The sequence below is a fragment of the Lissotriton vulgaris genome, chromosome 6 (assembly GCF_964263255.1).
Source record: "Lissotriton vulgaris chromosome 6, aLisVul1.2, whole genome shotgun sequence".
Classification (NCBI taxonomy): Eukaryota; Metazoa; Chordata; class Amphibia; order Caudata; family Salamandridae; genus Lissotriton; species Lissotriton vulgaris.
Window position 1 is genome coordinate 1,124,597,467 of NC_141694.1, and position 72,089 is coordinate 1,124,669,555.

Sequence of the window (72,089 nt, forward strand, 5' to 3'; positions counted from 1 at the left end):
TTAAGGTATAAAAGACAAGTTTTCAGGTGCATAGAAGACTGCAAATATAGTCTATTGGGGTTTAAAACAGTGCATGGCTTAACACCAATTTTGCTCATTAATTACTTGGGTACTGACTGCATGATTACAGCTTTGCAAGGAGAGTGAATGAGTGAATCTATAAGAGATTCATTTTTTGCACAGTACATAGATAAGGACATTCTACTGAATAGCTCAGTACAAATAATGAATCGGCAATCACAGAGAGTTTGTAAGTATAAGTATAAGGATACAGGCTGGGGAATACAAGGTACAAAACATAAATTTGCTGGTGCATAGAACAGTACACGCATAGTCTATAGGCGTTTAAAGCAGTTCATGCCCCAAGGCCCACTTTGCACCATGACTAATTAGGTACTGGCTAAATTATTATAATTCTGCAAGGAGAGTGCATCGTTTAGTGTATACAAGGTTCATTTTTGGAACAGTGTATAGATAAGCACATACTGCGGAATGACTCACTACAACATTGAAACAGTAGGTTGAGAGTATTTGGTGAAAGTCTAATGATAAAGACTGGGGAATAGAAGCTATAAAAGACAAGTTTGCCAGTGCATGGGAAAATACATACATAGTCTATAAGGGTTTGAAGCAGTCCATGCCCTAATGTCCACTTTGCACCATGAGTACTTGGGTAGTAGCTGAATGATTACAATTCTACAAGCAGAGTGTCTCAAACCATTATTATTTTATAATAATAAATGTATTCTTGTAACATCTCATAACTTAATAGAGCTTTTAAAATAATTTCATCAGGTATTTAATTTTCCTGGTTATCAATTTCAAAAGTCATCTGATGAATCTCAATGTCATCTAATGCTTCCACAAAAGCATCCTCCAAGGTTTCATCCGGAAAATCACAGCTGATATCTCCAGCATTCATTTCTTCCTCCTCAATGTTGCTGCTCGTAAAAGGTATGTTCAGCTCTTCCACAACACTGCTAATAATTTCGAAATCTTCTTCCATATTGTTTTGTTGATTTTCCATAGTGAATTTCTTATATTTTAGAAATTTGTACAAAATCATAAACACTTTTTAAACATATTTTTTCCTAATACAGAACACAAGACTAGCTTTATCGACTAATTTCCCTTTAAAAAATATTATACAAATACAAAATACTTTATAACATTATATAAATAAAATTATTTATATGAATGTTCAGTTTTTAAAGTTTCTTAAATTATCAAACCAGTCACTCCTTATCACTATCGAAAAAAAACCAGGCTGTTATTATAAAATGCAGTACTAAAAAAAGTACAATATGTCTATTTACCTTACCTGGTCCAAAGTGGCAGATGTGTTGTAGTAAAATGCAAAGAATACTGGTACACTTAGTATATTTATATTTTAAGTTTTTCAAATGTACATAAAAGATACAAACAATCTTTGAACACTTATGTACTCCATCCATGTTTTGTTATCTCACCTCCATAGAAGCACACTCCATTGGCCATTCTTAACAGTTATTTATACTTACCTTAAACATAATAAATAATAATACAATTATATATTATAAAATTAGCATCTGTGGAAGACAAAAATATAGTTACAATATATCCTTTACAACACCAAATAATTTGTAAAGCATTTCATTTGCCTCTTTTGCTGTTCTCAGAATATATTGAATTTCACTAGAAATAGTGAGTTCAATAGTACTCATCACATAACAGAGGGCAAAAAAAGACAATCAATAAAATTATCTTTAAAAAACCCATTCAACATTCTCAATAACAATCGAAAGGAATTGAAATAAAACATATGTTACATTTTTTTTTCAAACAACAATTTCTTACGTAACTATGAGATATCTCAACATTATCTGCTAAGAAGACGACATCCAACTCATCTTCTCCCTCACCAAGTAGCCACATACCACCGAAAGACGTAACCAACTGCATAAGAATCAACTCTCTAAATCTCAACTCGGACAAACACCTACAACGAGTCCAACGACTCCAGAATACCTCCGCCGACTGATCATCAATGTCACCTGCAGCAGCCGCATCCCCCATCACCTCAGACACCTACACTGGCTCCACGTCGGCAAGAGGATCACATCCAAGCTCCTCACCCTTACTTTCAAAGTACTCTACAACACCAGTGTAACCTACCTTAACAGCAGTAATCCTGAAAGGCCAAATTTTGTTTTTAAAATTTGGCTTTAAAAATATTAGGTAAGAATTTGGTAACTTTTTAGGCAAACGTTGTTTAAAAACCAATTGACTATCATTACAATGTATCCAACCTTTCAGACATTTTAAATAAACAGTGTAATATCCAGATGTTGTAGAAGTTCCATCATGAAAAATAATTGCAACAGCTACAAAGGTTCTTCCTGATATTGATACTTGAGCAGCTACAACATTTTTAATTAAAGTTTTCAATTTTCTTCCATCAGCTCTACAACGTTGCAGCATTAAAATTACATACTGTCCATATCATTTTATAAATAATGTTGATGACATTTCTGATTTACATTGGCTACACTCCATGTTTTGACTTGCTCCTCTAATTAGTATATTTTCACAGTCATGTTGCCATTTATAAGAAAGGCCAAAAAGGTATGCAATATCTATACCTTCATCTTACAATACAGCAGGCATATACATTAGAAATCTTGCTGAATATTCTGCGTAATTTGAGCAGAACCAGAACATATGTCCAAAACATTTCGAATATCAGAAACACTTTGTATTTAACTTTTATCACTAATACATTTCTCATATAGCTCATATAGCCTCTATCACAAATCTTTTACAATCCCCGGGGACCCCATCCCCAGGGGCTCAAATATAACGTTCAGGACTGTGGGGAGAGCCCCAAAACCCCCACAATCCCAGCCAGCTCCCTGTGTCCTTCGGGAGCCGGCATTGCTTTTCGTCAGAGAGAGCAGGTTACATGCTGCTCTCTCTGACCATAGCAAACAGCAGTGTCCCGGGGATAGGCACCCCATAACACTACAGTAGCCGGCCCTGGGAGGTGGTGGTCCCCAGGGACATCAAAGGCTCAATAAAGGCCATCAAAGATTTTGACCATTACAAATCAGGCTTTTTAAAAAAGAAACATGCATCCTAGTTTTGTGTAGAATATTGTACAACAACCAAACATTTCTTTTCTTTTTTCAAAACTGCATGTTGTCCACCATTTTAGAAAAATCTTACTTTTCAAACTGCCACTTCATTTACAGAGACCATCTGAGTGCATCTAGACCTCTCTTCATGATGCTTAGAGTGTGGATTGTGGGACACAGCTATATTTTCTGGAGCCAAAGGTACGCAGAACAGAAAGGAATTCACAAGTTTACCAAATGTAGACATTAAATGGATTGGACAGAGAGGATTAAAGTGGCAGCAACTGATGCCATTGGTGAAATCCTTTTTACATCTCCAACACCCTGACCTCATAATTGTGCACTGTGGTGGCAATGACCTATTCACCTTGACAGGGGTAGGTCTGGAAATGCTTATGAAAGACACCTTTGGACAATTGATGACACTTTTCCCCAAAACTGCCTTGGTCTATTCTAATATATGGCAAAGGCAGAAATGAAACTGGTCCAACCACTATTGTCCACAGATTGAAAAACCTAGGAAACATGTGAATAAATCTCTTTCTGCCTTTCTCCGAGACTATAGAATGGGGTCCATCTACCACAACAATCTCCGTTTCAATATGCATGACATCTATAGGGCATTTTACTGATGAGGGAAACAGAGTCTTCCTCTTGAACTTTAGACTCTGCATTGGTACTCACTTGTACGTACTAAAATCTCCCAATAAACACAAGGGCTCTTTTTAGAGCCACCCAACATCTAAACACATACTTATGGGTCGACTTCCAATCTTCGCACTGTACGTCCTCCATACGTGCATGGTACGCGTACGATAGATCTACCATAAAAAAAATAGCCTCTATCACTAATTTTTTATAATCCCCGAGGACCCCATCCCCTGGGGCTCAAATATAACGTTGGGGACCATGGGAGGAGCCCCAAGGCCCCCGCGGTCCCAGCCGGCTCCCCACTTCCTGCGGGAGCCTGTAGTGCTTTTCGTTACAGAGAACAGCTTACATGCTTACATTTTTCTTTCAAAGATGATTTCAAGAGTTATACATTTTATAAAATAATATAGTACTGCACGCTAAAGGAGAAAAGTCGTACAAAAGGGGGTGGTGATGGACGGAGCATCCAAATCAATCAAACACTCACACCCAGTCAAAAGATCTGGGTTTAATCCATCACCGTTCTTTAGCCCACTCTGCCACCCCAGTTCAGACATGGCTATATGCAAATCAGTCTGACCCTGTGCCTCATGGGAACAGTCCAGCCCGAACTGCCAAGCCATGTCTTCCCTGGACCGGAAACAAGCTTCCGAAGACTGGTTTCTTGCATTCTAGCCATCTTCAGCCTAACTTGCTTGAATCCAGTGGCAAAGCGAGCAAGGGAATCACGTCTGAGCATACCCTGCCACTCTTATGGCGGCCAAAAGCGGTACAAAAGGGGGTGGTGATAAACGGAGCATCCAAATCAATCAAACACTCACACCCAGTGAAAAGATCTGGGTTTAATCCATCACCGTTCTTTAGCCCACTCTGCCACCCCAAGTTAAGACATGGCTATATGCAAATCAGTCTGGCCCTGTGCCTCATGGGAACAGTCCAGCCCGAACTGCCAAGCCATGTCTTCCCTGGACCGGAAACAAGCTTCCGAGGACCGGTTTCTGGCATTCCAGCCGTCTTCAGCCCGGCTTGCTTGAATCCAGTGGCAAAGCGAGCAAGGGACTCACGTCTGAGCATACCCTGCCACACTTATGGTGGCCAAAAGCGGTTTAAAAGGGGGTGGTGATAGACGGAGCATCTGAATCAATCAAACACTCACACCCAGTCAAAAGACTGGGTTTAATCCATCACCGTTCTTTAGCCCACTCTGCCACTCCAGTTCAGACATGGCTATATGCAAATCAGTGTGACCCTGTGCCTCATGGGAACAGTCCAGCCCGAACTGCCAAGCCATGTCTGGCTGGGTTTAATCCATCCCCTGAACTGGGGTGGCAGAGTGGGCTAAAGAACGGTGATGGATTAAACCCAGATCTTTTGACTGGGTGTGAGTGTTTGATTGATTCAGATGCTCCGTCCATCACCACCCCCTTTTGTACCGCTTTTGGCCGCCATAATGAAAAAAAAAATTCTAAAGCGCATGGCTGCCCTTGAACGTCCCAGCGCTACGTGTACACATAGGCAGACCTCCTCTGAACCGCATCCAGAGATGTTAGTCATTCTGGGGGAAAAGGAACGTTTTCAGAGATTTTCGGAATCTGGTCAAGCTAGGTTCTTTCCTCATTGATGTTGGGAGGGAGTTCCATAGCTGACCCGCATTTATTGAAAAGCGGCGTCCTCCGGTCCTTGCTCTTTTTGCTCTCGGGATAGCTACCAGGTTTTCCTCGCCAGAGCAGAGCGTTCGTGATGATTTGTAAGGGCGGATCAGATCTCTGAGGATCGGAGGGCCTGTGCCTTGGAGGACTCTGAACACTGTACAGAGCGCTTTGAATTTCACTCTCGCTCTTATGGGCAGCCAATGGAGTGCTTTCAAGGCCGGTTTCGCTGACGTTCTTCTGGGTGTATTCGTCAGCAGTCTTGCGGCTGCATTCTGTGCCCTCTGGAGCACGTTCAGGGTGTATTCCGGTGCAGCCAGGAAAAGGGCGTTGTTATAATCCAATCTTGACAGAATAAGGCCCTGTACCAGCAATTTCCTGGAGTCTAGTGGGAGTAAGGGCATAACTTTCCGTATTGAGCGGAGCAGCCTATAGCAACACCCTGCGGTTTTTTTCGCCTGAGTGTGCATCGACAGCTCCGGTTCAAGCCAGACGCCTTCGGGGTAGGAGGATCTCCTAAGCAGGCCGGCCACATACATTTGGGGAGGGAGGTGCAGAGATTTCCCAGCAACATCACCTCGGTTTTGGAGGCATTAAGCTTGAGTCTTGAGTCAGCCATCCATGCCATGATGTTGGTAAGGCAGGCGGCAAACTTCTCATCATGGTTTTCTTCGAGCGAGAGCGAAACAATCAATTGGGTGTCATCCGCATACGTTGCGAGTTTCACTCCAAAGGGTGCGACCTCCCCCTCCAGTGGGGCCATGTAGACGTTAAAAAGCGCAGGGCTCAGTGATGAGCCCTGCGGGACACCACACGGAAGGGGGGTGGGCACTGATCTATTGTTGCCCTTGCACACTTGATATGTTCGATCACTCAAGAATGACATTAGCCAGGTGAGCGCCAGGCCTCTCCTCCCAGCTCCTCCAACCGGTGGATCAAGATCTTGTGATCCACCGTGTCAAATGCCGCGCTCAGATCCAGGAGGACCAGGGCTGCTGATCCTCCTGAATCTAAGATGCACCTGCCCTCTTCTACCATGGTGATCAGCGCCGAGTCAGTGCCCTGACCGGGCCGAAAGCCAGTCTGGGTGTGCTGTAACAACTCGTTGGATTCCAAAAAGGACGAGAGTTGCCGGTTAACCCATTTCTCAGCAATCTTTCCCATCCCTGGCAGTAAGGAGATTGGCCGAAAGTTGGACAAATCGGCGGGGTCGAGCCCCGCTTTTTTTAGCAGGGCTTTTACTATAGCCTGCTTCCAACTGGGGGGGACCTTGGCGGGGGCAAAGGAAGCGTTGAGTAGATCTACTGCCGGACCCGCTATGACATCCGTAAACTGCTTTAGGATGTACATAGGCATGGGATCCGTCGGAGAGCCACTTTTTTGCGCGGCCAACTCTTTACAGAAAGCTTCCCTAGTGATCGGGGCAAACTTGTCCAGCACGGCTCTATCAGTGGCCAGACAGCTCTCCCCTAAGGGCGGGCTCTGACGGGGCAATGGGAGGCAGGCTATGATGTTTTGAATTTTCTGGTCAAAGTACTGGGCCAGAAGGTTACAGCGGTCTGTACTCCCCTCTGAGGGTTCTGGAGATACTGGAACTTTGAGCAGCTCTTTGAGAATTTTATAGGTTTCCCTTGAAGAATTGGCTGATGATTTTATCCTATTTTCAAGGTAGGCCTCTTTGGTGGCATTGCGTGCCACTTTATACGTTCTCATGGCGGCCCTGTACTCTTCTTTGGAGTTTCCTGCCCAGTTTTTCCGCCAGTCACGTTCTTTCTTTTTGCTAATTTTTCTCAGAAGACCCAGCTCTGGGGTGAACCATAAGGATTTGGGGCCCCCCATCTTCCTGTTGGCTATTTTCAGGAGAAGTACCGCATCTAAGGCTGTGCTGAGCCATTCGCAGAAAGCCTCATCTGCCTATATAGGATCCCTATTAAGCACCGGGCTGGTATGTGTCAGCTTGCGTGTAAGATCGCTGACCGGGAGTTTCGACCATGCCCTTACTGGCACTTGTGCTGTGGCTGCCGGGGGAGGTGGGGGAGCTGTAACAAAACCCAGTTGAAAGGGGATCAGGAAGTGATCAGTCCAGGGGAGAGGCAGGAACGGTGACATGGAGAGAAGGGGAAGATTAGAAAACACCGTATCCAATAAACGGCCCTTGACGTGGGTGGGCTCCTGATTATGGAGGGTGATGTTCCCCAACCCAAGTTCGGATCTTAGGTCGTTTGCAGCTTTATCCTCCGCTGAGTCGAAATGTAGGTTTAAATCTCCAAGCAGGAGAAAATTGGGTGCCGACGCTATTAGCATTGGGGCCTCTTCAAGCAGAGAGTTCACGAACTGCTTGATGTTACCCGGAGGCTGGTAAATCAGCAGCCCCGACAGTGAGTCGTTGGGGGACAGTTGAATCTTAAATCTACAACTTTCCTCATCCATGATAGACCCTTCAGCGGCCCTACATGTCAAAGTGTGTCTATATATAATGGCCAGCCCGCCCCCTCTGCCTCGCGGTCTGTGCAGGCAGAAGATACAAAATCCAGGGGGAAGAGCGTTCGCCATGTCGAAGTCCGAACTGTCAGATGTCCACGTTTCTGACAGAAATAGCACATCAAGCTTGTGATCCAAAATCAGATGGTGGATGTGTAAGGAGTGCCTAGGTAAAGATCTACAGTTCAGGAGGGCTAGTCGAAGTGGTTCCCTAGGGGGGGAGCATTCTGGGCCTCTTTACTTTCCGTAGTACATAGATCGCAGACTTTGAAAAGCACATCCATCCTCAATCTCCTCGGACAAAGGCAGGAGGATTTGGGGCAGAGAGACAAAAGTTGTTCTTGCGAGTATATGAGAGGCCCTCGCAATGCTTTGGGCAGCATGTCTGGCCCTAGGTCCGTACGCCCGCCCACTGCGCGGACGAGTGAGTGCGGCCATTTATGAAGCACGAGGGCCTGTGTTCGCCCTCGCACTAGAGCGCAAAATGCCCTCTTCCCAATCCAAGATGGTGGGACCTTCCGGTTTAGACTTTGGTTACCAGAGGTCATTCAGAGCCCAGAAACGGCTTGAAAATGCCCCCAACAGCTAATATGACCAGGCGCTGTGACAAGGAGTGAATTAAAAAGTAAAAAAAAAATTTCTAACCAACTTCGAAAATAACTTTTTTTAAAAGCAATTTCGGCTCAGTGATGCCGTGTAGTGCCCGGCTAAGCTCCCTGTGAGTGTCAGGGGAGCCGCCTATATGTACAGGCTGCGCACGAGGCTCCTGCCTCAATTTATAGCACGAGGGCCTGTGTTCGCCCTCGCACTAAAGCGCAAAATGCCCTCTTCCCAATCCAAGATGGCGGGACCTTCTGGTTTAGACTTTGGTTACCAGAGGTCATTCAGAGCCCAGAAATGGCTCGAAAATGCCCCCAACAGCTAATATGACCAGGCGCTGTGACAAGGAGTGGCAGGGTATGCTCAGACGTGAGTACTTGCTCACTTTGCCACTGGATTCAGGCAAGCCGGGCTGAAGACGGCTGGAATGCCAGAAACCGGTCCTCAGAAGACATTGCTTGGCAATTCGGGCTAGACTGTTCCCTTGAGGCACAGGGTCAGACTGATTTGCATATAGCCATGTCTGAACTGGGGTGGCAGAGTGGGCTAAAGAACGGTGATGGATTAAAGCCAGATCTTTTGACTGGGTGTGAGTGTTTGATTGATTCAGATGCTCTGTCCATCACCACCCCCTTTTGTACCGCTAAAGGAGAAAAGTCAGCAAAATTATGATAGAATAGAAAAAAGAAAAAAAATCAAATACTTTTACACTCAACAAACTCGTAAGCAGAGAACACAATTTATGTAAAAAGCACCCTACCACAACTGGTTTTTGAAACTCATTGTGCAATAAAATACGTCACAAAATAGGCTACATACATGGTGACTGTATCGTAACGTCACATAGAAAAAAGAAAGGCAATCAAAATTAGCATGAAGAACATAGACGTAAGTAGACAACATCCAATCAAATATTTTTCGAAATCTGCGGAAGGAAAGGGATTGGTCGCTAATACTTTTTCTTATAATCCTTCACAACCAATCAAAAACAGGTGTAAAATTTATTGTTTTTAACATACGAGTAAATCAGATATTTTGGCATGTACACGAAGCGAGAGGGAATTATTAAAGATGACTTGCTTTCGCAAGACCCCGAAAGGCTTGTTCCAAAAAAAGTACGCACTTCACTGACAGACCCCATTTAATGATTATCCAGGCTCTCAACCTAAAAACGTCAAAAATCATCTCTCATCACTTTTTCTTCTTTTTTAGTATATTGTATGAGGTCGAGTGCATGACCCTATGCCCAGAGCCCTCGAAGGTTCTAGAGACTGCCACGCCCCACGGCCAGCTCCTGCAGTGTCCCAGAGCCGCGCGGCCCCTCTCCCAACATTTAAAAGCCCCTGGGGGAGATGGTAAATAAATACTGAATACGTTAGTACACGCCACTCTTACGCTACCAGGAAAACACAACAACAGTATAAGGCCCTCATTTTTGTTATTCTGAGTGTACAAATTTTTTCGGTGTACTGTGCTAAGGTTACTAGAGCTTCCTTACCTGTTCTTTCATCGCTCTTGACCCCGTTCCGCCCCGGCATTGTGCCGTTTGTGCGGAGGGTTGTCTAGTCAAGCGCCATTTCCTGCTCCTGACACCACTTCCGCCCTGCCCCTCCACCTCGCAGGCTAGCGGTCTAGTGGCTGCAGACTTTTTTCCTATTTTAGGCGCGACAATGGCACCTTTCCCCTGATAAACGAGGCGATTTAGGCTGCGGGTGTGTGCTCGTCTCGCTGATCTTTTAACAAGCTGATTTTAATAGCTGTATGGAAATGGTATTCTGATTGTACAAATTTGTTCTGTGTACTGTGCTAAGGTTACTAGAGCTTCCTCACCTGTTCTTTCATCGCTCTTGACCCCGTTCCACCCCAGCATTGTGCCGTTTGTGTGGAGGGTCGACTAGTCGAGCGCCATTTCCTGCTCCTGACACCACTTCCGCCCTGCCCCTCCACCTCGCAGGTTAGCGGTCAAGTGGCTCACTTCTGGCAAGTATAAAATGGTGACCTGGCGGAAGCGCAGCGGACGAGTGCAGCGGGCGTGCTGAAGTTGCGCCTAAGTTAAGCCCGTCTTCCCCCGTCCACGGCCGACCGGGCCCCGGGGCCATGTAAAAATGCCCAAACAATTACCTACTCTTTTGCTGACCTCTTAATGCTCTGCCGCACGGTGCCCCTACATGCCCATGCTGCAAGAGCTGCCCACCATTGTGGTATCTTTGTTTCCCTGGATACTCATGTCTCAGAGACTCCCTCCCTATGCTCTGAGCCGATACCATCTCACCGCTCTACGTTAACATTAGGGACCACTCCATTGACCGTGATATATCTCAATACTCGGTCAATGGTGAAACATCAGCTCGAAATTTTTCAGCTATTAGACGATAGAGCTGTGGATATCCTCCTCTTATCAGAAACCTGGCTGACTGAGGACTCAGTCCCTGACATTCTTGCTGCCATCCCCGCCGGCTATTACATCCTGGAATCCAATCGTCCAGCTGGGCAGGCCGGGGGCGGGGTGGCAGCTATCATTCGCTCCCAGTACATCTTTACAACCTTAGCTTGTGCTGCGATCCCCAAAACGGAAAGTCTCATTATCAAATTCACTTCTCCCAGGTCTTCTTTTATCTGCGTCCTTGTGTATAGACCCCCTGATCATATGCCCTCATTCCCTCAACAGTTTGGTGACCTCATCTCTCAACTTATTATTAATCACGCTAAGGTTATCATCATTGGAGACTTTAACTACTGGCCCTCTGACCCCCGGGAGAGCCGTCTCTCTGAGGAATTCTCTGATCTCCTGTCAGGTCTGAATTGTCGTCAATAAGTCAAAAAATCCACTCACTGCAAAGGCCACATTTTAGATCAAGTGTGGATGGCCAATCTTGAAATTTCATCTCCTACAGTGACCCCTTGTTCCTGGTCAGATCCTTGCTTTATTTCCTTCTCCTTTAATCTGACCACTCTCAGTCGTCCCATCCCCACGACCAATTTCCCTGCCCGGAACTGGAAGAGAGCCAATTTGGTGGAACTTCATTCTATATTAGCCTCCACAGTCCCTCCTCGAACAATGGCTGTTGTCCGCCTGTAATATTGTTGCCCCGCTGAAAACCCAGCGGTGGTTTACAGATCAAAAAAAACTAGACAAATTAGCTCTTCACCAGGCTGAGTGCCGCTGGAGGAGTAACTATGACCAACAACTCAAAATTGAGTTTGTGGACTGTCTGAAAGCCTATAAAAAATCCATCCTACTGGCTAAGACAACCTATTTTTCCCAAAAAATTATGGAGTCTGCCTCTAAGGCAAAGGACATCTTCTCCATAGTGAATGAGCTCTCTCTTTCAGACCGGGTTACTCCTCAACCCCAACCTACACAGGCTCTGTGCAACTGACTCAATGCCTATTTTATTGACAAAATCATCACTATCAAGAACAATATCCCCTTGCCTTCATCTCCTTCTCCTCTTCCTTCACCCCCCAGAAATCCTCACTACCTAGATGTTTTCCCCCGATTTCCCTCACGGAGTTTTATTCGTTATTGCACACAGTTAGCTCCGGCTCTCCCAATGATTGCTGCCCTCCCCAAATCCTTAAGGAGATCTTTTTGGCCTGCCCTGACCCTCCACTGGCACTACTTAACAACTCGCTGGCTACAGGAGTGGTCCCGGACTCCTTTAAACAGGCAGTTGTGATACAGATTCTGAAAAAGACCAATGCCGACCCTACGGTCTTGAGCAATTATAGGCCTATCTCCCTCCTCCCTTACCTGGGAAAGATTTTGGAGACATATGTCACTTGCTGCCTGAGTGCCTTCATTGAGAGCTCGTCTTTCCTGGATGCCCAGCAAGCTGGTTTCCGCCCACTCAATTCTACTGAGGCAGTCATTGTGGCTGTGATGGATACCCTGAGAAAGGGCGCCGACAATAACATCTCCCAAGCACTTGTCCTACTGGACTTGTCGGCGGCCTTTGACACAGTCAATCATGCAATACTGATCAACCGTGTCAATATTGCCGGCATCCAGGGCGTAGCTCTCGATTGGGTTAGATCTTTTTTGGATAAGCGATCCCAGGCAGTACACCTGTCTACCTTTCCTGCTTCTTACTCCCCCCTAACCTGCGGAGTCCCACAGGGCTCCGCTCTATCCCCTTTGCTATTTAATTTGTACATGCAGCCCCTAATAGCTTCCTTCCGCAAATCCACAGCTACAATTTTTAACTATGCGGATGACCTGCAGTTAATTTTTCCTATTGACACTTCCCTATCCTCCCGCACCAGCTTTCAAACTACCATGCTTGATATATCGGAATGGATGTATCACAGTCAGCTGAAATTAAATCCCACCAAGACTGAGCTTGTGCTGGTGGGCGGGTCAGCCAACCCATGGAATGACAGCTTCTGGCCTTCGTCACTAAGGCTTCCTCCTCGCCCCGTCAACTCTGTGAAGAGTCTTGGCGTAGTCATCTCGGGTGATCTATCCATGAGGCCCCAGATTAGTGCTCTCACGTCATCCTGTTTCTTCCTTCTGCGCAGGATACGTAAAATCAGTAGATTCCTCACCAGAGACGCACTTATCCTTGTCATCATGGCCCTTGTTATGTCTAGAATTGACTATGCCAACACTCTGTACGTAGGAATTCCTGCATACCATCTCCAAATGTTGCAGCTGGTGCAAAATCAGGCAGCACGCTTAGTCTACCATCACTCTAAGGACCAGCACGTTTCGCTGCTATTGCGGAGCCTGCACTGGCTCCCGTGGCTAAACGTTGCACCTTCAAACTTGGCTGTACGATCTTCAAAGCTCTGTCTGATCAAGCTCCTGTCTTCATCTCTTCTAGTTTGAAGCAATATGTGCCCTCGAGAGATCTCCGCTCCACTTCACACAACCTTTTAATCACTCCTAAAATCAAACGCAAAAAACACGGTGGTCTTTGTTTCTCTTTTTTGGCCCCCAAAATCTGGAATTCGGTTCCGTCTTCTTTCCGCCCTACCTATGACTGCTTCCGTAGGACGCTGAAAACGTTCCTCTTCCAGTCAGCATTCGAGTAACCCCTGTTCCTGCCCTCCGCATTTGTTATGAGTGCCATGAAACCGTCCGGTGAACGAGCGCGGTACAAATAATTTTAACATAACATAACATAACTTAAATTTCCATTGTAGTGATTTCTTAGTTGCGAGTCTAGTTGTCAGATTGACACACACACTCCCTCATGGCTGGTATACACCCACACCACACCCATTCAGCGCATCCATCACTACACATGTGACCCTATGTATAAAAAAGACGGAGTGCACGTGTTGTACGCCTTTTTAGAGTTGTTCCCAAAGTACCGAACAAGGGAGCCCACTACTACATGCGTGGCCTCTTTGGTCACTGAGTTTGTGGTGTCCGAAGCACTGAGCGGGTGAAGAACCTGAGATGATGATGATGGAAGCAGAAGTATGTTGTTAGCCATAGAGATATCAAGACTTGGCACTATATATGAGACTTCATTCTTGGAGATCGGGACTACATCATGCAGAAAGTGTCTTTTCCACAAAAAGGTGAGCAGTGAGGCTTGAGTACGCATCGGAAGGAGTCACAGTTGTAGCAGACTAGATACAAAAACGCGACTTAGCATTTTAGACCAACACACTCCTATACAGTGTATTAATTTACATGTATACATTTTTTTTCCCAATAGCAGGAACGTTTTTATAATCGCTGAAATGTCTGGAAAATTACCAATACAAATAGTTCGTAGAAATGTGAGAAGGAACGTGTATAAAAGCACGAAGTTATGTAACTCCACATTAATATGGTAAAAATTACCAATCATAACATCTTTCTTTTATTATCTTTTAGATGTACAGCTACAGGGTGAATTATGTCCAGCGTGTGGTAAAAACACCTGTGACAGAAAGGTGAGCTGCGAGTATTGTTTTCAGTCACTCTCTTATTTCTTCTCTCATTTCATAAAAAAATTACACACAATGTTAACTACCTTTTTATCTTATAGGTTGTGTTTTACAAATTGACGAAACCCCCACAAACAGAAACCTACAAAGCTCTATGTTCTATGTTTGTGTATTCTGCGATGATGCGTAGCCATTGCAACGACGACTGAGAAGCCTGCTTCCACATGTGGTGCACCCTCTGTGAATGACGGCAAAGGCACAAGGTGAGCAAAGTAGCTTGTTTTCAAAAGAACCATAAGTTATCTGTGAAAGGAGAGAGTGCGTACCTCCAAACAGTGACAATAGTCTGAGGAACTTATCTATAAGCTTATAGCGCCACTTTTGTGACACTTTTAACATGTGAAAAGTGGCGCAAGAAGATTGTAAATCTGCGTCTGACTTTTCAAGAAAAACTCTCAACTCCAGACTCTGCGAGTTAATGGGGTGCAATAGTGTAGGTACGCAATTTTAAGAACTCACATTAAAATTCACTTTCGTCAGAAGTTTTGCAACTCAGTTTACAGTAATTAATCAAATGTTCTTTTCTTTGCCTTCACCAAACATTCTTTAGTAGCAATCACGACATATCGAGCAACAGCAATGGAATTGTCTGTAACGTATTGAATATACTTTGACATGTAGAAGCAGATTTGAATTCAAGTTGTGAATTCTGGTGGCTGCAGAGTTTATACAAGGTACACAGTGGCCTAGTTATACAATGCCTCCATTGCAATGCATTAGAAATAAATCGGCGTATTTACAATCCTGTTGTGTCACTTTTGTGTCAGTAACACAGTAGGCACTTCCATATAGACACCACTTGAATGCGGGACTATAACAGAAGTGAAATGTACTAGGCACACTAGAGACGTAAAATCGTACTGTTACCTTCACTTGTAATGCTTCACCTTATTTAGTCACAGCTACATAACTTTAAACTCTAATTTTCTTTTTTGTTTTGCAGATTACCTATCCTACATCTTTTGGAGTCCGCATCAGAATTTGTTTATAATACTGTTCTATTAAAGTTATTTTTCTAGTTGTTTATTATATTATCTTTAAGTTACATTTACAGTTATTGTTTTAATAAAAGTTAACTAAAAAAACACATAGCTGATTTTTTTTTGGGGGGGTGACAGTCCACAACAAAATAATATTTATAATTTGAAGTACTATAGTAAGATGTTTGACAGTAGGGTTGAAAAGTACTGGCTGTACATTAAGTTATATTTTCTCTGGATGGACTACAACATAGAAAAGAAATCAAAGTAAAACAAAACAATGTGTACCACATTTACAAACCTCTTGCGACATTTTCGCATGCAAACCTACCCCCCTACAAAATTTACTGTATGGACCTCAATGACTCCCTTCAAACCACAAAAACGACCACCCACCGGAGATTTCTATATTGTGTGAGGGAGGCTGCGTGGCCCACCGCCTGATGTCCTGGAAACGCAATGCCCAAACCCGGTTCCTGCAGCGTCCTGGGGGAAACAGCCATTCCAACCCGGTCATAACCACGCGTGACCGTCACCACAAATTCATTAGCACGCATATGGCTTTACTACGCATGCCTTTACCACACATGCTTTTACAACTAATAAACATTTACCACGCAGGATAAAGGCATAAGCACAGTAATGGCTTTGGGGTGACGGTCACGCATTGTAATGGCTGTGCCTTACATGATTCAAAGTAGTTTTTAGGTATGTGTGTGACCAAGTCTGAGAAGATCGGAAGACAAGGAGAAACACTGTGGTGTCTGTGGCAGAAAATCTCATGAATCACAGAGAAGATAGGCGGGGGTAAATTGAAAGTAGCAGGTATAATAAAAAATAACAGAGGAAAACTACTAAAATGGCGGAGGAAGGAGTATGTAATTAACGTTTGGCGCCCAGAAAAACGTTTCAAATAAATATAGATAGAATATGATTATTAATATATTTCAGAAATATTGCAGTGAATGAGGCACACGACCCGGCAAAAGAAAGCGGAAAATGTAATACCTGAAATGAGTAAATGTTTGCTTGGCAAACTTGAAGAAAAACAAAGAAGCGTGGGTTTGGAAACGAGGCTGCGCATGCATAGAGAGTACAACTGGTGCAGAAAAAAACTGGAAAGTTTTACATACTATCATAAAAAAATAGCTCTTTTTTTGACCAGTAAAGTTAGTTGTGAAAATAACTGTTTTTTATGAGCCCAAAGCCCCCACGGTCCCAGCCATCTCCCCGCATCCTTCGGGAGCCGGCCTTGCTTTTTGTCACTCCAGGCACTGCTGAAGGCAGCACTGTTGGCACCCCGGGACACTGCAGAAGCCAGCCCTGAAAGGTGGTGGGCTTCAGGGCCATCAAAGGTTCCAGGAAGGGGGCCGTGCGGCCCCCTCCCAACATGCAGGGTGGTAGTCCCTGGGGCTGGGTGGTCCGTCCTCCCTATTTTCTTTATTAGAGCCCCGGGGAGGTAGAGGTCCCCGGGGTGTGTGTGGGGGGCTTGAAACCCCACACACACAGTTTTTATTAATTAAAAGAGGCCCCAGGGACTGGAGGTCCCCGGGCCTCCGGGAGGGGCCATGAGCCCCCCGCATACATATAGTTAAAGCCCCGGGCGATCCCTGAGGTAGAGGGACCCCTCTGGGCCACCCATTATGAAATAAAAATTGTCCCCGATATTTGGCCCCCGGGGGCTAATTAAGAATAAAACGGACTTCTAGTTTTTTTTTCCTTTTCCACTGCGTACAAGTACCATACGCGTACCCCACGATTTTTTATTTAAAAATAAATACAAATTGTGGGCATAAAAATCCATGTGGGACTGTAGTGGTTGCATGTTTCTTTAATGAGCAATGGAATTATACTATGTAATAGAACTTTGTTGAAGGGTGTTCTGGGATTGTAGAATGTCATGATTGCATTCACTGTTACCTGTATGATCTGCTGCATGCACTTTGCTTCTCCTGAAGTTCATCTCGAATAAATACCTAAATACTATTTCAAGAAGTTCGTCCCCTTTGTGAAGATGTCACTACAGAATTGGCAACGAGATGGGCACAACGTATGATTTCAACCTCCACAGCGATTTCTTCTCTTTTAACATTCACCTTCGTTTTGCTACTCAACTCCAATCGTGAGTAACTCAAGGGAACATTTATATATTTTTTTTATGTTCCTTTTGACTCTTTTCTCGTGTGGGGATTATCACAACGTTGTGGCTCCAGCGTTTCCCGTCAGTGAACCTCTCGCGTGTACTTCTACTTTTAACTGTTCTGAAGGGGAAAGCACCTAAAAGACCTAAAAGACGCGAGGGAGAAGAACCACAATGTGTTTTGGTGAAAACCTCATCGTTTTTGGGAAATGTGTGCTACTTTTACTGGCTTTAGCGTGTGATTCGGTTTATTAGCGTTTTGCATTTTTTCAAAAGGATTAACGCTTACCGGCTTCACAGCTCCTCGCTCTCACGCACGCAGCAGCGTCTCCGTGAACAATTGAGCTCTACACGCGCACACACTCAGTGCATCAGCGCGCATCTACGTGCTTTCCTCCACGTCACAAGCGTCATCACGCTCTCCACCGCCATCTTGTGGTTGCTAGGGCAACGCGACCACTGAAACGAGGAACATTTTCTCCGATCTTCGTGTGGGTATTTATGACTTTATTTCAATTGATCTTTCAAGCGCTTTCCTCAACAATTTCATTGCGCAGTGTTTCAAGAAGGTTATTTTACCTGTTTTTATCTGTAAAGTGCATGCAGCGTGAAGCTTATACTTGAAGTCCATTCTTTTCGTTCGCTTTTTAGATTAAAAGAGAACAATTATATTTCCAGTACTTCTACAAATACTTTATTCTTTTATTTTATTTTTGCATTCTTGAGGACAAGTGTGTGTATTTTCAGCGTGTCAGCAAATATTTCTTGACAGACTTTTTGCGCTTTCAGTAACATTTATCTTGACAATCTTCAAGTTACTGAATTTACAGTTTGATGAACTCGACGCTGACAACTATTCATACAATTTTTCTTGGAGTAATATTGTGCACGCTGATGCACACAGCTTTTACTTCTTAATCAGACATTTCTCATTATTACACCTATGAACTACTTGTCTCGATTTCAAATTTGGAACTACAACACGTAGAACACACGTCAGCTAGCTGGACAACATCTTCTCACATCTCCAACGCGATAGCATCATCACGATTAAATCTACAGTTGTTGACCATCTTATATTAAAAAAAAAAAAGAATAAATTCTGCAGGTCTTACTTTGAAGAGTTATATGTTCCACTACTCACGTTGTGGAAATATCAAGAAAGGCAGAAGCACTGATGGAAACAAGTCATTTTTACGTGTAACAGAAATTTCGCGAAGCATCAGTTTAATATTGGACCACCGTCTATGTATATATTACTAACCCAATTTGTTTTGCAGGTTGTACTTAAAAGAGTTATATGTTCCTTTACCTGCGTTGTGGAAATTTCAGGAAAGGCAGAAGCACGGATGGGAACAAGTCATTTTTACTTGCAACAGAAATTTCTTGAAGCATCAGTCTGATATTAGGCCACTTTGTAAGTTGTGTCTGAAAGAAGATTTTTATGAAGATATAATTAGTATCCCTTTTACATGAAGACATTGTTCAGTTAGTGGTTGCTTTCATTTTTCAACGAATACAAAAATTGTTTGGTATCTGCGGTTTTCCTTTATATGAAAATATTATTCACGAAGTGGTTTGTTCAAATTTAGTTGGAACTATTATTCGCGTAGTGATTTATTCAAATTTATGTGACAACATTATTCACGAAGTGGTTTATTCAAATTTATAGGTATACAGTATTAACTAAGTGTTTGTTTTCTTTCGAAGTTCAATTGTTGTTTCACGAAGACATCGCGCATGAAATGGTGTTTCAAATAAGTGTCTAGATATTGTGTTAGACTTCAGTTGCGAAGAAGTCATTTCTAATAACTAACCACTTTTCTTTCAGGTTTTCGTTGTCTGTAAAACGATCAATAATGTCTCTGACTGCAAATGGATCAAAAACGGTTACTACCAGGAACAAAAATTCAGAATTAGACAGGGTTCCATGGAAAGGTTATGGTGTAACGGGTGTGTCTGGCCTTTCTGAACAAGTGTGGCTGAAGGAATACCATGATGACACAATTTTGCATGCAGTCAAGGACAAAATCGTTAATGGTTGGTCAACCAAAGCTAAGGTTGATCCAAAGTTGAGGCCATTTTGGAAGGTGCGAAATGAATTGAGTATGGAAATGGATTTTGTTTGCAGGGGAGGAAGGATTGTACCTCATTCTAGTATTAGAGACAAGATTATGGATATAGGCCATGATGGGCTCCCAGAAATCTCTCGCACCAAAAGAAACGTTAAGGTCTTGTATTGGAGGCCTAAGATTGATGTTGATATAGAGAGAAAAGTTCGGGAATGTTTTAATTGTGAAAGTGCAAACAAAACCCAGAAGACTTTAAATCCTCCTTTGGTGTTAGTGAAGGATTGTGAATTTGCTCTGTGTTCCAAGGATGTGACTTCTGACCGGGTAGTTGGGCATACCAGGAACAGGTCTTTACAGGACAAGTTAGGGGTTAACTGTCTTACAGATACCATTGCCTTTGTTGGAAAGGCAGGATTGTCTAATCCTAGTTCTAAAGCTATGTTATCGCAAGGTAACAAGACGTCAGTAGAAACGGTAGGAAAAGTGGTAGAAGAGGGAACAAGGTATAAGAATCTTGAAACCGATATGTTTGAGGAAGGGAAAACTGGTTTCCATGTTAGAAGAAGATTTAGGAGTAGTGGTAAAGAGCAGTGTAGCAACGTAAATTGTGTTGGAGGTGGTGGTTATTCACAGGTGGCTCCCTTTGAAAAATTTCCGGCTAGTTCTACCATGTGCTGGGAGTGCGGAATGAGTGGACATTTTTCGCGAAGGTGTAACAGAAAGAACAAAAAAGAGGTGCATGTTCGACATAAGGGTGATTGTTCTGCATCTAGGCGGGACAAAGTGGAGTTAGGAGCCTCTAATGTCTCATTGTTTAATCCTTTTTGTGATATTTCTTTGAGTGGAATTATATTACGATTGGTGGTAGATTCGAGTTCACCGTTCACTGTGGTGCCGCAAGAGATGTGGAAAAGTCACTTTGTGGATAAAATAGGAGGGTGGTTAGAAACTGATGATGTTATTGCCGAAAGTTTTACAGGAGGAAGAGTTGATATTCTAGGGTTTAGGACCCTTGTGTTTCGTTTTAAGGGAAGGCAGGCTATGGGAAAACTGTATGTTGCAAGAAATGGTCCACCGGTATTAGGGTGGAAGGACCTAAAGTTATTGAACATCTGCCGCTGAAAGTTCTCAGAGATTAAGGTCAAACCTTTGTGGCCACTTTTTCTTTATCTTCAAATATCCTGGTTATGGGTATTTTGGTTATGAGTATTGATACATTCAGCAATATATCCCTTTGCGGGAAGTTTCGTCCATTTCTCGTTGTTTTGGTTGCTGGAAGTAGCTCACCTAATTATAATACTAAATAGGGGAAGTTTTATCCTGATCTTCAGCTAGAATAAACAAGATGTCTACAAGTCTACAAGTTTTCGCTTATAATATACACTGTGCTCCTGGCTTATTAGTAGGCATTCTTTGCTGCTTTAGGGAATTATCCAGGATCCAAAGCATATGTAGTGTATTGATGCAGTATTTTAAGATATTATGCCTGTTTAAACTTATATGCAAATATTATATGTTGTTTACAATTTCTAGCAAGTTTTCTGGGATGGTATTAAAAGAAGATGACAAAGAGATTATTTTCTGGGGTTAAAATGTTGATCTAAATCCCAAAATTAACAGTGTTCCAGAAATCCTTTGGACCGATAGAGGTATTAAAACATATTGCTATGAGCATAGTTTGACAAGTAAGTATGTTTAAAAAAATTGGAATCCACTTTTACTGTTGTATTAGGCTGCCATAACAGTGGTGTTCCATTTTGAAGCAGATTGGTTGTAGAATTTTTGCAACTACTTCAGGTAGAATTCTTTGCTTTACACTAGCCCTGGAAGAAGTATTAAAAAATGTATATATTCTATTCATAGCAGTACTAAAGCCTAAGCATCGCAAAAGTTATGGCGAACACTTTTATTAGCTTAGTTGTATAACCAGAGGCTAATTTTGATTCAGAAGACGTGTTAGATAGTGGTAGAGAACTATAATAATTTATTGTTTTTGTTTGCAAATTTTAAGGAAGGGGATGTGCAGGGTGTAGCAATTAGTCTTGCACATCTATCTCCTCTTTTAGTTCCAAGCATGTTTTAGAAATCCTTGCAGATCAAATTACCCAGATACGCTATGCTGGACTGGCAAACTCTGGCAGTTCAGCGTTTGTGAATATTTATTTAATTGTTTATGTTTAGTTGTATAAAGAAGGGGGATGTGTAGTGGTTGCATGTTTCTTTAATGAGCAATGGAATTATACTATGTAATAGAACTTTGTTGAAGGGTGTTCTGGGATTGTAGAATGTCATGATTGCATTCACTGTTACCTGTATGATCTGCTGCATGCACTTTGCTTCTCCTGAAGTTCATCTCGAATAAATACCTAAATACTATTTCAAGAAGTTCGTCCCCTTTGTGAAGATGTCACTACAGGGACCCCCTAAGCAGGCCTAGAGGGTCAGGATTTTTCTACCCTGCCCCCTTTCCTTATTTTTCAACTTTGTTTTACTGTTTTCTTGTGACTGGTTCTACCGAGGCTCAAGATGGTGCCAACACTTCCTGGTTTGGAGTGTTGACAGACAGTTGACATCCAATCAACATGCAGCTCATGCTCATAATTGTACGGATTTCTGTACGCGTACAGTACTTTGTCTCTAGATATCACTATGACTTTATTTTTGATTTTCTCAGGAACTACTAAATGGATTTACGCCATTTAACAAAAAGCACATTCTGCGAACAGAACTCTACCTCTCTGCCAAATTTGGCTGTAGCCCTGGCTAAAGGGCCATATGGAAAATTGCATGGGGAAAACACCTTTTGGGACCCCCTGTTTTCTCGGCCCCCACTTGATGAATAACCCCCAAACATTCAGGGAAGGAGCAGAGCAGGCCATTTTTTTGGAGAAATTTGCGAAGATTCATCCACCGGCGCCAAAGTTATTCCAAATAGAATGTTGTGGATTTCCTATGGAAAGTAGGTCCTAACTATAACTACCTACTGGCGTCCGCCAGTAGGTAATATATATATATATATAGCCAGTAGGTAATATATATATATATATATATATATATATATATATATATATATATATACGTGCAGGAAGGGGTTCTTCCGGATTCGCTCCCGTGTCAGGTGGTGCGTTAACCGGCAAAACCCAAGCCGGTCACAAATTCCATAATTTACATCCAACGATATAACGCACACTCAGCGGCTCTGCGCTGTTGCAAACCAAGTTTTATTTTCTTTAAGAACCACTACGCGTTTCGAGACAAGCCTGTCTCTTGATCACACCTGTGTGATCAAGAGACAGGCTTGTCCCGAAACACGTAGCGGTTATTAAAGAAAATAAAACTTGGTTTTACAACAGCCCAGAGCCTCTGAGTGTGTGTTATATCATTGGATGTTTAATATATTACCTACTGGCAGTCGCCAGTAGGTAGTTATAGTTAGGATTATTTTCAATGCAAAATCTCAACATTCCATTGTGAATAACTTTGGCGCCGGTTGAGGAATCTGCTGAAAAATTTCCTCAAATTTGCCTCGTGGCGCCCCGGTCCTTCCCTGAAAGTTTGGGGGGGATTTGTCAAGCGGGGGCCGAGATAAAAGGGGGTCCCAAAACGTGTTTTCCCCATGTTAATTTCCAAAGGGTGGTCGACCTCACTTTTAGCTCGAATGGCTGAATGGATTTACACAAAACTTGGCAAAATTGTAGGGACTGGTAGCCCGATGTGCCTTTGCTATGTCTCAAGAAATGTGCTCCAGTGGATTCAGAGTAATTTGGGTTCAAAAAAATATATATATCTAGAAGTGCGCCCCGGTACGCGCACCGGGGCGCTAACCAGCGCACTACGCGAGTTCGCGCGCAGAAAGCTGATTGGCTCTTGGGTGTCTGTAAACATTCCAAACAGTCCGGAGCGGCCGCCATCTTGTGTCTCGGTAGGATCGAGACACAAGAGGTGGCAAAAACAAAGGAAAAAATGTGCAAAAGGGGGCAGGGTAGACCGCCCTGACCCCCTAGGTTTGATGTGGGGGCTATAAAAGGGCCCCGCGGGACCAAAAAATCGAAAATAAAAATTTCGATTTGCGCGGGGGAGCGCCCGGTATGCGCCAGTAGGTATATATAGTTAGGATTTTTTTCCTTTGGGATTTCTGAAAATTCTATGTCGAATAACTTTGGCGCTTGTGGACGGAATTGGCTGAAATGTTCAGGAAAATGGCACATTTTGTTTCTGGGCAGCCCCTGAGAATTTGGGGGGTTTCGTCAAGGGGGGGGCCGAGAAAAAAGGGGGGGTCCCAATACGCATTTTTCCCATTCATTTTTCCATTAGGCGGTTGGAATCACTTTTAGCTCGAACGGCTGAATGGATTTACACACAACTTGGCAAAATTGTAGATTTGGTTTGCCCGACGTGCCTTTGCTATGTCTCAATATATGTGCTCCAGTGGATTTTGAGAAATTAACGTTTTAAAAAACAGATATATCTGTGACAGCGCTCCGGTTAGCGCTCTGCTTCGTGTACCTGACGCGTAACGGAACTTCGCGAAGCTGATTGGCTCTCCGGTGTCTGTCAACATTCTAAACAGTCCGGAACGGCCGCCATCTTGTCTCTCGGTAGGATCGAGAGACAAGAGGTGGAGAAAAACGAAGGGGGAATTTAATGAAAGGGGTCAAGGTAGACCCCTTCTGACCCCCTAGGATTGATAAGGGGGATATTAAAGTGCCCCGCGGGACAAAAAAAAAAAAATTTGGGGCGATATTTCGCACGTAGAGGCGCGTCCCGGTACGCGAACCGGGTAGCTTACCGGTAGCGTAACAGGATTTTGCCATTTTGTGTTTTGGACAAATTTTATCACAAGATGGAGGAATAACAATGTGGGAAATGGGTGTAAGGGGGCACGGTAGACGTATCTTGACCCCCTAGGTTTTCTGAGGGTAGCTGAGAAGGCTTATATATGTCGGAAAAAAAATTGATTTTTTCGCGTGGTTAGCTGCCGGTACGCGAACCGGGTAGCGAACCGGGAAGCGAACATAAGTGAAAATTAGTGAAAAAAGGTACATTTGAAATTTTAAAAAAGTAATTATACTTAAGGTAGCTCTGAAAAGAGCTTTTGGGTTCTGTGTAAGTTCTAGGTACTTATAAGTAGGTACCAATACACAGTCTTCAATTTTGTATGAAAACTCTGTTTCCCTCATCTGAGAAGTGCACACCATCTCCTCTGTAGATATCTTGCATGCAATAACACAAGGTATTGTTGTAGATGGCACCCATTCCATGGTCTCTCATATAATCTGAAACAGACTTAACTACATGCTTCCTCGCTTTCTCAATTTGTGGACAAATTTGATTGGACCACCTCCATTTATGTCTTTGGCATATATTGGAATATACCAAGGCAGTTTGAGGGGAAAGTGCCATTAATTGCTCAAAGGAGTCCTTTAAGAGCATTTCCAGACCTACCCCAGTCAAAGTGCCCAAATCATTTCCTCCACAGTGCACTAATATGAGGTCAGGGTTTGGCAAATGTAAAAAGGTTTTCACCAATGGTATCAATTGGTGACATCTCAATCCTCTTTGGCCAATCCATTTGATTTCCACATTTTGTAAATTGAGGTTGTGTAAATTTCTGTTTTCAGCATACCTGTGAACCCAGTGAATGTAACTATGTCCAACAATCCAGACAGAAAACATGGTGAGAGCAGGTTCTGCTGCAGTCAGATGAAGTGTGGGAATGAAATGGCAGTTGAAACAGTAGGAGTTTGTAAAGAAAAAAAAATGTGGAGTTTGTGTGCTCATGATTCAGTAGCAGTGATTGGTGGATTTCCATTGCTGAAAACAGAAATTTAGGGTGCATGGATGTGTTCTTTGAAACATGTAATTTGAATGGTTAAGAAAAGATGATTTTAAGAAAAATTGCAGTGGATTAGCAGGTGTACTGAGAGTTCAGAGCTTATTTGAAACATTGTTGTGTGAACTTGTAAACATGAGAGGTCTGGCAGGAGGTAGTTGCTATGGAAAAAAGCCAGAAAGGGCAGAGAGGGGAAGGGTGTTGATTTGAAAAAAGTGAGGGAAGAGTTTTGATTGGGTCACATGAGAGATATGTGTGATGAATTTCAGCATTTCAGTGCCTTTGTTGGTTGCAGCCTCTGGAGTGCATACCTTTTGCTCTGCTAAAGAAAAATTGGTGTGTTTCTGAGACTGTTTTGAAATTCAAAAAGCATTTGCTAAGGTAAGAAAAAAATCATTTAATTTAGATAGAGAGTAGTGTAGTATATTGAGAAAATAAGGAAGTTAGCTGTACATTTAAAATGTTGTTTCGTGTCAAGTGTTTTCATTATTTTTTCCAAAAAGATTTTGCTTCTTTGACAAATTATAATTATAGATAATGTGAAGTATTAGTACTGACAGGGTGTGCTTGTACATAGGAGATGTGCTGTGTTTTCAAATTATGACCAGAAAATCGTTTTTTAAGAAAAATACATGATTTTTACATTTATGAGAACGATAACATGGGGTGTGCTTTTTTAAATAAATATTTCACTTCCCAACATGAATATGGGAGAATTATTTGCTTGTTTCTTGGTTTAAAAACTCGTTTCTTGAAGTCATTTAGGTTTTACAATATGTTTTGCAAGAGTTACTTAGTCAACATGGGGGCATATTTATAAGGCATATGAGACACATTCACGTCATTTTCCCCATTTTAAAAGTTACTTTAAAGGTGGTGCAAGGTTCTTGTAAATACACCCTCATGAGTGCTTTGCAAATTTAAGTCATTTTCCCCTGGTGCATGTGCCATGTAAATACGCCCCTATGTGTGATAGACAATTTTAAGGTACTTCTCCCAGGAATCTGGGAGACTAATTTCCTTACATGATGTGTTTAAAAATCGTGCTAAGGTGAGAAAAGATTCCTTTAATTTAGAAGGAGATTAGTATGCTTATTGGAGAAAATAAGGAAGCCAGCTAGGGTGTGCTTGTACATAGGAGATGTTTTGTGTTTTGAAATTATGACCAGAAAATCGTTTTTTTTAAAAAAAGAAATAGTTTTCACATTTATGAGAAGGACAACAAGGGGTTTGCTTATTTAAATAAATATTTTATTTCTCAACATGAATATGGGAGAATAATTAGCTTTTTTGATGGTTTAAAAAGTCGTTTCTTGAAGTCATTTAGGTTTCACAATATGTACTGGTAGAGTTTCATAGTCACTATGATAATTATGATATACATTTAGGACTGTTTAGGGGGCATGGATATGCTAAGGCTTCTGTAATTGTCATTGGAGGAGAATTATGTACATTGCACTGCTGCATACAGTCCTCACCTTCTGCATTTTCTTGGATATGCTAGACTATATCTGCTCAATGAGATACCTAAGCTGAGGAAACACAGGTGATGTGATTGTGAAATGAGCAAAAATATTTGCACGTTTTTCAATTACATCACCTGTGTTTCCTAACATTACTAATCACATTGTGCTGATGAGGTTTAGGCCTGTCCAGGGAGACAGAGGAGGTCTGGCCTTTGTTGAAGTGTGCAGTGCACATGACTCACTTCATCTGTTGGCCTGCACATGTATTATGTCTTCTGTACTCTTCAATAAGCCAAAATTTCATCTGCAACGCTGAGTAGGCCTCACCTCAAACAAACTTTTGTGACTGCCAGACCTGCCTTTTTGCTCCTAGATATTTCTTGGTTTTACCATGGCAGACAGACAATCCAGCATACTTCTGCATAGGCCACACCTTATGGTGGTGCAAGGGCCTTGTAAATACGCCCTCATGTGTGCTTGGTAATTTTAAGTCACTTCCCCCTGATGCAAGGGTCTTGTAAATACACACTCATGTGTGCTTGGCCATTTCAAGTCACTTCTTTCCGGTGTAAGGGCCTTGTAAATACGTCTTCATGTGTGCTTGGCAATTTTAACTCACTTCCCCCTGGTGCATGGGTGTGGTAAATACGCCCTCACGTCTGCTTGGAAATTTTAAGTCACTTCTCCCTGGTGCATGGGTGTGGTAAATACGCCGTCATGTCTGCTTGGCAATTTTAAGTCACTTTCTGCTGGTGCAAGGGCCTTTTAAATACGCCCTCATGTGTGCTTGGCAATTTTAACTCACTTCCTCCTGGTGCATGGGTGTGGTAAATATGCCCTCATGTCTGCTTGGTAATTTTAAGTCATTTCCCCCTGGTGCAAGGGTGCACGTTTTTCAATTACATCACCTGTGTTTCCTAACATTACTAATCACATTGTGCTGATGAGGTTTAGGCCTGTCCAGGGAGACAGAGGAGGTCTGGCCTTTGTTGAAGTGTGCAGTGGACATGACTCACTTCATCTGTTGGCCTGCACATGTATTATGTCTTCTGTACTCTTCAATAAGCCAAAATTTCATCTGCAACGCTGAGCAGGCCTCACCTCAAACAAACTTTTGTGACTGCCAGACCTGCCTTTTTGCTCCTAGATATTTCTTGGTTTTACCATGGCAGACAGACAATCCAGCATACTTCTGCATAGGCCACACCTTATGGTGGTGCAAGGGCCTTGTAAATACGCCCTCATGTGTGCTTGGTAATTTTAAGTCACTTCCCCCTGATGCAAGGGTCTGGTAAATACACCCTCATGTGTGCTTGGCCATTTCAAGTCACTTGTTTCTGGTGCAAGGGCCTTGTAAATACGTCTTCATGTGTGCTTGGCAATTTTAACTCACTTCCCCCTGGTGCATGGGTGTGGTAAATACGCCCTCATGTGTGCTTGGTAATTTTAAGTCACTTCCCCCTGATGCAAGGGTCTTGTAAATACACCCTCATGTGTGCTTGGCCATTTCAAGTCACTTGTTTCTGGTGCAAGGGCCTTGTAAATACGTCTTCATGTGTGCTTGGCAATTTTAACTCACTACCCCCTGGTGCATGGGTGTGGTAAATACGCCCTCATGTCTGCTTGGAAATTTTAAGTCACTTCTCCCTGGTGCATGGGTGTGGTAAATACGCCGTCATGTCTGCTTGGCAATTTTAAGTCACTTTGTGCTGGTGCAAGGGCCTTTTAAATACGCCCTCATGTGTGCTTGGCAATTTTAACTCACTTCCTCCTGGTGCATGGGTGTGGTAAATATGTCCTCATGTCTGCTTGGTAATTTTAAGTCCTTTCCTCCTGGTGCAAGGGTGCACGTTTTTCAATTACATCACCTGTGTTTCCTAACGTTACTAATCACATTGTGCTGATGAGGTTTAGGCCTGTCCAGGGAGACAGAGGAGGTCTGGCCTTTGTTGAAGTGTGCAGTGGACATGACTCACTTCATCTGTTGGCCTGCACATGTATTATGTCTTCTGTACTCTTCAATAAGCCAAAATTTCATCTGCAACGCTGAGTAGGCCTCACCTCAAACAAACTTTTGTGACTGCCAGACCTGCCTTTTTGCTCCTAGATATTTTTTGGTTTTACCATGGCAGACAGACAATTCAGCATACTTCTGCATAGGCCACACCTTATGGCGGTGCAAGGGCCTTGTAAATACGCCCTCATGTGTGCTTGGTAATTTTAAGTCACTTCCCCCTGATGCAAGGGTCTTGTAAATACACCCTCATGTGTGCATGGCCATTTCAAGTCACTTCTTTCTGGTGCAAGGGCCTTGTAAATACGACCCTATGTGTTCTTGGAATTTTAACGTATTTCCCCCATGGTGCAAGTGCCTTGTAAATATGCCCCCTTTGTCTATGTTGTTAAATTACTGTAGATGGAATTGACATCTAGTGTGTTAATTGTTTGCCTTCTGTTATTGGTTTACTGTTTGGTAATAGTGGTTGACATCAATTTTTTAAATATTTTTCCACAGATTTAACTGAAGTTCTTTAGAAAACTTTAAAAATGCCTTCAAGGCAGCGAAAACTAAAAGAAGCAAAGCGACTTACACTCCATCTTGGTAAAGATTTGGAACAGTCCTGTAATATGAAATCGTATCAAGTTGCCAAAAAAGCTCCGGGTAAGAAAATAAAATCATTTTTAAAAACAATTTGCAGACAAAAAAAAACAGTATTGAACATGTTTTAGTGCATAAGAAGAGAGACAATTTAAAGGAAAAGGAAAGGCCCGTAAAAAAAGTTTCTGCTAGAGCAGGAGATAAGTCTGTGCATGGCAGTAGAAGGGAAAATCAATTCAGGGACATTCGTAGGCGAATGTTCCGCAACAGAATAATTGTCAATTTGTTAAAGAAATTTAAGAAAGGCCAAAAGAAAGTGACATTTTATAAGAAAAAGAAAAATGTACGGAAAATTATTGATCAGGCTTTCGAAATTAAGCAAAAGTTATTTATTTTGGTAATCAATAGAATTAGGAAACTAAACAAGGTAATTTCTGATTTCAAATCAAATAGTAGATGGAAGAGAGTAGTTAATCGTAGTAATTTTTGTGAAGTATTCGCAGGAGAATTGATGCATAGTTCAAGTTGTGAGGCATTTTTCAATGAGGAGAGTTACTTTCAAGACAATGATTTGATGCATGCAGTTGACACCAGTGGTCGAGCATATGAGGTAAAAGATGGTTGTCCGGTTGAAAAAGAAAAACTTGTGTCTGCAGATGCAGTAGAGGTGTTAGGTGATGAGATTTTAGGAAGACGTCCTAAGGGACCAGTCTACACCTGGAAATGTAGTAGCATTTGTAGTGTGCGACAGGATTCCATCAATTTGTTTTGTGATTTTGTACGTATATTTAATAAGAAAAGTTTAAAACAGAAAATGAAGTTGTTGCAAGAATTAGATCCTTGCAGAGTGAGAGAAGTAACAGGTTTGCATGGGCATTCGCTGGCTTGTCTTTCCTGAAGAGTATGCCAGAGTGTTTTTCATCATTTCAGGATGCTAGCAGTGCATCATAATAAAGTGAGGAAATTAGTGAGAATGTTGTATTATGCTAAGAGTCCAGCAATTATGCTTAAACAATTGAGCAGTGCTCTTTTGCATGGTTCAGAACAACATGTGAAAAATATTTGTGAAGAAATTGAGTTCTGTTACTTTGCTAGTAAAGAGAACAATGTTGAAATTGACCGAGTAGAAGAAGGTAATGTGGAAGACAGTGTACAGATTTCTAATATAGATAAGTTTCACAAAGAAATTTCCATCTTTCAGGTGAAATCAAGTGAGAGGCCTAATTTCACTTGTGTGTGCTGTCGACAGACTTATTATAAGAATCAGACTAAGTTAGTGGATTTATATGCAAAAAGTGAAATGGAAAACAATAGTGAATGGAAGGATTTTGCTACATACTTGATGGTAGAAAATTGTTTTGATTTGGGATCGGAGCAACGTATATGTACTTATTGTTTTAACAAATTAAACCAAAACCGGATGCCTGCTAGAGCGGTTCATAATAATCTTGAATTGGTTGACATTCCTTCTGAATTGAAGGATTTAAATACTTATGAATCTATTTTGATTCAAAGTGTGCATCCCTTTCAGGCTATTGTACGAATGGAGCCAAAGACAGGGAAATTGCCTCCATCAGATTTACAGAAAGGATTAAAGGGAAGAGTTGTTTATTTGCCTTTAGATTTGAAGAAAAACATTAATACAATTGGAGTAGAGAAAGTGGAAGAGGAACAGTAAGAAAATCTGGCAAGATTTAAAGGATGTTAGGAAAGTCAAAAAGGCAACATTGTATTTGATAAAAAACAATGAGTACTACAAGAATGAATGTGTAGCAGAAGAGGAAGTAAGTGAAGAAGAAGACAGCGAATTGTGTGCTGGACAAATTGAGAAAGTAGAAGCCTCTAAAAATGAAGAAATATATGAACATTATAGTGTTCATCCTTTGCATTCCAAGGAAGTCATGGGGAATGCTATTGAGTTGTTTCAAATGAAAGAAGCTAAAGGGAGTCCCATTAGTGTTTGGGAGGAAAGTTTGGAAGCTCAGTGTTTTCCACAGTTATTTCCCACAGGTCGAGGAGGACAATATGATGAGCGACCTGATCAAATTCCTGCTTCTGAATACGGGACTTTACGATTGTATGCAGAAGATCCTAGGTTTCGTCAATGCATTCCCTATTTGTTTCATTTACCGTTTGAAAGTGATCTGTCTGGACTGTCTTATGCAGTGAACCACATCCTGAAAAGTGGTTTACAACTGCGAAATATCTCAGCAAGGGACTTTATGGATAAAGTCAATGTGCAAGACCGTATTTTGGATTCTCACCTGATTAATCTGATGGCATGTCAGCGTGGTACTAATGAGTATTGGTATCGTCGTCATGGTGACTTAAAATGTATGCTGAGGAACTTAAGAACTCCCACATGGTTCCTCACTCTCAGCTGTGCTGAGTATGACTGGGAAGACTTACTTGAAATTCTACGAGAGGCAAATGGAAACATTGAAAATATTGAATTCAAGACACCCGGAGAACTGTGCTCTTTGTATCCAGTGAATGTATGCAGGTACTTCAATCATAGATTTGAAGCTATAATGTCTTTCATCACGAACAAGAAAAATCCACCACTTGGAGAGGTGTTGGATTTCTTCTGGAGAAAGGAGTATAAAGCACGAGGTGCTCCTCATATACGTATGCTGCTATGGATCAAAGATGCACCCAAATTTGGAACCGCTTCGGATGACTTAGTGATGAATTTCATAGAACAGTATTCTACATGTGCTGTTCCAAAGACAAAAGAAGACAAAAGTCTAAGAGAACAAGTTTTACGATTTCAAAGCCATCGTTGTGGAAAGTACTGTCGTCGTAAATTCAGAAACAAGAACAAGTACTACACAAAATGTCGTTTTGGATTTCCACGATTGGTGATATTTAAAGGAAGAGTGAACAATTTGATGTCTTCGCTGGGACATAATGTGACAAGGAAATCACCCAAAAATACATACAATTTGAAGAGAAACGAAGAGTCCAAGAACATCAATGACTACAACCCAGTGATTTTGTCCATGTGGAATTCTAACATGGATATACAGTTTGTGGCTGACAATTGTATGGCTGTGGCTCGGTATGTGACGTCTTGCATCACAAAAAAAGAAAAGACAGAACTCAAGGATATGTGGGAGGACATTTCCCATGAAAAGAGCCTCAGTAAGAAGTTGTACAGTTTCAGTCTGAAGATGTTGTCGCATCGAGAAATCGGAGCTTATGAATGTTCTGACCGGTTATCTTCAGCAAGTCTCTATGCCAAATCTAGGAGTATCATTTGGGCAAGTCTTGGTCTTGCTGCAACGCGTAATCGAGTTCTCAAACCGGTACGGGAAATTGAGTATTTGGCGGAGAAGGAGCCAAGCAGTACAGATATTTTGAAGACCAACATGTTGGATACATATTATCCAAATAGAAGCAGTCACTTGGAGAATGTTTGTCTGTATGAGGTTCTACAAAATTACATTTTCAAGAGGAACATCACAGAAGATATTGATAAAGGAGTGTATGCTGTAATTGGAAGTGAGGGATGTCTGGTCAAGCAAAAAAAATGTCTATTGGTAAATCATCGAAAATTGGATTGCGAATCTCCAGAAAGAAAAGAGTTTTTCTATTTAGCTCTTTTGCAACTTTTCAAGCCTTGGCGTGCAGAAGAGGAACTGCTTGGAGATTTCCTCTGTTACGAAGATTCTTTCAATGCAGCCAAGGAGTCCATAGAATGTCCTGTTTTCCTAAAATATCTAGAAATGTTGAATGCAGAAATCGAGCAGGAAGCAACAATAGCAGCCGAGATTGCTAGAGACAGTTCTCAGGACAGTCAGAGTTCTGTTTCATTGAGTCAGGATCCACTAGGAGGACCAGTTATTGAAAATGAAGCTGCCACTGCCATGATTGAAGTGGAAAGATCCATGGCACATGCTCAGGAGGATGTGGTTAACTTAGAAGATTTAGAAAGACAACTTAACGTTGAGCAGAGGAAAATATATGACGAAGTTACCAACCAAATTGATCATGGATTAAGTCATGAGAAGAAACAGTGCTCATGTACGTCGTTGAAGCCTATCCGATTGTACGTGAGTGGAGAAGCAGGAACTGGAAAAAGTTTCCTCTTTAAAGCAATTTCATGTTATTTGCAGAAAAGGACTGAGTCATCGCTGTCTTGTGTTGTCACCGCTCCAACCGGTCTGGCAGCACATAACATTAAAGGTATTACTTTGCATCGGCTACTGATGCTGCCAGTGGAGCATGAGAACAAATTACAATATCACAAGTTATCGGGAGATGCTTGTGGTGAAGTATCTAGAGTCCTGAAGAAGATGAAACTTCTTATCATTGACGAAGTAAGCATGGTTTCCAATGTCATGCTTGCCTTTGTGCATTTGAGAATGCAGGAAGTTCTTAAAACAGAGTATGATGTGTTATTTGGTGGCAAACACATCATTGTTTTCGGTGATCTTCTGCAGCTGACACCAGTGAAAGGACAACTAGTGTTTAAACTGCTTACGCATGAAGATACCAGGAAGTGCCTAGGGAGCATTGGCAACGTTAACATATGGTTAAACTTCAGTTATGCTGAGCTTCGTGAAAATATGCGTCAGGCGAAGGATGAAGATTACAAGAATATTCTACAAGATGTTAGAATCGGGAAAGTGACTGAGCGTGGGAAAGAAGCTTTACATGCACGATTACTGTCAAATTTGTTTCCAGAAGAAGACGTTCTGCCAGAGAATATTTTTCATAAAATTACTGAGAAGAAATCTGGAATATGTTTGATGCCAACTCTTGCAGAATGTTCCATCTTCAACAACAAAATGTTGAATTTAGAGAACCAAGAGATTGTGAAACTGGAAGCTATTGACAGAATAGAGCATGTGGGTGCAACAATTGTTTTGTCTGAGAATTTGAAATCTAAATTGGATTCATTAGAGAAGACTATATATAAAACTGCTGGTTTTGAAAAGACTCTGAATGTGTGCTTAAATTGCCGTATCATTTTGAGAAGAAATTTACATGTTGAAAGAGGTCTGGTAAATGGATCAATGGGTAATGTTGTTGATTTTGAGAAATACAGAAATAGGGATGGAATTGAATTTTTAAAAATTAAATTTGATGGCATTGAGGAAGTACAGCTAATTGGTCGTTGCACAGCTAGGTTTCTGCTTGTAAAAGACTTATATGTTCGCCGTAAGCAATTTCCTGTTTGCTTGGCATATGCAGTGACAATCCATAAATCACAAGGTTTAAGTGTAGACAGTGCTTTGGTGAATATTGGCAGTTCTAGGTTCAAGGAGGGTATGGCTTATGTAGCATTGTCACGAGTCAGAACTTTGTCAGGTTTGTACTTGATTGAGTGTGATGTCGCAAACATTTGTGCGGATCTAGATTGTGTTATGGAATACAATAGGTTAAGAAGAGAGTATGCGCCACATTTGCCTCAATATCCTTTGTTTGAGAAACGTGTGGTAGGCCAGAAACGAAGAAATGTCACTAATAGTAGGGAGGTTGTAGCAAAAAGACCAAAAGTCGATGAACCCAAAATTGTAAGCAGAAAGAAAATGAATTCTGTTGAAGATGTTGTTGGTTTTCAATTTGAAAATAGTTCTGGTGTGAACTGCTATGCTAATGTAGTGGTTAATGTTGTCTTTTCTCTAGAAACTTTATAAGAACAGATTGTGATCAATTCGGATCAAAGTTTTTGCTGTTTGTTGAATTCTGTGTTAGAGAAATGTAGTGCTGATAGAACAAGAGTAGAAAGTGTGTCTGAAATTCGAAATCTGTTAGACGAATGTTCAGGTCAAACACAATTCTCTCAAAATATTCAGCAAGATTGTCAGGAGTTTTTAATGTATATGCTTAATGTATTGCAAGATAAAGGTTTAGATGTAGATCATCTGTTTGGCCTTTCTTATCAATGGCAGCATGACTGCGAGAATTGTACGTTATCAAGTATTACTAGTGTAGACTCAGAAAGATTTATATATTTAACTTTGCCAGACAATAAATCAGTATCCTTTAATAAGCTAGTAAAAGCAGCTGATCAAAACATGGAGTGTAGCCAATGTAAGTCTGCAATGCTGTCCACATTATTTATACGAAGATATGGCCAGTATGTCATTTTAATGTTCCAACGATGTAGGCCTGATGGAACAAAATTGACAACTTTAATTAAAAATTTTGTGGCTTCTCAGTTGTCAATATCAGGAAGGACTTTTCTAACTGCAGCAATTATATATCATGAGGGTCCTTCAACAACATCAGGACATTACACAACTTATTTGAAGTCTGGAAATGGCTGGTCATTCTGCAATGATTCTGTTTTAACTTTCAAAAAAAGATTGCCTTTTCACTTTCAAAATTCTTACCTGGTGTTCTTACAACCAAAATTTTAGGAAAGGAATCTCGGGATTTGTTCTGAGGAATTTCAAGAGGTTCTAATAGCTCCAACACTATATAGCCTTGTGGATAAGTGTAGCACAGAGCGAAAATTGTTTTTTTAATAAGCTAATTCAAGCAGCAGATCAAAAGAAGGAGTAGAGGTGATGTAAGCCTGTAATGCTGTCTTCATTATTTATTGAAACTTATTGGTGAAATGACATTTTACAATTCCAACTATATAAACCGGATGTAAATAAGTTGTCAAGTCTAATTAAAAATGTTTTGGCTGCACAGTCGTCGATTTCAGGAAGAACATTTGTAACTGCAGCTATTATATGACATGATGATCTTTTAACAACTTCAAGATATTACACAGCTTATTCGAAATTTAAAAAAGGCTGGTCTTTCGGCAATGATTAGAATTTGACTATGAAGCAATGTTGCCTTTTGACTTGTTTTCAGAAGTGAGAATTTAGGGTAGGTAACTGGATTATAATGAATCTAGGTGTTGCTGTAATTTAGTGTGGTGTTTTAAATTGCTTTGTATGTCTAATTTTTCTTAAAACGATAGAGCTTATCTTTCAGAAAGTGGCGGGCAGAAAATAATAACAGCACAACAGAGTATAAGCTGTTCATAGGACATCCTTTGACGTCATGGAAAGTAAATTACTTTTGAGGAGTTCTGATTTCTGATTGATTATATTATATGGGTTTTTTAAACACAATCATTTTGATTGTGGTTTTTTTCCCCGCTGTTATATGATGAATACCTTCAACTCACTGTTTTCAGTGAAATTTGATACATTCCGAGAACAGCAAAAAATAAACCATTTAATATGTATAATTAATTTTGTACTTTGAATTGTGATTTTAAATATGTACTCATCTTGCCTCATGCTCACTCATCTTTTACTACTTTCTATCAATTTTAAAATTTTTGTTCTCTCATTCACAGATTGAAAGTATAAAAATAACACGTGACTAAGTTAACGATAATAAGGTAAGTGTTTAGTATTCATTCTGTTACATCTCATTTACATTTAACTTTTATTAGTTCCACTGCTTCATTTCTTTAACCCTCAGTTTCCTGCCTTTGCTACTTCCCTCATTCCTTTTTCTATTACTTTTTTACTCTACTCTTTCCACTCCTGTTCTCAGTCCCTCTTTAAACAGTATCTCTGTGTTACTCCCTCAAACTGTCTTTCTTTTAACATTACTCTCAGTTTACTTACTCTTCTTTTTTTTTAAAAAAAAAAATTTTTTGAGTTTGCTTCCGGTTCGCGTACCAGCGCGCGAACCGGGAAGCGAAACAAAAGAAATAGAGGTTGTCAGAGTGCTAAACATTCTAGAAATTTCTTATAAAGGAGAGGTAGTTCTGAAAAGAACTTTTTTTATTATTTTTGTTGTTTTATATATTTTTTTAAATATTTTTCTGAACATTTTTTTTTTGTATTTTTTGAACGATTTTATATTATTTTTGTTTTTTGATGGGGGAGAAACGAAAATGATTCATTATGAAGGGCTCAACAGGAGCAACAAAAAAAAAGATAATTTATTTTCTGGGGCGTTTTGAACATTTGTGATTGTCAATTGCTTTATTGATTAAATGTATGCTGCTTTCCCTGAAGCAAATCAGTTGGCCACAAAAAATGCATACGTGCTTCACATTGCCAAATTTCATTTTGATATTTGGGACCATCTCCCTCGCCTCTGGTTCCGCCACTGCCTCTTCATTGGATGTACTGGCCACAGGTTGGGGGTTGTTAGAAACGGGACCCTGGCTGGCCAAGACCCGCGTCGAGGTCAGTCAGGGATCGCCATTTCTAAAGTCAGGGCAAGGGAGTCACACACCAAGGTAACCCCCGCTCACCCTCTAGGTAACGTGGCGGGAGCAGTCTAGGCTAAACTTGGAGGCGGTATGAGTTAAGTATTTGCGCACGCACCCCAGCAACAACACCCAAGGCCCACCACAAAGGAAAACTCCACACAAGGTTATATATAAAAAATAGCCTTTGTATTATAATAAACAAAACCCATTAGATAACACACAAACTTTACAATGTGCCAGGGGCATGGGCAAAATTTACAAGGGGAATTATGTACAGGACAGGGCCACCTGGACCACTGTCAGGGGTAGGCACTTGTCAGAAAATAATACTGGTAGGTACACACTTAGGACATAAACATTAGAATGATTAGCACCAAAATTGTAAATGCAACACACATCCAGTAATCACTGGAACAGAGTAATACCTCCTGCGCAACCCTAAAACACTGTAGGAAATCACACAGGTAGCTAGGACCTTCTCATCAGGACCTAAGGAAGGAATACCAACACCTAAGCAATTCACTCTTAGCAAAGGGAAGGAAACCTAAAAATAAAATGGGACGTCAACAATCCACTAGGCAGGTCACTCTTAACAAAGTGGATAAACATAAAATGGGACATCAACAATCCTCTATGCAGGTCACTCTTAGCAAAGTGGATAAACATAAAATGGGACATCAACAATCCTCTATGCAGGTCACATTTAGCAAAGTGGATAAACCTAAAGTGGGATGTCAACAATTGCACATGAGGTATTAAACACAGAGGTGCAGGTTAGAACATTTTGCGCAAGAATCACATACACAGAAATCACAATGCGCGGGGTGCACATAGCACAACACTCAAAAAGGTCCCTCAGGCCAACTGGCCTCGAAAGGGGCGGAATGCCCTGAGTCTCAGTGTCAGGGAAGCTGCGCAGGCAGCACAGCACACAAACCTAAACGTAGCAGTTGTCCACAAAGTGCTGGGCAACTGATGCAGGACAAGTTAGGGCAACGTTGGAGCCAGGAGGGCTCAAGAACAAGGTGGGGAGACACAGTGTGGGAGCCTCGGGGCTACAACCAACTAGCTGCCTGTGTCCCCCTAGAGCCTCTCAGGGCTCGCTAAGCAAATGCACAAGTGTAGAGCTTCAGCGCTCTCAGGATGATCAAAAATGCCCCAGAGCCTCTCTCAGGGCTCTAAATACGATGTGGGCGCGTGGAGCCTCTCGGGCTCAAAGAACAGAATGGCCCCTCAGAGCCTCGTGGCTCTCAAAACAAAGAAATGCTGCCCACGTTGGAGCGGCCCTCTGCCAACCGGGGCCGCTCAAGAAACAAAGGTATGCCGCTTTGAAGCCCTCGTGGCTTCACTCTATCAGGGGGCGCGAGATCGCGCTACTCGGGGGAGAGGGGGCGGACACCAACAATGTGTCCCGGCGCCCCTCCCTTCTGCCAGGCACTCACCGGGTCTCGCTGGCCTGCAGGGCGGAGAAGCACTCTCTGCCGGTCTCCTTGCGGGGATCCTCCTCACTCGTCCCGGGGCTCTCCCTTCGATCGGGAGCCTCGGGCAGGACACGTCGGCTGCTCCTCTCGCCTCCCGCCTGGCCTCGTCTCGCTGCACGCCGCCTGACTTCCGCCGGGGCCGCCAATGGCAGCGCGGCCCTGGGGGTCAGGAGGCGGGACTTCCGGGTCGCTGCAGGCAGCGCGGCGGCCCGGCCGGGGCAACACACATTCCTGGGCTGCGGTGCTGATCTCTTGGCAATGCCGGGTGGGCACCGGCTCGTAATCGATAAAATACACAACGGGGCAATGCCGGGTGGGCACCGGCTCTAATTAAAATATAAAGCGAGGTGGGCACTCGCTCGTCAAGAAAATCGGCAATTCAGCTCCAATGCCGGGTGGGCACCGGCAATGCAAATAAAGCGCTCCCAAGCGCTTAGGGGCTGAAGAAAGCGCTCCCAGCGCTAGAAAGATAAGCAAAGCGCTATTGAGCGCTGGGGGACAAGGAAAGCGCGCATATCGCTATAAATCAAAGTCAGGGCGCCTCCAGGCACAGCAAAGCTCCAGCAGGGTCTGGAGGCAGGCAGAGGGGCAAGGCAGGGCCAGAGACAGCACACTGGGTCTCCAGGCAGGGAGACAGCCAAGTGGCGGTCCTCTTGGCCCCAGCAGCAGCAGCAGCCCCCTCTGGCAAGATCCTGGAAGAAAACCAAAGACAGGACAAATTGTATGGGGACACAGCCCCTTCTTATACAGAAAAACCCCTTTGTCTCAGGGTGCAGGGTGGGGGGAAAACCAGTCGCAGCTGGTTTTGAAGTACTCTGTTTACCTCAACCACCCTCTCTATTCACTGGCAGGGCCAGGGCCATCAGTCGCACTACAGGGGGTGGAGCCAGCATTGTCTGGGGAAAGTCCAGGCCCATCAGGGACAAGGGCACTCCTCCCAAGCCATCAACATGCTAATCTCACACTCACCACCGGGCAGACCCATTCAGCCTTCCTGGAGCCAGGCTCACCAGTCAGCTCCAGCCAATCACACTGCAGGCATATTTTACAGTAATATGCCAAGTCCCAGAAATGGCATTTCTACTCATGCCACACACATGCCACATACACCATTGCGAAGCACTCATTCCCACGAACTCGCACATACCAAATTCGAGCATGCACTCCCCACACATCAGGAACTACTAGGGACACAGACATTCCCCATGCATCCCTATGGGAGAGCAGACCAGCCTAACTACATGCACGCACTTTACTCTGGTGAGGTAATATAAATTTCATGATCGATTGTGTCCCCTATCTTAGACCCCAATGACTCCATGTACTAGCTTGAAGTGCATGTAACTTCCCTCCTGTACTAGCTATGAAGACGCAAATACATTTGCGTCCAACGTTAACATGTTCTCTTTCCGATCTGCTATGAACGGGTTGGATATTCAGTTCCTAAATATGCTATGCCAACGTCTTTTTGTGGTATACCTTACACGTTTTTCAGCTCTGGCGAAGTAGGCCTGAATTCTGCCATCGAGCCTTTTTCTTGCCTTCTGACTCCGAAAACCTCAGCCCAGGCTGCCTCTGTGCCAGTGACCCTTGCCTTACTTCTGGCGCGGCTAACGGTGCTCGGCTCAGCCCGTTGCCTGCCATGACTGCATTCAACCTTCGAATTATCTGCTCCACTCCTCGAAAATACATTCCTGTCTGGTAGATTCACGTCAACATCCTTCCAGCTGCAGGGCAGAGGGTTAGGCCTCACTGTCGCTATGCAAGAAATTCATGGCCCCGTTTCCATGGTAGGCCCATGCCCTCCCCTCGCTCCCCTCGCGTCTCATGTAGACACGCAGACGCTCATACACGCACTCATAACCAGTATAGAAACAGCCTCTTGTCCGAGAGACCTTTTCCCCTCCAGATAATGCCGTTCCTTAAACATGAGATATTAGATACGATTTGGGATTAGGTTGATCTGACATCCAGACATTCGTCTACACTTGTAGGGCTAAATGTCAAGTCCCCTTCACCCCTCAAGTTACACGTACATTACACGTCATCCCGCTGCGCGCGCATCTCTGCCATGTAATTTTGCTGACACTGCCGGATTCATTCATGGATCCACCTATTTGTGACATCATGTTCAATGACGTTCTTGTCCACGCCTTCATGCACGCCTATTGTAACGCCTTTTGTATTACGTACACGTATTCTTATCTCTCTTCTCAGCTGTTACGCCTCCTACATATGCCTTTACTGTAATGCATTGACTATATATATGAATGTCTGTCAATTATGTATTGTCGCATACTTGCATATTCGCATATTACCATTGACTCTGTCAGTCTGTCCCTTCCCGAACCTATGTGGTGACGGAATGGTATGCCACCTTGGCTCGAGCCAATATGCTAATCACCCAATTCCTTTCATAGGAATAAAACCCTTTTGAGAAACCTCAAATATCACGGATTTTGCCTCTTATTTATTATGAGTTATTCTTATTGATTATAGAAATTAAGCACCGGTAAATTAATTATTTACGACAATTTGGCGCCCGAATAGGGACCCCTCCCCCATCTCACGCGCCGGTGGTGCGTTGCAGGCCTGGCCCCCTGCCACAGCCAGACGGACAACTACGCGTACCCACAGGATTTCCTGTATCTCCCTCAGGCCAGCGGAGGTGACTGAGGCTGCGATTGACACCCAGACGAGGCGGTGAGAAGTGCGGAGGATCCCGACCAGAGCCTAGCTGAGAGAGCAAGATCCGAGGTATACGGAGGCCCACCAGGTTCCGACGTTCCGAAGTATCAGCGTCACGAGTCGAGTCCGAATCCAGTCCGAATCCAGTCCAGGGTTTCCGAGGCCTTCCGTTTCCGTGCTTCCCGGTGAGTACCGTTGCTGGGGACGCATATAGACGTGCGCATTAGTTTGTGCCGGTCAAGACAGGTGTGGGTACACAGACCTGGTCTGCACTGTTTTAGACAGTGTATCTGTACTGTTTAGCAGTATATCAAGTCTGCACTGTTGAGCAGTGTATCTAGTACTATGCAGTTAGCGAGTTTTATTCTGATTATTGTTGTTCGTTTCAAAATGTTTTAATGTGTCTCAAAATGTCGTGGTATGAGTGATTGTTCGATCGTAATTATTGTGATTATTGTGTTCAGTGTGTTCATATCTGAGTAAGAACCAAGTAGCCAGATTTCAAGATGCCGTTGTTCTCCAAATTGAGACAGATAAAAACTAGAAAAGGGGTATTAGAAGAAGCTGTTCCCATTCCACCTAGGGACACTCCAGGGTACTTTATGTACCACAAACATGGCCTAGATGCCGTTTTATTCCTCGACTTATGGGTGGACTACACTAAAGAATTATCCGAGAATCAGAGATGGCCTGCTGCTGGGACATGGGATGCAGATTGCATCATGAGGGTAGAGGAAGCATTGTGGAAAAAGAAAGCCAGACAGTCACAGAAGGATGCCATTGAATTATGGCGTAAAGAATCACATAGGCGTACAGAAAAAGCACTTAGAAAAGAAGAGAAAAGGAGGGAGGATCCAGAAAAAGCCCAGGAAAACGTATTAATTGAGGAAGGTACCCGAGTAAAATTAGAACAGGTAGACAGGCAGCGAAACACACTCATGAACGGCATGTACCCCCTCTTGATTGAGGGTTTGCCTAAAGCCACCCCGGAGGTACCAAAATAACTACCACCCCCACTGCTCCCGACTAAAATACACCAGAAAACAGCAAAGGACATTTTCCTTTCGTCCTATCTAGATGATGTGGCTCCCGCATATGTAAATACCGCACCGCCACGCACACCTCCTCCTGCCGACCAAGATGGTCAGCTCCTTCCTCCCCGACAAGCCACTCCTCCTCCTGTTCCTCCTGGTCTTCCAGCTGTCCTTCCACCTATTCCTGGGCCTGCTCCCTCCGCTTTTCACTCAACGAACCCCTTCGGAGCTGGCGCCTCAGGAGGCGCGTCCGGAGGAGCGACAGGTTACCAGACCCCGCCATCGGCCCATCGGCTGACCTATAGGGACCTAGCACAACAACGTACACCTAGAACAGGCGATATTACACTACATGGAGATCGTCTTGCAGACTGTAGATATGATCCAGTGCCTGGTAAAAAGAATGACGAAAGAATGTTGCTCGCATCAGTACGTTTACGACGAGTTACGAACTTCTTATTAACCCTACCTGGAATGGTAGATCATCTAGATCGGATATATCAGTTCGTACAGACAGGAATAGGGCCTGAAAGTATTAAGGAGGCCATGGCCTATCAGAAAGTGGATACGAAAGCCAAGATATTACGGTTTCTTATAAACTGTTTCGTAAGGGAAGTGGATAGGCCGGGTATGAACCCGGACGACGTGAAAGCACTCCACCGGTGGGGCCAGAATATCGCAGATGGGAATCACGATAAAGAGGCCTGTGTAGAAAATATGTACCGAAGAATAAGAAATGCAATAAAAAAGATGCATGAGAAAAGACAGCCACCACCGGAAATAGATTCAGACAAAGTTGAATCCTCAGAGGAGGAGGATGAGCATGAGCAGACCCCAGAGCAGACACAATTACCAGTCAGAGAAACGATAGCATATGTAGGTAAGGGAAGACCTTTCAATAATTCAATACGGCCAGTACGTCCAGAAAGTAAAAGAATATTCCAAGAAGCCATGTGCAATCCAAGAACTCCTGAACATTTATTCCAAGCTACTGATAACAGACTTCGAGAACGAATGGGGTACCATGTACTCGATTCTATGGATGAACAAGAATTAGCCAGGTCAGCTGTGCAATGGGCTGACAATTCTGAGAAATATGGTGATGATGCGTTAGCACATACGTTCTTGAACCTGACACCGAGTGAACAGCGGTTAGCTGGTACATACATGATACAACACCTGCTCTTATTGTATAGAAGCCAACATTCTGACCCAGGCCCCTTGCCTGATATATTAATAGAACTACTCATGAACAAATGGAGAGGTCTAGGTACCGATCTAATTAAAATAATTCTAGAACACCGACACAGATATAGCGCCTTCCTATGTCCACAGACCAACTCAGCACATGTCATGGAAAGAAAAATGTATTACATGGACGGCCAGAATCCGTTGCGAGAAGTACACCCAGTACAGAACGCAGACAATACTTTTAGACGTGTGTTTGTGTACACTCCCATAACTAAAATAGAACTATTGGAAATGAAAAAATTAGTACCTAGTCATGACAAAGATCCCGCAGGTTTCCACCGTGAAATAAAAGACATGATACTAATGGGTGACTATACTTATCCCGATATTATGAAAATATTGAAAGTATTACTGCCTCCCGGTATATACGAGAAACTCAAAGAAAAGGAGTGGGAGGTGGGAGACACAAAGATTGATTGGGCTGCATTAGAAAACGAAGAAAGTACTAGGATCCCGGGCCAAGGGCTCGGGGATAAAGTTAAAGCATTACCAGGATTGTTAGTACAAGTGTTGCCACGTTTATTAAGTACTAAAAAGGAAGATAGGGGTGCCATTTCAGCTTGTAAACAGAAACCTGATGAAGATACCAGTGATTTCTATACCAGATTTGAAAAATGTTTTGGCATTAATAGCGGTCTGAAAGCAAGTAGCGAGTCATATCCACATCTTTTTGTAACGAAATTAGTCGAGAATTCACTGCCCCAGGTTAAGAATAGAGTATTGAAAGTCGAAAGTACTTGGCAAGCTAACACCCCTTCACAAATGTTACAAATGTTACAATACCACCAGAATAGAATTAGAGAAGAACAAGAACATGAACAAAGACGCATGAAGGACACGAAAATGAAAATGTTAGTTGCCCAGTCAGTTCCCGCCGAAGGACATAAAAAGGGTGGGACCCAGCCTAGTAATACGACAGCTCCTGTTAAAGGGACATGTAACTACTGCAAACAGCCAGGTCATTATGTAAACGATTGTGCCGTTCTGAAACACAATATCTCCACGGGTAAGACCAAGGAGAGACCGCGCGTACCTAGACAAGATCAGATCCAGCAACAAGTACCACAGAATATACAACATATTCCGCCTATGCCAGCTTCATCACAAACTGTGGCAGTCCCACAGCAACAGCCTATAACTGCAACACAGAACACAACACAACAGATGTACCAATACGCACAGAACGACTACCCAGATTATCAACGATACACATGAAACAGCCTAGAGAGGGAATTTGGCTTGCCCCTTATTGAAGTTCCCGTAGATCAAGAGGGTCCTTATGTACACAGTCAGGTGCTAGGAAAAGACAGAAAGTTTTTGATTGATACAGGGGCAAGCAGGACCACAATCAGTCACAATGAGGTTCCAGGGGCACCCCTCTCAGGCTCACAGAATGTTTCCCTTGGATTTTCAGGAAAACCCATTATTAATGAAGTATCACAGCCACTCCCCCCTGCAGTTGGTCCTCTGACACGGACTACAGATTTATTACTTACAAAATCATGCCCAGAAAACTTATTAGGAATAAAGACACTAAAAGCTCTAGGAGCTATAATATGCTGTTCTCCGGAAGGAGTACGCTTATTTTTGCGAGATTTTAAAGGTCATTATGTATTAAGAGATATGGATCCCCGGTTACAGAATGTACCTGCACACTTGTGGGCACAAGGCCCCACTGATGTAGGGTGTATGCACATTACACCATATCGAGTCACACTCAAAGCAGGAGTGGTACTACCACGAATTCGACAATATAGGTTACCTCCAGATGCTGTATTGGCTTTGCTGAGAATTATTGACGAGCTCATTGCACAAGGAGTGGTTGTGGAAACCGACTCCAATGTATGTAATTCTCCTATCATACCAGTTCTTAAACGTACTGATCCAAATGCACCACCTGTTTATCGATTAGTTATTGATTTACGCGAATTGAATAAATGCATTGTACCACAGTATCCTGTGGTCCCAGATATCTCTTCATTACTGACAGCTATTGATTCAGAAGCGACGTTCTTTACTGTAATTGACCTCAAGAACGCCTTCTTCAGTGTCCCAATTGATCCAGAAAGCCAATACTTGTTCGGATTCAGTTTAAATGGACGATCTTTCAAATTTGCACGCGCACCTCAAGGATTCACAGAAAGCCCCAGCATCTATAGTCAAGCACTGAAAAGACAACTCGACAGTATTCACATGCCGGCTAACACTGCCCTACTCCAGTATGTCGATGATCTGCTGATCACCGCACGGAGCGAACCCGAATGTGAAAATGCATCACTGACAGTTCTGAATTTCCTGGCCGACAAGGGGCACAAGGTGTCCCCTTCGAAGCTGCAATTCTGTGTTCAGCAAGTTGTGTACCTGGGTCACTTGCTGTCCAAAGTGGGGAGACAGCTCACTCCCGATCGCATTCAGTTAATTGTAAACATGTCACCACCAAAGACACAAAAGGAGGTGCGGGCTTTTATAGGCCTCACCTCGTACTGTAGACAATGGATTCCCCAATATGCATTTCTAGCAAAGCCACTCATCCAGTTGACAACCCAGGAGGCAGCGACATCGACTGTCCTCCCTTGGACTCAGGAACATACACAAGCTTTTGACAACTTAAAGAAAGCCTTATGCCAAGCACCTGTTTTAGCAACACCATGTTACAGTAAACCTTTTACACTTTTTGTCACAGAACGTGAAGGTACTGCCTTGTCAGTCCTCACCCAGGAACAAGCAGGTTCACACAAACCGTGTGCTTACTTTTCTAGCACATTAGATCCGGTGGCTCAGGCTTTACCTGCATGTTTGAAATCAGTTGCAGCGACAGCTTTAGCAATCAGACAGAGCGATGCCATAGTATTAGGGCATCAATTGACAGTACAAGTTCCACATTCCGTGGAAGTTCTTTTAAATCGCACACAGACCCAACACTTGACCATAGCAAGACTGACAGGTTATGAATTGACATTGTTTCAACCACACATAGAAATCAGACGCTGTAGCACATTAAATCCCGCCACATTGTTGCCATTAAACGGAGTAGATCCATTGGCACATGATTGCATTGAAGTCATTACTATTACAACAAAACCCAGACAGGATTTGACAGATGTCCCATTACCAGATCCGGACCTAACACTTTATGTGGATGGTTCATGTATGAGAACAGGTACAGGAGAATTAGTGGCAGCCTACGCAGTCACTACAGATACCGAAGTTATAGAAACAAATTGTATTGACACCCTGTCAGCTCAAGCCGCAGAGCTCATCGCTCTGACACAAGCATGTATTCAAGCCAAGAATAAGAGAGTCAACATATACACTGATTCACGTTATGCATTCGGAGTCGTTCACGATTTTGGAGTCCTCTGGCGAGAGAGAGGTTACTTAACTTCTCACGGTGCCAACATCCAACACGGTCCTCTCATTCAAGGTTTATTAGATGCAATACATCTACCTACTGCAATCTCTATCATGAAGTGTAAAGCACATACAAAGGTTACCGACACGATCTCCCAGGGTAACGACCTGGCAGACCGAACAGCTAAGCAAACGGCTCAGAATCGAATGCATGCAACTGACTCGACAAAGACAATAGTTCCGACACCATCACACTGTATGACAGTCAGGGATCCCGCCCATGATGTAATTGACATACAGACACATGCCACACCAGACGAAATCCAGACGTGGACTGAACTAGGAGGGATCCAAACAGATCAGGGATGGATGACGAAGGGAAAATCTACATGGTTTCTCCCCGACTCTATGGTTCAGGTCATCATTAACACGATACATAGTCCAGCACACCTAGGAGAAAAGGCAATGCTAGATAGCATCCAACACATATGGTACAACAAGAACTTACGAGCAGCAGCCAAACAGAAAGTGCGTACTTGCATGATTTGTTGTCAGTTTAATCCAGGTAAAAGCATCCCTGTAGAGCAAGGTGGATTTCAGCCTCCCGATCACCCTTTTGAAGTCCTCCAGATGGATTACATCCAGATGGACCGCTGCCGAGGTTTCAAGTATGTCCTCGTAGTTGTATGTGCACTTTCCCGATGGACAGAAGCATACCCAGTCCCAGATTATACTGCTCCAACCACAGCCAAGCAACTGGTTCGCGAGTTCTTCCCGCGGTACGGTTTGCCCCGTATCGTGTACTCAGATAACGGTCAGCCATTCTCATCCGAGCTTGTGAAACACATTACACTCTTGTTAGGCTATCAGTGGAAGTTCCACTGTGTCCGGCATCCCGAGGCAGCAGGTCTCGTGGAGCGTCATAATCAGACCCTAAAAATCCGACTTTCCAAAATCTGTAGAGAGAAGGGCGTTGACTGGATAGTTGCTTTGCCGGTAGCCCTCTTCTATATGAGGATGGTTGCCCATTCTCGAACCGGGCTATCCCCGTATGAGGTGGTCTTTGGTAGGCCTCCGAATATGTGGGGGACGCCTATTCCGCGAAAAATTACAGATGTTGACTGTATTATGCTGACAGATTACCTTGCCTCCCTGATGTCTGCACTACAATCTTGTCGTTCACAGGTAGCTGCAGCCTTTCCCGACAATGCCGATGTGAAGCCCCACGAGGTGGTCCCGGGGGATTATGTCTTCGTCCGCAACTTTGATCGGAGAAGTCCGTTGGAGCCCCGCTGGCAAACCCCGAAATTGGTTCTTCTAACAACGAGGACAGCCGTCAAAGTAGAGGGCAGGAAGGGGTGGCTGCATTCCAGCCACGTGAAAAAGTTCCACGGATTCCCTTCAGACTTGGACTCTAAGCCCTGCCCTCCTACACAAACTGACTCAAAGCTCCCTTTGGTTGAGAAAACAGCCTCTGAAAAATATAGACTAAAATTACGATCTAGCAAGTCAGACAGTTTAATTGTTTAAATCCTCCCCTAGGTGAATCGGTTAAATTAGTTTCTGACATGTATCCCCTAGATCGAGACAGAGAGAGAGATAGACAGAGAATACTGAAGAAACGTGCATATTGTAAATCACTTCGTAGTCACTGTATAGTGACATTGTTAATCATGTTTTTTCTAAGTCTTCTGATAATTGCTGCTAGTATCTTGCTGCACATTTACTACCCTATTTTCAAGCATGTACAATCTGCTTATAACGTCACTGCCGAACATTCTTTTAGCGAATTACCTCCTCACGAGCTTTCTTACAGACTTGCGCTGCGCAACAACACATTCATTAGTATGTTACATCACTCTCATCAGACTAACAATGCTACAAACTGTTGGATATGTGGCCGCCTCCCTCCCTACCAGAAATACAAGGGAGTTCTGCCTCTTTTTCCGTACCCATTCACTCACAATGGCTCCTGTGGGGCATGGTTTAGATTGATTAATTCCTTAGATTCTGACATTGCTGTCTACGATGGGAATTGGGTTTGGGGAAACCTGAACTCAGTTCTACTTAAAGTCTGTTACCCTGACAAGAAAGGACTTCCTACTAGAACAGGAACTGATCTAGAAAATGAAGTATATGGATTAGGAAATTACACAATCAACCTCATGGTTCCATACACTTAGGTCATAGTAAATGTACTACTGTAATCGAATTCAGTGATCAAGGCAAGTCCACGTTTAGAGCTACACGTCATTCTTACTTTGTTTGCGGTCATATTGCATACATACGTTTGCCTCCAGATTGGGATGGTACCTGTTACATTGCATTCCTTCTGCCACCTGTTTTCCTAGCCCCTCCTGACTATCACAGAAACACCAATCTAGTAAACAATAGACTCCGAAGAGACCTCCCGATTGTCGACTACACTGAAACGGCATGGGAGCAATACACCGACTTCAATAAAGGTTTCTTCCCCTACTTAGGTGCTGTTTTTAACAGTAAACTGATACGCAAATTAACTAGAACCCTTGAAGCAGTAGTGAATGAAACTACCTCAGCTTTAGGTAACTTAACAGAGGAGCAGTCCGCTATGCGGGTTGTTGTTCTTCAAAATCGTCTCGTTATTGACGTCATCCTAGCTGATAGGGGTGGAGCTTGTAAGGTCATCGGGTCAAGTTGCTGTGTTTTCATTCCAGAAAACGCGCCAACGGTATATAAAGCTATAACACGTCTCCATAAAATTGCAAGTCTGATACATCAGAATCCAGGCACCTGGACTTGGTCCGGTTGGTTCTGGACAACGTTAACCGCTTGGGGATGGAAGATCCTATCCTTCCTAGGTATTGGCCTTCTCATAGTATTCAGTTGCTGCCTGTGTTTACAATGTGGGCCGGCGATTTGCGGCTTGTGCGCCACATCATGTATTCCGCATTCAAATTCCCATTCAAAACGTCAAAAGAAGAAAGAAGAGCAAATGATGTTACATGAACAGATTGATCGATTCATGCAGATCGATATATCATGAAGGGTCCGTAGGGGACAAGGAGGGAATGAGGTAATATAAATTTCATGATCGATTGTGTCCCCTATCTTAGACCCCAACGACTCCATGTACTAGCTTGAAGTGCATGTAACTTCCCTCCTGTACTAGCTATGAAGACGCAAATACATTTGCGTCCAACGTTAACATGTTCTCTTTCCGATCTGCTATGAACGGGTTGGATATTCAGTTCCTAAATATGCTATGCCAACGTCTTTTTGTGGTATACCTTACACGTTTTTCAGCTCTGGCGAAGTAGGCCTGAATTCTGCCATCGAGCCTTTTTCTTGCCTTCTGACTCCGAAAACCTCAGCCCAGGCTGCCTCTGTGCCAGTGACCCTTGCCTTACTTCTGGCGCGGCTAACGGTGCTCGGCTCAGCCCGTTGCCTGCCATGACTGCATTCAACCTTCGAATTATCTGCTCCACTCCTCGAAAATACATTCCTGTCTGGTAGATTCACGTCAACATCCTTCCAGCTGCAGGGCAGAGGGTTAGGCCTCACTGTCGCTATGCAAGAAATTCATGGCCCCGTTTCCATGGTAGGCCCATGCCCTCCCCTCGCTCCCCTCGCGTCTCATGTAGACACGCAGACGCTCATACACGCACTCATAACCAGTATAGAAACAGCCTCTTGTCCGAGAGACCTTTTCCCCTCCAGATAATGCCGTTCCTTAAACATGAGATATTAGATACGATTTGGGATTAGGTTGATCTGACATCCAGACATCCGTCTACACTTGTAGGGCTAAATGTCAAGTCCCCTTCACCCCTCAAGTTACACGTACATTACACGTCATCCCGCTGCGCGCGCATCTCTGCCATGTAATTTTGCTGACACTGCCGGATTCATTCATGGATCCACCTATTTGTGACATCATGTTCAATGACGTTCTTGTCCACGCCTTCATGCACGCCTATTGTAACGCCTTTTGTATTACGTACACGTATTCTTATCTCTCTTCTCAGCTGTTACGCCTCCTACATATGCCTTTACTGTAATGCATTGACTATATATATGAATGTCTGTCAATTATGTATTGTCGCATACTTGCATATTCGCATATTACCATTGACTCTGTCAGTCTGTCCCTTCCCGAACCTATGTGGTGACGGAATGGTATGCCACCTTGGCTCGAGCCAATATGCTAATCACCCAATTCCTTTCATAGGAATAAAACCCTTTTGAGAAACCTCAAATATCACGGATTTTGCCTCTTATTTATTATGAGTTATTCTTATTGATTATAGAAATTAAGCACCGGTAAATTAATTATTTACGACACTGGGACACAGAGAAAAAGTGCGCACAGACCAGAAAATCATCCACACAGATCACAGATCAAAAGCAAAAAGATTAGGGGTGAACCTGCCTTAAGGGCCAAGTCCAACACAACCCCCTTCCAGCCAAAACGCAGGGCAGACCAATCACCACCGTGATGGGCTTCCCTGCTTGGGGCGATAAAACACGGACGCGGGCCCGCAACTGCAGGGACACCCTCCTGTTTTACGCCACTGTGAACCCCTGGGGTTCTTTCTAAAACTATGGTAGGGACTCACTGGATTACCCCACTGGTACTCTCCAGCTGCCCTCGGCCAGGACCAGGCCCTAGGCCACCCAGGTGCCACTGGATCCTGCCTACTCACAAAGTGGGGGGTAGTAACCCCTGGCACATAACAGTCATGCTCCACTCTTCCTGTCTGCAAGACAGGGCTAGACTGCCACTGGTTCTCCAGCCTAGGGTCTACAACCTTAGGTGGACCAGGAGTCTCAGGGAAGGCTCTCCTCCCCTTACCTCCTCTCCTAGGGTTCCTCCGCCTCCTGTGAGGAGTACCCTCTAAACACCATTCTTCCAACCTAGGGTTTAACCCCTCAGGTGGTACCGGGGTCAGAGGTGGGCTTTTCCACCCTCTGCACCCCCTTCCAGAGTCCTGCTCCCTCCCAACCGGGGCGGTACCTCTGGAGAAAGAACTGGTCAGGACACTGATTACAGTGTTCCCACCCTTCAGGTCAGGCAAACCCTGAACCTGGACCTCCAACCTCCGGTCTAGAACCTTTGGTGGAATCACTGCCTGGCACTCCAGGACTTCTGGGGACTCACAGGTCACTCCCCAATCACTCCTTTCACTGGACTTCTGTACTCTCCCTCCTGGAGCAGTACTGCCAGACTCCACAACTACAGAAGCTCCGCTCACAGATGCTCCAGGTCCCCCACACACTAGGAGATCTCCCTCAAGTGGACTAACAGGTAAGCATAGGTCCCCACCCTGGTGTTCCCTAAAGAAACCATCCAGGCTCTGAGGCAGGGCTTCGGGCATCTGGGGACTCTCGGTCTCACACTCACTTCCGCTCCACTGAGACAGACAGCAAGCCCCTACACCCTCCTCACTATACTGAGACCTAGCTGGGCTACTCTCACAATCCTCCACCACGCTGGGTTGGAGAAAACCTGACCCACTATTATTGGAATCACTCACTAGCGGCGCTAAGGAACCTCTTGCACTCTCCCAGCGCTCTGCTTCTCTTGCAAGCTCACAAGGCTTAATCAATCCACACCCTAACAGGTGTTGGCGCAACTCTGGACAAACAACACTGAGCAACTGCTCTTTGACAACTAGGTTAAACAGCCTATAATACTCAGGTTCCCCGTGAACCCTTAACCAATCGATCAGTGCATCCTCACAAGCATCTGAATACTCCTCCCAATCCTGGTGAGGCAGTCTCCTAAGGTTCCTAAACCTCAACCTATTCTCCTCCTCTGGAAAACAGGAACCATACTCGGGGAACTGGGAGTGGGACTGTCTACACTAACACTTAAAAAGCTGCCACCACTGGACTCCACCCTCCCTGGGGAATCCAGACAATTACACATGCACTCAGGGGGTAACCTACTCTCTTGGGCTACCTTCTCCCTGAACAAGGCCCTCTCAGCCACTAGCTTGGCATGCTCCAACCTGAGCTGTTCCAACGCTAGCTGATACTCCCTCTCCTCCTTCCTATCCAACCACTCCTCTGGGGACAGGGAAAGGGATGGGGCGCTGGTACTGACACTGGACCCAGCAAGGGACTCCCTATCTATGGGGTCCTCACTCTCTGCTGACATCCATCCACTGTCATCACCATCCAACTCACATTCATCAGGGCTCACCACAGACTCACATCCCTCATGGCGTGTGGCCCGGGCCCTACCTCTCTCACGGTGCTTGAGCTCCCAATGACCCTTTTGCCACAGGACCAGGCTGTCCCTAAGCTGGGACTGAGTAACCAACTCACTCACCTCCATGCCTCCCTTTTCGCAGAATCTGACCAGCTCTAACCTACTGTACCTAAACAGACTACAGAGATCAAAAACTGGCTCCATTTTGGCGGACGTTCTCGGGAAAAGTTTGACACAGGGAACCTGGGGGTCTGAGCTAAACAGGAGAATACAATCACAAAATTCAGCAAGATTCCTATCAGAGAACTTGCACTCCACTGTCCAGCGTAACACACACTCATTCACACACAACCCTCCCCTCGGACTGGTAAGGCAGTTTCTACCACCCCTAATTTTCTCAACCTGACCACTAGCGACACAGGTACCAAACTCTGGGAGCAGGGCGGGGAACAAAGTACTGGACAAAATACAAAATGACACCTTTCAGGAGAAGCAACACTGAACTTCCCTAAAAAACAATAATCCCCAAAATGCGGTTATCTAAAAAACGCAGAGCTTTGAAGTGTGGCCTGTCGCCACTGTGGAACAGCGCAAACACAAATCCTTATCCTCACCGCTTGCCGCCAATGTTAGAAACGGGACCCTGGCTGGCCAAGACTCGCGTTGAGGTCAGTCAGGGATCGCCATTTCTAAAGTCAGGGCAAGGGAGTCACACACCAAGGTAACCCCCGCTCACCCTCTAGGTAACGTGGCGCGAGCAGTCTAGGCTAAACTTGGAGGCGGTATGAGTTAAGTATTTGCGCACGCACCCCAGCAACAACACCCAAGGCCCACCACAAAGGAAAACTCCACACAAGGTTATATATAAAAAATAGCCTTTGTATTATAATAAACAAAACACATTAGATAACACACAAACTTTACAATGTGCCAGGGGCACGGGCAAAATTTACAAGGGGAATTATGTACAGGACAGGGCCACCTGGACCACTGTCAGGGGTAGGCACTTGTCAGAAAATAATACTGATAGGTACACACTTAGGACATAAACATTAGAATGATTAGCACCAAAATTGTAAATGCAACACACATCCAGTAATCACTGGAACAGAGTAATACCTGCTACGCAACCCTAAAACACTGTAGGAAATCACGCAGGTAACTAGGACCTTCTCATCAGGACCTAAGGAAGGAATACCAACACCTAAGCAATTCACTCTTAGCAAAGGGAAGGAAACCTAAACATAAAATGGGATGTCAACAATCCACTAGGCAGGTCACTCTTAGCAAAGTGGATAAACATAAAATGGGACATCAACAATCCTCTATGCAGGTCACTCTTAGCAAAGTGGATAAACATAAAATGGGACATGAATAATCCTCTATGCAGGTCACATTTAGCAAAGTGGATAAACCTAAAGTGGGATGTCAACAATTGCACATGAGGTATTAAACACAGAGGTGCAGGTTAGAACATTTTGCGCAAGAATCACATACACAGAAATCACAATGCGCGGGGTGCACATAGCACAACACTCAAAAAGGTCCCTCAGGCCAACTGGCCTCGAAAGGGGCGGAATGCCCTGAGTCTCAGTGTCAGGGAAGCTGCGCAGGCAGCACAGCACACAAACCTAAACGTAGCAGTTCTCCACAAAGTGCTAGGCAACTGATGCAGGACAAGTTAGGGCAACGTTGGAGCCAGGAGGGCTCAAGAACAAGGTGGGGAGACACAGTGTGGGAGCCTCGGGGCTACAACCAACTAGCTGCCTGTGTCCCCCTAGAGCCTCTCAGGGCTCGCTAAGCAAATGCACAAGTGTAGAGCTTCAGCGCTCTCAGGATGATCAAAAATGCCCCAGAGCCTCTCTTCGGGCTCTAAATATGATGTGGGCGTGTGGAGCCTCTCGGGCTCGAAGAACAGAATGGCCCCTCAGAGCCTCGTGGCTCTCAAAACAAAGAAATGCTGCCCACGTTGGAGCGGCCCTCTGCCAACCGGGGCCGCTCAGGAAACAAAGGTATGCCGCTTTGAAGCCCTCGTGGCTTCACTCTATCAGGGGGTGCGAGATCGCGCTACTCGGGGGAGAGGGGGCGGACACCGACAATGTGTCCCGGAGCCCCTCCCTTCTGCCAGGCACTCACCGGGTCTCGCTGGCCTGCAGGGCGGAGAAGCACTCTCTGCCGGTCTCCTTGTGGGGCTCCTCTTCACTCGTCCCGGGGCTCTCCATTCGATCGGGAGCCTTGGGCAGGACACGCCGGCTGCTCCTCTCGCCTCCCGCCTGGCCTCGTCTCGCTGCATGCCGCCTGACTTCCGCCGGGGCCGCCAATGGCAGCGCGGCCCTGGGGGTCAGGAGGCGGGACTTCCGGGTCGCTGCAGGCAGCACGGTGGCCCGGCCGGGGCAACACACACTCCTGGGCTGCGGCGGTGATCTCTTGGCAATGCCGGGTGGGCACCGGCTCGTAATCGATAAAATACACAACGGGGCAATGCCGGGTGGGCACCGGCTCTAATTAAAATATAAAGCGAGGTGGGCACTCGCTCGTCAAGAAAATCGGCAATTCAGCTCCAATGCCGGGAGGACACCGGCATGCAAATAAAGCGCTCCCAAGCGCTTAGGGGCTGAAGAAAGCGCTCCCAGCGCTAGAAAGATAAGCAAAGCGCTATTGAGTGCTGGGGCACAAGGAAAGCGCGCCTAGCGCTATAAATCAAAGTCAGGGCGCCTCCAGGTACAGCAAAGCTCCAGCAGGGTCTGGAGGCAGGCAGAGGGGCAAGGCAGGGCCAGAGCCAGCACACTGGGTCTCCAGGCAGGAAGACAGCCAAGTGGCGGTCCTCTTGGCCCCAGCAGCAGCAGCAGCCCCCTCTGGCAAGATCCTGGAAGAAAACCAAAGACAGGACAAATTGTATGGTCACACAGCCCCTTCTTATACAGAAAAAACCCTTTGTCTCAGGGTGCAGGGTGGGGGGAAAACCAGTCGCAGCTGGTTTTGAAGTACTCTGTTTACCTCAACCACCCTCTCTATTCACTGGCAGGGCCAGGGCCATCAGTCGCACTACAGGGGGTGGAGCCAGCATTGTCTGGGGAAAGTCCAGGCCCATCAGGGACCAAGGGCACTCCTCCCAAGCCATCAACATGCTAATCTCACACTCACCACCGGGCAGACCCATCCAGCCTTCCTGGAGCCAGGCTCACCAGCCAGCTCCAGCCAATCACACTGCAGGCATATTTTACAGTAATATGCCAAGTCCCAGAAATAGCATTTCTACTCATGCCACACACATGCCACATACACCATTGCGAAGCACTCATTCCCACGAACTCGCACATACCAAATTTGAGCATGCACTCCCCACACATCAGGAACTACTAGAGACACAGACATTCCCCATGCATCCCTATGGGAGAGCAAGCCAGCCTAACTACATGCACGCACTTTACTCTGGGACACAGAGAAAAAGTGCGCACAGACCAGAAAATCATCCACACAGATCACAGATCAAAAAGATTAGGGGTGAACCTGCCTTAAGGGCCAAGTCCAACAGGGGTTATCCAGCAGATCACGTACTTGTGCAGCACTGTAATTTATAGGGTGCCACCTTTCCATGTGCCGATGCATAGTATAATTGCCATAACTGTATTTCTTTTCTGTTCCTCTGGACAGTTCATATTTACAGATCAGACAGGTAACATACCGGGCATTTACCTTTTTTTGTCCTTCGGGAAATGAAAAAATTGCCATATATAATTTTCTTTGACATGGGACCTCCTTGGCTGTTCAGGTAAAAACCTCCCTGTCCCTTGCTCCTCTTCCTCTTCATCCTCTTCTTCCTCCTCTTGTTGTAGGATAACCTGAGGAGGTGGTCCTCTCTTCCTAGGAGGTGGTGGTGGTGGTGGTGGGGGTGCACCAGCTGCAGCTATTAATGAAGCCATTTCTAAGGTATTCAAAGTAGGTCTTTCTTGAAAGTCAGAGTGAGGAAAAAAGGTGGGGCTTTCATCATTTGGGAAAAACAAATGTTCTAAACCAATGAAAAGTGTTATTTTTAGGTCATATGACCAAGCTTTACATCATTAGGAAACCAAAAGTAAAATGAACCAATGAAAAGTTTTATAAACAAGTCACATGACCTGTTATGCTTACGTTACGCGTCCCGCTACGCACCCGGAACACTTCTGGGGCGCAGCGCTTCGCGCCTTGGTTCGCGTTCCGGAGCGCTTCTGGGTGTCCTAACGCGGCGCGTCATAAGACGCATTACGCGGTAACGCGATACGTCGCGCTTACGCGACGTGTCACGATGTTGCTTTCTAACGCGGTAGTTGCGCTAACGGGACGTTTACTGGTTCGCGGACCGGGTCGCGGAACAAAATGAAGCTAACGGGAAGCTGCCCGGTTCGCAGACCCACAGCGAAACAAAAAAAAAATAATTTAAAAAAATATATAAATAAATAAAAAATGATATTACAAAAATATAAAATATATTTTTGAATTAGAATAAGAATACATTTTACAGCTTTTGATATTTGCTATTAAAAAACCATTGAAATTCACTGAAAAAACCATAGGTTATAGACCATATATAGTTAGGAATTAGCATTTACAAAACCTTAAAAATGCACTGAAAAAACCAGAGGTTATAGACCATATATAGTTAGGGATTAGCATTTACAAAACCTTATTTTACTCGTACAAAACCATTGAAATTCGCATATATAGTTAGTTGCACTAACTATATATCGCGCACCCGCAATCCACTGCTGATGATGTCACATATTACATCATTCATGACATGGTCAGTGACATCACTGATGACATCACTGATGACAACATCCAGTGACTGCATGTTTCTGTAGAGTTAAAATATGTCTTACATATTGAAGAATGAGTGGATGTATAAGTGTCTGGATGAAGGATTTAGTAGGTGCATGACTGATTGTATGAGTGAGTGATTAGATCGCGGAACAAAATGAAGCTAACGGGAAGCTGCCCGGTTCGCAGACCCACAGCGAAACAAAAAAAAAATAATTTAAAAAAATATATAAATAAATAAAAAATGATATTACAAAAATATAAAATATATTTTTGAATTAGAATAAGAATACATTTTACAGCTTTTGATATTTGCTATTAAAAAACCATTGAAATTCACTGAAAAAACCATAGGTTATAGACCATATATAGTTAGGAATTAGCATTTACAAAACCTTAAAAATGCACTGAAAAAACCATAGGTTATAGACCATATATAGTTAGGGATTAGCATTTACAAAACCTTATTTTACTCGTACAAAACCATTGAAATTCGCATATATAGTTAGTTGCACTAACTATATATCGCGCACCCGCAATCCACTGCTGATGATGTCACATATTACATCATTCATGACATGGTCAGTGACATCACTGATGACATCACTGATGACAACATCCAGTGACTGCATGTTTCTGTAGAGTTAAAATATGTCTTACATATTGAAGAATGAGTGGATGTATAAGTGTCTGGATGAAGGATTTAGTAGGTGCATGACTGATTGTATGAGTGAGTGATTAGATGTGTCTCACTGAGTGCATGGGTTAGTGACTAAACTGTCTTAATTTGTACATCATTATGTCTGTTGTTCGGTAAACTGCTGCATGTGTTGATCAGTAGCTATATGAGTAACTATATGGGTTATTGATTAGTTACCCAAGTATTTGTATGGGAGACTGAGTGTGTGTGTATGGGTGGCTGGGAGGTGTGTGACTCTGTGCATAGATGTGTGAACAGTTGATTCACTAGATGTATGGGTTCAAAAGTGCATGTGGAATTATCTGTATGGGCGGTTGACTGCGTGCATGAGTGTATTGGTGAGTGAATTGATATCTTTTTTTTTATTGTTTTATTGTTTTATTGCAAGGAAATACAGCAAAACATAATATACAAAATAACACAATATGTACTGCAAAAATGTAACAGTTTTTAACAAAATACATGAAAGAAAGAAAAATAGGTCAAGGAATAAAACAAATTAGATTAGATCCACTCGGCAATTGGTGCCCAAATTTTTTCCCCCATGGTTCTTTTTTTAACCCCCTTTAACTTATATATAGCAGATTCTATATTGTACATAAATAATAATTTTTCCCGCCACATAAAAAACGTGGGGGGATCGGGGATAATCCATTCCTTAGTAATACATGATCTGGCTGCAGCCATACAAAGAAAGAGGAAGTAGGAAATTGATCTGGGCCTAGTAACAGTATGGTCTATACCAAGTAGTAATAATTCGGAAGTTATCTTAATCTCACATTTCAAAATAATAGATAAGAAGGTTTCAATATGTTGGTAGAGCATTGAAAGTTTAGGACAAGAAAAAAACATGTGTAATTCATCGGCTGCATATAACCCACACCGACTGCAGGTCGTACCTGCGGTCGTACTCCATTTAACAATTTTACTTGGAGTGTAATAAAGGTTGTGGATACACATAAAATGTTGGGATTTCATCATCCCGGTTATAAGACACTCAGCAGCCATTTTAATCGACAATAAAGTATCAACATCTGGTATACCTAAACTGTTAGCCCATTTCAACTGGCATTGACCTAAATCACCCCCATATTCCTGCATTAAACTTAAGTAAATAGCTCCGATACGGGGTTTTTTTTGCAAAAGCTCTAACAATGGAGTTTTAACTGGAGGAATTAGAGGATGATTCTGCAGAAAACTACGAAGTTGAAGACATTTTAAAAAATAATTTCTTCCCACAGAAAAATTATTCATTAGATCCTGAAATGAAACCACTTTATCATTATAAAATAAGTCACCCAAATACCTTATTCCTTTCTGCTGCCATCTGTATATGATTAAATCATGGAAAATTTCTGGAAATAAATCCCTTGATGTAAGGGGAGTATACAAATTAAGTTTCCTTAGTTTTATGTGTTTTCGAACTTTTTGCCAGATTCCAAAAGCTGATTTCAGTATCTTATACTTAGTTTTCTTATGATAGCTAGGCTCCACCATTCTCAAAAAACTGCCCTTGACTTTCTCACCCATGATCATTTGATAAATTGATGGAGTCTGACAATCCAGCAGTTCCACTCTTTCTCCCAAAATTAGGGGGCCAATGTATTGCAAAGCGGCAGAAAAATAATAGAAAAGAAAATAAGGGACATTCCATCCACCACATTCATTGCTAAGAATCATTTTCTTAGCGGCTTTCCTATGGCGTTTATAGCCCCATAGAAATCGGAAAATAGTTCTCTCTAAATTTCTAAAGGAAAGCAATGAAAAATCTAAAGGTATTGTGCGAAACAAATATAATACTTTTGGCAAAATCAGCATTTTTAAAATATTAAGTCTACCAAAAAGAGATAAATGTAGATGATCCAAGCGCTGCAGTGAAGTATTAATTTGGGTTACTGTCGGGTTTAGGTTGCATTCTGGTATCTTTTCTATGGGTAAAGAAATTTTGATTCCTAAGTATGTGACTTCTGGAGTAATAGGAATGTTTGCAGGTAGATTTTCCCCTGAACAAAGGATTTGTGTTTTTTCCAAATTGAGGGGCTCATTAGGATGGCGGACGGAAGTGCCTCCGCAGACCCAGAGTATGCGGAACAAGCCAATTTTCCGTACGCCTGTCACGGACACTCCGTCCGCAAAATCAGGATACGAAATACGTGCCAAAATCCTTCCGCGGCGGTAGAACACGGTCCGCCGCACCACCACACCCAACCACGCGGCGGACGTAACCCTTCCAGAGACTCCGCCGTACGGACTGACGACTAGGCCCGTCCTCCAAATCAAGATGGCGGAAAACACACATAAAAGCGCGGCGGAAAAACAACCTGCCTGAACACTGCGGATGCTCCACAGCGACCATACCCACCACGAGCCGCACGCCGACATGGACCCTGCACTACAGGCATACCCGATACTCTACACGATCCAGTACGTCCTCGTCTTGGCCCACCATCGACGACGACGCAGGTAGGCAACAAAGCATTCGCTGTCTGGAGAGGAGTACCGGCAAGGGCGGTGACGTAGGGAGGGGGGAGTGACATGTCCCGAAATGCACATATGCCTGTGTACGGCAACGCCTCCAAGGGCCCTGACCCAGGTAGGGGAGAGTGACACGTAGCAGAACCCACCGACCCCAAGAAAATACCAATCCACACCAGCATCACACACGCAAGAATGATTCTGACAAAGCACGACACATTAATCCCAATTTTATTTACGCCGATTCGGAGCAAAGTCACAGTCTAGGATGGAGCATGGCCATAGTGGACACCAGAGCAGGAACATCAGATGCAGTACATCAGTATCAGAACAGCAACAGGGCAGCAACAGGGCAGTGTGGACACCAGAGCAGGTACATCAGATGCAGTACATCATTATCAGAACAGCAACAGGGCAGTGTGGACACCAGAGCAGGTACATCAGAGGCAGTACATCAGTATGAGAATAGCAACAGGGCAGTGTGGACACCAGAGCAGGTACATCAGAGGCAGTACATCAGTATGAGAATAGCAACAGGGCAGTGTGGACACCAGAGCAGGTACATCAGATGCAGTACATCAGTATCAGAACAGCAACAGGGCAGTGTGGACACCAGAGCAGGTACATCAGAGCCAGTACATGAGAGGGGCCAAGTGCTCCAACAGTCCTTTGCACTGAAAACGTCCATCAGAGGCAGCACATGAGAGGGGCTAAGGGCACCAACAGTCCTTTGCACTGAAAACGTCCATCAGAGGCAGCACATGAGAGGGCACAATGCAGTTCCAGAACAGCAACAGGGCAGCAACAGGGCAGTGTGGACACCAGAGCAGGTACATCAGAGCCAGTACATGAGAGGGGCCAAGTGCTACAACAGTCCATTGCACTGAAAACGTCCATCAGAGGCAGCACATGAGAGGGGCTAAGGGCACCAACAGTCCTTTGCACTGAAAACGTCCATCAGAGGCAGCACATGAGAGGGGCTAAGGGCACCACCAGTCCTTTGCACTGAAAACGTCCATCAGAGGCAGCACATGAGAGGGCACAATGCAGTTCCAGAACAGCAACAGGGCAGCAACAGGGCAGTGTGGACACCAGAGCAGGTACATCAGAGCCAGTACATGAGAGGGGCCAAGTGCTACAACAGTCCATTGCACTGAAAACGTCCATCAGAAGCAGCACATGAGAGGGGCTAAGGGCACCAACAGTCCTTTGCACTGAAAACGTCCATCAGAGGCAGCACATGAGAGGGCACAATGCAGTTCCAGAACAGCAACAGGGCAGTGTGGACACCAGAGCAGGTACATCAGAGCCAGTACATGAGAGGGGCCAAGTGCTCCAACAGTCCATTGCACTGAAAACGTCCATCAGAGGCAGCACATGAGAGGGGCTAAGGGCACCAACAGTCCTTTGCACTGAAAACGTCCATCAGAGGCAGCACATGAGAGGGCACAATGCAGTTCCAGAACAGCAACAGGGCAGCAACAGGGCAGTGTGGACACCAGAGCAGGTACATCAGAGCCAGTACATGAGAGGGGCCAAGTGCTACAACAGTCCATTGCACTGAAAACATCCATCAGAGGCAGCACATGAGAGGGGCTAAGGGCACCAACAGTCCTTTGCACTGAAAACGTCCATCAGAGGCAGCACATGAGAGGGCACAATGCAGTTCCAGAACAGCAACAGGGCAGCAACAGGGCAGGTTGGACACCAGAGCAGGTACATCAGAGGCAGTACATCAGTATGAGAATAGCAACAGGGCAGCAACAGGGCAGTGTGGACACCAGAGCAGGTACATCAGAGGCAGTACATCAGTATGAGAATAGCAACAGGGCAGTGTGGACACCAGAGCAGGTACATCAGAGGCAGTACATCAGTATGAGAATAGCAACAGGGCAGCAACAGGGCAGTGTGGACACCAGAGCAGGTACATCAGAGGCAGTACATCAGTATGAGAATAGCAACAGGGCAGTGTGGACACCAGAGCAGGTACATCAGAGGCAGTACATCAGTGTGAGAATAGCAACAGGGCAGCAACAGGGCAGTGTGGACACCAGAGCAGGTACATCAGATGCAGTACATCAGTATGAGAATAGCAACAGGGCAGTGTGGACACCAGAGCAGGTACATCAGATGCAGTACATCAGTATGAGAATAGCAACAGGGCAGTGTGGACACCAGAGCAGGTACATCAGAGGCAGTACATCAGTATGAGAATAGCAACAGGGCAGTGTGGACACCAGAGCAGGTACATCAGATGCAGTACATCAGCATGAGAATAGCAACAGGGCAGTGTGGACACCAGAGCAGGTACATCAGAGGCAGTACATCAGTATGAGAATAGCAACAGGGCAGTGTGGACACCAGAGCAGGTACATCAGAGGCAGGACATCAGAGGGCACAGTACAGCTACTTACAGCACACTGTCAGGTGGATTGCCTGAAGTACCCGCATCGGACACACTGACAGCACCAGAAACCGGAGTGTGACACACAGCCACAGATGTAGTGACTGACACGTGAGCCACAGACCCAGATACACTGCCAGCACCTGCTACATGAGTGTGAGACACAGCCACAGACCGAATGACTGACACATGGCCCATAGACCCAGATACACTGCCAGCACCTGATACAGGAGTGTGAGACACAGCCACAGCCCGAGTGACTGACACATGGCCCATAGACCCAGATACACAGCCAGCACCTGATACAGGAGTGTGAGACACAGCCACAGCCCGAGTGACTGACACATGGCCCATAGACCCAGATACACTGCCAGCACCTGATACAGGAGTGTGAGACACAGCCACAGCCCGAGTGACTGACACATGGCCCATAGACCCAGATACACAGCCAGCTCCTGATACAGGAGTGTGAGACACAGCCACAGATGTAGTGACAGACACATGGCCCATAGACCCAGATACACTGCCAGCACCTGATACAGGAGTGTGAGACACAGCCACAGCCCGAGTGACTGACACATGGCCCATAGACCCAGATACACTGCCAGCACCTGATACAGGATAGGTCTCGACTGATACCCTGCCACTAACAGACACATGCGAGTCAACTGCACCAGCGCCACTGTGACCACTGAAATGATGAGCCACAGGGCTGTATGGTCCAGGAGGCAGGGTGGCTCTGGGAGCGGGGGATAGTTGCAATTGGCCGACATCGGATTGGGCATGTGTCAATGCTGTGTGTCTACGCTTCTTTTGGACATGTGCCTGCACCCTGGACAGGACAGGACTCACAAGTCGACCGGACTGAGAAGCAATTTCACCCACCATGGGAGGTGCTTGTGCTCGGGGGGTAATGGTCTCTGGGGACGTGCTGGAGCCTGCTTGTCGTTTGCTGTGTGGCTGCCTTGTGGCCTCTGCAACATGTGTCATGGGGGATGCCACGACAGGGTCCACCTGCATCCGTCCATGACGGGCCATGATGGGAGTGGAGGTAAGGGGTGACTCCATTGCGGAGTCTTCTGTATTCCCTTTCCCAGAAAACAGCTGTCTCAGAGCAACAATGGGTGATGTATGCCTGTCCCTGACTGCGCCACTGTCCATGGGAGATGCCTTGGGCCTTGGATGTTCCATTTCCGTTGGAGTACTGTAGTCTGTGGACTTGCCCTGTTCCCTGGATGGTGCCCTCTTCCAGGCAGCAGACTTGTCGTCTGTGGTGTACATATCACCAGGACACCCCTTCTGCCCGTGTGTGTCCTCGCCCCTGGGACTGTCCGTGCTCCTCTTAGGAGCGTTTGTCTTGTGACTATTCTTGTCCCTGCCCTTGGGAGTGGCTCCTTCCTTCGGAGTCTCCCTGCCCTTGGGAGTGCCTACATCCTTCCTGCTTTCCCTGCCCTTGGGAGTGGCACCTTCCTTCGTAGCCTCCCTGCCCTTGGGAGTGCCTACATCCTTCCTGCTTTCCCTGCCCTTGGGAGTGGCACCTTCCTTCGTAGCCTCCCTGCCCTTGGGAGTGCCTACATCTCTCCTGCTTTCCCTGCCCTTGGGAGTGGCACCTTCCTTCGTAGCCTCCCTGCCCTTGGGAGTGCCTACATCCTTCCTGCTTTCCCTGCCCTTGGGAGTGGCACCTTCCTTCGTAGCCTCCCTGCCCTTGGGAGTGCCTACATCCTTCCTGCTTTCCCTGCCCTTGGGAGTGGCACCTTCCTTCGTAGTCTCCCTGCCCTTGGGAGTGCCTACATCCTTCCTGCTGTCCCTGCCCTTGGGAGTGGCTCCTACCTGCCTAGTCTCCCTGCCCTTGGGAGTGCCTACTTCCTTCCTGCTTTCCCTGGCCTTGGGAGTGGCTCCTTCCTTCCTAGTGTCCCTGGCACTGGGAGTATGCGAGCCCTCAAGAGATGTATTAGTCTTCTCACTGTCCTCGTACAGGGTAGTGTCAATGGAAGCGGGAGTGAGTCTTGGCCTGGTAGTACCTTGTGTGTGGGATGGCTGTGCAGCATGTGTAGCCATTACACCCAACCCCTCTTTTGCCTCACGTGTGTGTACTCCACTATATCTGACGTTGTCCTTGTGAACAGATTTACCTGACCTAGGGGATGGGGTCTGAGGCCTCCGTGCCTTGACGTGCTGGCTGACGCTGCTTCTAGTGCAATAACCTGTATTAGAGTCCAGGTCAGAAAATTCACTCCCCCCTGACACATCCAGAGTTGTAGATGGTGGAACAGAAGTACCACCCAGTCCATGCGACTGTGCAATGGCAGACGACACACTGTTAGACAATGACTGCAGTGTCCTGTGTACACCAGCCAGATCACCATGCATACCTTCCATGAATGCCACCACCTGCCCCAACTTCCTATCGTGGTCTTGGAAAGCATTAATCATATTGGTCTGGCCCACACACAGCTGTCGCAGCAGATCAACAGCCTCTGCACAAAGTGCATTTTGGGTCACCGAGGCTGGGGCAGCGGTGCCGACACCGAACGCCACTTTGCTCCCCCTACTCCTGCGTGCACGAACAGTACATGGTGCAGTTGGCGGCAGGGTGGGCCCTGTGTGCTGTGTCCCGACCGAAGGTGTTGGTTGCCCACTCCCAGTCTGTGACAACAGTGCTGACTCACCAACACTGTCGGAAGATGAGGACGATGTTGTCTCCACATGCGAGTCCTCCGGGACGGTCCTGTCCCCCTCTCCGGCGCTGGCCCCTTCGGTGTCAGTCTGCGTGTGCGCGACGTCTGATCCGGATGCATTGCCTTCTGTAATCTCCGCCGTCTGTGGCTGAGTGCCCTCTGCCAAAGCTGAAATGCACAGGAAATGGGTGTAAGTAATGGCCACACACACGTACAGTACTGCTGCGGAATCCCTAAAGCCACTGATGACAATGTCCATCGATCCCCCAACCTGCACACGGCCCACCCCAAGCAGTCATCCTCACAGGAATTCAGTGGCGTTGGCCGTAATACATGTACAGCATGCACACTGGGCATGAGGAACTACATCAGCACACAAGTGTTGCCAAGGGGTGACGGAGCACTACAGCATGTGCATGACAACTGAACAGCTTAGCAGGTGGCGTCTCAACATGCCGCATCTGCAAGTGAAAAGTTAACTGTGGCAATGTCACCAACATGCCATTGGAACGAGACTTACGAACGACGGAAGACCCTAATGTGTGTGGGCAACCATACATGCATTGCACTCACAAGCAACATACACAGACAGTATGCTTACCGCCACGTTGCTGTTCATCCACACGCAACCGCTCGGACAGGTCAGGATGCATCACAGCTATGATACGGTGCATGAGAGGGGTCATTGAGCGTCGGGCCAGACGTGCCGTCCTTGGAATCAGCCCTAGTGTCACTTCCGCTACATTCTTGCTCAGTCTGGAAATGTCGTCCCAGCGTTTGTGGCAGTGTCTATGTCGTCTATTGCACACCCCCGCTGCTCGTACTTCACGTGCAATGCTCCTCCACACGTCCTTGCGAAGGTGCAGCTTCACCTACCATGATGGGAGACAAAAGGGTGGAAGTCAGGGGACAGTTGGCCAGTCACACAGATAGGAGCCACAGATTACTCTCAGCAGTCATGCACATATCGATTCTTTGGTTGTTCACACATCACACCGCCAAGTTTCCAGAGCCCAGGTGCCATATGACACCTCATGCACCACAACTCAGCAGCGTCCACGAGGACATCCAGCTCCGCGGCGGTGAAGGGACGAGACCGGACCTCTCTGACTCCCGACATGGCAAGGTCACGGAGTATGGCACTAGAGCGGCAGTCGGTGGTCAGCTCCGCAGCAGCAGGTGGAGGTGATGGTCACAGGCAGCAGTCGGTGGTCAGCTCCGCAGCAGCAGGTGGAGGTGATGGTCACAGGCAGCAGTCGGTGGTCAGCTCCGCAGCAGCAGGTGGAGGTGATGGTCACAGGCAGCAGTCGGTGGTCATCGTAGAAAGTATGCTTTTGCACATCACACATATATAGGGCCCTGTGGCCATGTCAGTGGCATACGGCGCCAGCCATTGGTCCGCCGTGAGAGCGTGTTTGGAATTGGGCCAATGATTGGCCCTGATGTTGAGGTGAACAGCATACGGTACTTGCAATTGGCCAACCGTGGCCCATGTCCACACCTCCCATTGGCTGCACGTGCACAGACCGTCACGCTCACACACCGGCAAGTGCACGTGCTAGACACCGGCACGGATGCATCATTTGCAACAAAGTTGTAACAGTGGCGCCACCATGGCGGGGCACGTATTCGGCGGGGGAGGTGGAGGTCAAAACATCCATGAGCTGATGTCCATGCACATGGCAGTTCATGCCCCCCCTTACAGTGACATTGCATCAGCACTACCGCCGTGGCAGGCCCAGCCCATGACCGCCGTGCCAGGGCACGGCGGTAGTGGAGGGGGCCTGAAGCGGCGGTAGTTGGCACGGCTGCAACGGCGGTCATGGCCTGGGCCTGGCACGGCGGTAGTGGAGGGGGCCTGAAGCGGCGGTGGTTGGCACGGCCGCAACGGCGGTCATGGGCTGGGCCTGGCACGGCGGTAGTGGAGGGGGCCTGAAGCGGCGGTAGTTGGCACGGCCGCAACGGCGGTCATGGCCTGGGCCTGGCACGGCGGTAGTGGAGGGGGCCTGAAGCGGCGGTAGTTGGCACGGCCGCAACGGCGGTCATGGGCTGGGCCTGGCACGGCGGTAGTGGAGGGGGCCTGAAGCGGCGGTAGTTGGCACGGCCGCAACGGCGGTCATGGGCTGGGCCTGGCACGGCGGTAGTGGAGGGGGCCTGAAGCGGCGGTAGTTGGCACGGCCGCAACGGCGGTCATGGGCTGGGCCTGGCACGGCGGTAGTGGGTAGAGCTGGGCCGGCCGGTGTAGGCTGGCTGATGCAATGTCACTGTAAGGGGGGTCATGAACTGCCATGTGCATGGCCATCAGCTTATGGATGTTTTGGCCTCCACCTCCCCCGCCGAATACGTGCCCCGCCATGGTGGCGCCACTGTTACAACTTTGTTGCAAATGATGCATCCGTCCCGGTGTCTAGCACGTGCACTTACCGGTGTGTGAGCGTGACGGTCTGTGCACGTGCAGACAATTGGAATGTTGAACGCGGGCCGTGTATGGCCAGACGTCAACAGCGGAAGCAGTGCACCGCCATGGCGGCGTCAATGAGTGCATGTCAGCTGACGAAGCACCTTGTTTAATTGTCTGCAGCTGCATGGTGAGGGTTGTGTGCGTGATTGCGTGACTACACACTTCATGCTCTATCCCATGTTTTTCCATACCATGCCCATCGGTGTGCCACTAATGACCGTCACGTTTGGGTCATGTCACATGTCTTGTTGGCAGTGATGTTGAGGTGGGACAGAGTGCATTGGACATGTTGCAACACATCATGGAGCTGGTGGGTGCACATTGCTACGTCAATCCATGTTGTTGTGACAATCAGAGGTGTCACACATATGCAAATTGTACACTGCCTATTACATGTTGGATAGAGTGCGGTGACATGCGAGTGAGTTGCACAGACATGCGTTGTATGTGGATTGAGTATCATTCCATTTACTCCCACACAGGAGGGCTCAGAATGTCCATCGCCCATACACTGTGCTGGAGGATATGGTGGACGAGGAGGTGATCCGGAAATTCAGGCTTGATCGACGTCGATTGCTGGAGCTTGTGAACAAGTTGTCTCCTCACCTGCAGACGCGGAGAACTTATCCAGGCTCAATTTCACCCACCCAAAAGGTGATGGCGGCACTCCATTTCTTTGCAACAGGCACATTCCAGTACACTATAGGACATGCCGGGGGTATGTCACAGGCCATGTTCATCACGGTACTTAGGGATGTACTGACAGCCATGATGCTGTACAAGAATGACTACATACATTTTCCACAGGCGGCAGAGTTGGCTGCGGTCAAAGCAGACTTTTATGCACTGGGTCGCATACCACACGTTGTGGGTTCAATTGATGGCACGCATATTGCGATCATTCCGCCACGGGACAGTGAGCAGGTGTTTCGGAATCGGAAGCACTTCCACTCCCTTAACGTGCAGGTGGTGTGCCAGGCCGACAACATTATCTCACATGTGTGTGCAAGATTTCCTGGCTCTGCACATGACGCCCACATCATGCGGAGCAGCATTGTCCCCCAACTGATGGCAAATCTGCGTCCGGCACAAGCCTGGCTTGTTGGTGAGTATGCTGTGGTGACTGGAGTGATATCTGGGTGGCTTGGTGTGGCCACATGTTCAGGTAGTGATGTTTCTCTCTCTCTCTAATTCCCACATACACAGGCGACTCGGCTTACCCAAACAGGCCTTGGCTTCTAAGTCCAATTCGCAATCCCACCACAGCAGGAGAAATGCGATACAACGATGCCCATGGTAGGACACGTCGAGTGGTGGAACGTACATTTGGCCTGCTTAAGTCTAGGTTTCGGTGCCTGGATAAGACTGGAGGGGCCCTGCCTTACGCACCAGGCAAAGTATGCAAGATTGTGATAGCCTGCTGCATGCTCCACAACCTGGCAGTGCGAAATAACATTGTACTGATCTTGGACCCAGATGAACAGCAAGTTCCTCGCCCTCCCGACCCACCCATGTCGACTGATGAGGATAGTGGTGAGGAGGAAGGTGTGGACCAGAGGCGCCAGCTCATTGAACGCTACTTCCCTTGATTGTGAGTGTGCTCCTCTTGTGCTGCTTGTGTATGCCCTGTGTATGTTTTTTTTTTTTTTTTGGTAAGACATTTATTGTGCATTGTCATAGTAAAAGTACAATCAATCTCGCCTACAACCTTAGAAGGCCGGCTTTGCAAAGTACGCAAGAATAAATGAACAGTTTACCCATACACAGCCCATCAGCCGACAACCATAGGTCCGGCGGCGCATGTTCGGTAGTAGTGTAGGCAGTGGTTTCGACAGTGCATCCGCATGGTAGATTCGCCTGATCAGTCTTACATTTTTTGGTATTTTTGACAAAAGCCCCCATAACCTAGGGGGGACATTACAAACAACAAAGCAATAACCCCCTGTAAACCTTAAAGCACTGTGTCACAGCATTCTCCCCCCCTCATCGGCCCATCAAGTGTAGCTCATAGCGGCAAGAAGTCTTTAACAGTGGAGCGCTCAGCCCTCATTATCATCTGATGCCATTGACACCATAAATTGTTGGAAGGGCTCCCAAAAGTCTCTGGGGCGGGACCCCATAGGCAACTCTTCCTCATACGTGACTAAGGTGTCCCTACAATAGGCCAGATCTTCCAGCCAATTTTTCACTTTTGGTTTTCGCTTACTGTTCCAGTGTAGGGATATTCTTCTCTTAGCCATTAATAACGCAATCACACAAAGTTTACGCCGTCTTGCTCGCAAGTGCGGCACCAAACCCAGGAGACAGACTTTAGCAGTACACGGCAATTGGGCTCCCAACATAGTGTTGAGTGTCCGTATCACCTGGTCCCAGTATTGTGTTACAGCATCGCAGTGCCATGCCAAGTGTATGAAGTCCGCGTGTTCCTGCCCACACCTAGTGCAATTAGAGTTGTCTCTTAGCCCATATCTGTGCAGACGTGCAGGGGTGTGGTACATCTGGTGCAAATACTTGTAATGGATCAGTCTAAGGTTCCCGTTAGGTGTCAGCATCCCCGTAAGCATGCAGGAGGCCTCCCAGTCCTCTTCCGTGAGATCCTCCCCCAGTAACGCTTGCCATCTCTCCCTGGCTCTTGCAGTGTTACCACCATTGCTAGATTGTGCGCAGCGGTACAGTCGGGATACCAGGTGTGCAGCTGAGGGGGTGTTGATCACGAGTGTCAGTGGTGCTAGTGCTTGCGGTTCTGCTGGGAAAGACACAAAGTGTTCCTTCACCGCCCTCTGAAGCCTATAATAGTTGAAGCTAAACAACAGAGTTGGATTCTGGATGTATGTGAGTTGATTCAGCTGCACAAAGTG